Source organism: Salvelinus namaycush, chromosome 29, assembly GCF_016432855.1.
Source record: "Salvelinus namaycush isolate Seneca chromosome 29, SaNama_1.0, whole genome shotgun sequence".
NCBI classification, from domain to species: Eukaryota; Metazoa; Chordata; class Actinopteri; order Salmoniformes; family Salmonidae; genus Salvelinus; species Salvelinus namaycush.
The window spans coordinates 34,070,065-34,141,643 of NC_052335.1; the positions used below are offsets into that span (position 1 = coordinate 34,070,065).

The 71,579-nt window shown below is 45.5% G+C and overlaps 4 protein-coding genes across 5 annotated transcripts in view; 2 read left to right on the forward strand and 2 right to left on the reverse strand.

The window, feature by feature from the left end:
• Nucleotides 1-1,040: 1,040 nt before the first annotated feature.
• On the reverse strand, nt 1,041-16,636 carry LOC120024588 (poly(A) polymerase type 3-like). 2 transcript variants are annotated; one of them, XM_038968876.1, is made up of 20 exons: nt 16,445-16,636; nt 15,069-15,239; nt 12,851-12,917; nt 12,525-12,606; nt 12,081-12,190; nt 11,481-11,534; nt 11,242-11,353; nt 10,800-10,889; nt 9,018-9,156; nt 8,614-8,686; nt 7,565-7,685; nt 7,118-7,202; nt 4,763-4,816; nt 4,453-4,572; nt 4,274-4,383; nt 3,995-4,116; nt 3,528-3,782; nt 2,281-2,487; nt 2,032-2,080; nt 1,041-1,822 (listed from the first exon to the last, which is right to left on the reverse strand). In XM_038968876.1, exons 1-20 carry the CDS (start codon nt 16,450-16,452, stop codon nt 1,797-1,799), a joined length of 2,055 nt encoding a protein of 684 aa, XP_038824804.1. In that variant the 5' UTR covers nt 16,453-16,636; the 3' UTR covers nt 1,041-1,796. The 2 variants fall into 2 exon arrangements, with proteins under 2 accessions (XP_038824804.1, XP_038824803.1); XM_038968875.1 differs by having other exon boundaries at nt 1,042-1,822; nt 2,009-2,080.
• A 21,092-nt stretch (nt 16,637-37,728) lies between these two features.
• Nucleotides 37,729-46,567, reverse strand: ak7a (adenylate kinase 7a). Its single transcript, XM_038968457.1, has 18 exons — nt 46,481-46,567; nt 46,214-46,372; nt 45,715-45,829; nt 42,128-42,222; nt 41,921-42,031; nt 41,741-41,824; nt 41,554-41,642; nt 41,334-41,424; nt 41,117-41,194; nt 40,776-40,925; nt 40,365-40,493; nt 40,010-40,115; nt 39,459-39,587; nt 39,272-39,328; nt 38,987-39,184; nt 38,582-38,802; nt 38,139-38,297; nt 37,729-37,764 (listed from the first exon to the last, which is right to left on the reverse strand). Exons 1-18 carry the CDS (start codon nt 46,565-46,567, stop codon nt 37,729-37,731), a joined length of 2,094 nt encoding a protein of 697 aa, XP_038824385.1.
• Nucleotides 46,568-55,901: 9,334 nt separating this feature from the next.
• On the forward strand, nt 55,902-64,703 carry LOC120024614 (actin, alpha cardiac muscle). The gene is made up of 8 exons (XM_038968911.1): nt 55,902-55,986; nt 59,665-59,818; nt 60,056-60,184; nt 60,555-60,750; nt 61,478-61,639; nt 62,480-62,671; nt 63,516-63,697; nt 64,438-64,703. The coding sequence occupies exons 2-8, from the start codon at nt 59,690-59,692 to the stop codon at nt 64,579-64,581; spliced, it is 1,134 nt and encodes a 377-aa protein (XP_038824839.1). The 5' UTR covers nt 55,902-55,986; nt 59,665-59,689; the 3' UTR covers nt 64,582-64,703.
• A 5,432-nt stretch (nt 64,704-70,135) lies between these two features.
• Nucleotides 70,136-71,579, forward strand: part of LOC120024539 (neuroendocrine protein 7B2-like) — an 11,973-nt gene continuing 10,529 nt past the window's right edge. Inside the window, exons 1-2 of the mRNA XM_038968819.1 lie at nt 70,136-70,207; nt 70,831-71,059. Coding sequence (XP_038824747.1) covers nt 70,136-70,207; nt 70,831-71,059 — 301 coding nt within the window. The remainder of the gene's footprint in view (nt 70,208-70,830; nt 71,060-71,579) is intronic.

Consider the following 71,579-nt stretch of genomic DNA (forward strand, 5'->3'; position numbering starts at 1 on the left):
CTATTCAAATCGCAACCACTTTATGCAACATTCAAATAATCCATCAATGCGAAAGCTCAAGTCTTATATGTGCCACGCAAAAGAAAAAGCATTGTTTTTCATCATTTTAATGTTTTTGGTACATGACACTAACAGTTACTGTACAATGCATGTAAACATAGAATCAGAATGAATAGAATGGTCAGAGGTAGTACGCCCGTTCTATTCATTCTAATTCTATGCATATATAACTAAATGGTCTACTCAGACACCAGACCACTTCTCCACTCAATATACCAGCCATAGCACTCCTCTGATATAATCTGAACCTTCCTGTAGGACTCAACTCTTAACCTGTATCGCTATTGACTATCCTACCCTGTCCAAATATTGTACTATAAATTGTGACTTCCTGTTATTATACTTATAGTAAAAAATAAAAATAAATTGTTTTATTCTACTGAGCCATCTACTTCATGTTCCTATTCTTATCTTTTATTAGTTATTATTGTTGTTGCATTGTCCAGGAGGAACCAGTTAGCATTTTGTCAGACGATGTTTTCCATGTGTATCCTGTACATACGACTAATAAAACAGGAAACTATCCTGAAGAGACTAAGCTATTCTGTTCCCACAGAAGTGGTGAGCTTTTTTTGGTCAAAGTTATTGTGTATGTTCTCAAACCTGAGCTAGTTCCTTTAGCAAGCGTTAGCTGCATGTGTCTGACTGTCCATGTCTTTTAGATGCATTCCAAACATCTCCATACAACCCCAAAGGCCACCTCACATCCCAACAGTTGACTGACCGACAGTGATTAGCTTGGGCCTCCCAAATGGCACCCTATTCCCTTTATAGTGTACTACCTTTGACGCAACCTGTCATCTGTTATACACTACAGTATATCACAACGGTAACAGGAAGACATCTAACACCACTGACCCAATCTTCATTTTCCGTTCTGCTCTTCTTTATTACTCAAAGTACGTTTTGACATCATACCAAGGTGCTTCACACACACACACACACACACACACACACACACACACACACACACACACACACACACACACACACACACACACACACACACACACACACACACACACACACACACACACACACACACACACACACACACACACACACCGTAAACCACTGGGACAAAGAAATCCCAATATCATTAGTCAGAACTTGTTCCGTCATCGTCTGTTCTCTGGACAACACAAAGAGGAGCGAAGAAGAGAGAGAACCAATGAGCATCCACGTACACGCACAGAACACACGTCTGCATGCACAGGAAAGATGACATCTCTATGTCACGTTGTTTATTCCTGGTAACCAGCAGCTCTGGAAGGAGTAGGATGAAGATGCCGACATGGTGATCTAGGGTCCGTTTTGTGTTTTACTAAGACTCAGGGGAAGGTGTGCTGATCCTAGATCTGTGTCTATGGGACAACTTCTACTCTTTAACCAGTAAGGTATAAGTTGGAAGCCACCTAGGAGAATTCAGCAGAAGAGCAACATCGCCCTCTTGTGGAGACAGTTGCAGCTACGTCCTACATGTCAACTGACAATGTCCCTGGTTGAAAAGAGTGACGTCTGTCTAGTCGCCTGTGTTGTCTGTCTGTCTTTATCTGCAGCACTGTGGGCATTCCGCAGAGGACTGAGAATGTCTTAGGACATCCACAGTAGAGTTCAGGGTATGGGGGCCGGGGAGGCGAGTAGATGCGTCTGTCTGTCCTCTCTCCTACCTGCTGAGGCGAAGCTTTATAGAGTTCTTGACCACTGGAATTGGGTTGGCTGGCAGGAGGGGCACATCAGACAGGTCCGCACTGACCATTCGCTGAGGGAAGAGTAAGATCATTAAGTTGTAGTTTGGCTGCAAAACTAACAACAAACAGACCAAAGTGGAAATATAGACCATATAGAAAATGATCTGTACACTTTTCAGACAGGAATTATGAAAGTGAGAGGCAGAGAGAGACAGAAGACAGACAGAGGCAGACAGAAAAATAGAGAGCATTTATACCTTAATATCTGCCTCCATCTTGCCTTCCCCTTCAGAAGCAGGCATCTCCTCAGACATCCTGTCCTCATTGACCTGGGAACAGCAAGACCCACAGAACGGTTTATCACAACTATCTAACCATGTTCACCTGACTCTTCTAAATCTAGCACTAATTAACAATATATCTTTCTTATAATATCATCAAGATGTAGTCAAACATATTCTGAAAAGACTACAACAATGAATATATTTATACATGATGACATGACACTATGGAGAAGCTTGCTACGTACCTGTGTCTCCACAGTGGTGCACTCCTCTCCAGCAGGTGCACCATCCTCTGTTGTCCTAGTCTCTGGTACTGGGGAGGGGTCCTCCTCCTCCAGCATCTCCTGGCGAGAGGTCTGGGGGGCCGCTGGGGGGCCCATGGTGGGCGGAGGAGAGGGGGTCAGGCTTGTGGGGACTGGGTCTCCTGAAGGCTTCTTCTCAATGGCTGAATCCTACAAAGGAAGAGAAGTTTATCAGTCTATTTAGTAGATCAATAAATGGACTCTGTGTTGGAGGGCAACGCGTTACGTATTCCGATGACTTTATATGAGTAACGGAGTTCAGTAACGGTTTACTTTTTAAATTGGGTAACTTTATTAGTTACTTGCGTGGTTACTTCACAATCATATCTCATTTCCTCATTTAGTTCTCATGCGAGCGTAGAAAAACTGTTCGGGGAAACGCCATGACAGCTGCTGTCCAATAGAAATGTGTAGAGGGTGCACCTCTGATCTTTGCCATTGATCGCTTCTCTGATCGCAAAGCCCACAGAGGGCTATCCCGTCTAGTGGGAAGTGTGTCCTCTATACATCTCTATGGGTCCGTGTAGGTGCGGTCTATAACCAGAACTTGAATTAACTTTTTTTTTTGAGGGGGGGGGGTCTGTACATATGTTTGTCTTGCAGTGTACATGGCTAATTCAGCAGCACAGGAAAGCAGTGCCATCGAGGAGGGGGAACTAGTGCTCAAACCGGAGTTAGTATTTTTTTTATTTAACCTTTACTAGGCAAGTCAGTTAAGAACAAATTCTTATTTACAATGACGGCCTACCGGGGAACAGTGGGTTAACTGTCTTGTTCAGGGCAGAATGACATATTTTCACCTTGTCAGCTCAGGGATTTGATCTAGCAACCTTTCGGTTACTGGCCCAACGCTCTAACCACTAGGCTACCTGCCGCATAGTAAGTAGACTATCTTTGGTAGCTCGTCCTTGCTCCTCCCGACAGTCAAACAAACAGATTTCTTTAATGAAAGTAACGCAAGATAATATATAGTGTTACTTTCATTTTTTCTCATTTTTTTATTCCAACACTGCCCACTACTATGCCAGAAATAAGAGACAGCTCTGTAGACAGAAGAGAGGCGTCCCAAAATGACAGTAAACAGTTGGAACAAAACATATAGGGAATATACATTTTACACTATTATCTGTAAACTCCTGGCTACACAATGAAAATTGAATTTCTCTAGTGGGACAATAAAGATTGAATACCTCAGCATCTGATTTGAACCTCTTCCTGTCTTCCTGCGTAGGGGAGCCAGGTCTCTTCACAGCCGGGGCCTCAGGCTGGCTGGCTGCAGCCGCGATGGGACTTGGAGGGGGACCTAGTGGGCCACACTTCACTGGGGTTGACGTGGGCACAGTGGCTGGCACGGCCGTGGGGGACGGCACTGACATACTGTTGTCGCTGTCCAACGATAGGTCCAGACTACTGTCATTCATCTGACGAAGCCCCTCTGTCGAGTGCTGGAGGACAGAACAAAATGACACTGGTTACAACTCAATACCGCAAGCAAGCAAGCAGTCAGCTAAGAGACTGTGTGAAAAGCAGAATATAAAAACACACTATAAAAGGAGTGTTACACCTCTATTGATGCTGCAGATGCACATCCAAACGTTAACAAGGAGCAGAAGAAATAATGAAATGACATGTAGCTACAGGAGGAAGGCTGTCGTACCTTCCTGCGTTTGGGCATGACCAGGTTGGGCAGTAGCTGGTGAAGTTGTCTCCTCTTCACATGCATGGCCTGGATCTTCATGTCCGCCTCAAACATCTTGCTGTTCATCGCCTGCCGGTACACTGCAGGAAGCATTTAGAAAATATTATATTTGTAATATAACATTAGCATGCTAGTTTGTGTCAAATAATAGAACTCGATACAAATGCAGAAAACATGACAAATATCTTTTTATTAAATTCTACATCCTGAGTTGAATTGAGTAAGGTGATTTTATACCTGTGTCAGTAAAGGACTGGATGTCAATGGTCAGGTCAACGTTGAGGTTCTCTGATGCCTCCATCTTCTTAAAGATAACCCCTATCACCCACATGGTGCTGACCTCCTCTCTGGAAAAGACAAGACAGGTGAGAAATAGTCCATTAAGAGCTTACTACAACCTTGCATAATATACTCACTTGTCCCTGCTTTCCTTGGGTCCGGGGAAGGACTGGGGGTTGACATGGGCCAACGTTATGAACTCATTCTTCTCCAGGTTTCCTACTAAGATCCTGATCTTAGACTCAACCAGACCAACCCTGCCAGGACAGAGTAAAACAGCACTTTTCCTAATGTATTCCCTAACAGTAGGCCAATAAAGGCTTTAAAGAGTAACATTGAAATTGATTCAAATGTAATACACCATGTCTCCACCCTCATTCATTCAGTCAGTCATTTAATTTCATCCAAAGGTTTTTCCAGCCCCCCCCTCCCACCGCCAGTACTCACCACTCCAGGTGCTGCTTCTCGGTGGGGGCGCTCGCTAGCAACACAATATAATGCCTTGGAACATAAGAGACAGAACATTACCATTACACCCTAAAGACAGCAGCCAGGCAACGAACCCAGGCTAGGAGAGCCCCAGGCTAGGAGAACCCCAGGCTAGGAGAACCCAGGCACAGAGGCCCAGGCTAGGAGAGCCCCAGGCACAGAGGCCCGTACCAGATCACCCAGTCCTCGCCACCACCCTACAGCAGGTCATAGAAATGTGTTTCTTTATAAAAACACACTTCTGTCAAACTAAAACAGCTAAAAACTACAAATAATTACCAACGTCTGTGTTTAAAAGGCAAGAAACTACATTGTTCTAAACTGAACACAAACATGTCACAGGAACAGCTACAAACGCTCCATAGCAAATCCAACTAGCCAGAGAAAACCAATCGCACTACCAAGATAATTCATTCACCAAAGCCTCTTCACGTCAACTGAGAATGAACCTAATTTATTGTAAAATATATCTTCCACAATATTCAAGTATAGTGAAAGTCACTATTATTACACTAACTGTACAAAAGTATTCACTTACATTTCTTGTCTGCCTACATGTACAATCTCCATACAGTTGTCACAGTAGCACCAAGCATAGTTATTTCCTACTGTATGCTCTGCCTTGCACCTGTTGAAAACCACACTACCTCACTGTTAGTCCAATCACAGGACCTTGTTCTGATCATTTCCCATGAGGTTAGAATATTATAAAATAGGATTACATTGCCAAGCAGATGAATGGAAAGGATAGATATTTCATTTTCAGGCCACGTTGAAAATAAAAGGTCTGAGCCCAGGACAAATGATTGATTTATTCAAACAACGACAGTACAGAGAATCCGGTGCAGTAATCAGCAGGGTGCCAGCCAGACCAGCAGGATGGTCTGATTATGAAATATGTTCATCAAGCCTGATGTGGAAAAAGTCTAACAATCAAAGCATAATAACATATGTCTCCTCTAATGCGCCAGTCCAATCCACAGGCTGGATATATACTGTCTCCTCTAATGCGCCAGTCCAATCCACAGGCTGGATATATACTGTCTCCTCTAACTCTGTAGTCCAATCCACAGGCTGGATTTATTTAAATCATTTTAAATTGTATCCATTTTTTCAGGCTCTCCAGTGCTGTCAAATGACTGTCCAGAATGTGCTGGTGCATTTTGTCCTTTCCTCTGTCAGCAACCCAGAGGGTGAGAAGAGGTGCTTAAGCCAGGGTGTGCTTTAAGGCAATAATACATCAACATGTTCTGATACTTCTCTGTCAAAGAAAGGGTTGCTGGATCAAACTGATTTCCCAAATGACTTGAGGGGATTTGATTTCCAATAGAGCCTCAGGAATAGAAGATTTTGGTAAATGAAAGGGGATTGGAACACAAGTCAATCTAGAACAGGGGACTGGGCAGCAAAAAAAAAATCTGCATTCTCTAAATAGGTCTACATGTTGATTGGAGCTGCAAAAGGAGGAATGTCTCCTCTTCCAAGGACAAGGCCTCTTCAGTAACATAATTGTTGCCACTGTCCAAGGCTAGAATCATGCTCATGCATATTACTGATAAACAAAATTAACTTTTCATCTTTACTTTTTCCCCACTTCAGATTTCAACATTCAAGTACATTTCTCAAGATTGAGCAGAACTGATAAGTGAAAAGGGATGTGGTACCCACATGTATAGAACGAAACAAAGATCCAATTACTTAAATATTGTATTCTTCACATGGCTTCCTGCTAATGTTGTGCTACAATTTACGGATTTGTCACGATCAAAACTTGATAAGAAAATTTTTAAAAACATATCTACAAAATGAAGACTAACAAGAAATACATAGTGCAAATGTTTAACTAAAGCATTTTATTTGGGAAGTAGATGTACAGTATAATAAGAAAACCTTACAGCTTAAGTACCTACCTTTAGTAAGATATTAAAATATACAAACAACAAATATAGAGTTGTGCTTACATTAGAGAAGCAAGGTCTATAGGTAATAGCAGTGATTATACTGGGCTTCAGGCTCTGCATAACATTAACATTGTATTTGTTTTCACGATCATCGTTTGGAGAATCAGAGGGTGCTTAAGGCAGAAGAAAGCATATTTTGAGTCTTGTCTAAGCCTGAAGTGTTTATTTAATAACACAAATAAATCAAACTGAATGAGTGGATTACATATACAGAGAGGAACAAGAGAACGTCACATTTACTGAAAAAGGTGCGAGTGAGGTGGTTGGTGTATTTTGAAAATCAAAATCTTTATTGAAATAGTTGGTTTGTCTCACCATGCGTGTCCCACAGGATAAGCTGCTTAATACATACTTGTATTTCTGAAAGAAGTTTGGTGCTTCAAATAGTTTGGACCACTCTGCTTTACTCTGCAAAATTTCATCTGTGATGGACAGACCTGTAACAGGAAGGAAAATGTGTTTACCAAAACGAGAACCAAAGGAAAAACTACAGCTGAGACAACGTATCTAAAGGCTACAATGAACACAGACGTTAGGAACCGCTTGAGAAAAGTCACCCGACGAGGCTGAATTTACTTCACATAGGCATAAACAATTTACATTTGATGTAACTTCCCTTTTTGACATCAATGGATCATTTATGTGAATGTTGGAGTATGTTTCTTGCTCAAGTCTCTTAAAATTAGGACTCTGGCCTGAAGGGTATTGTATTAAGAGCATCTGGTTTCAGAGAGACTGCACCTAAGAGTGGATGCAAAAGTTTGTGTATAAAGTTAGAATTTCAGACGGCTTTACGCACCCTGTTTGAACTCGTCCACCATGACGGCACGTGTAGAGGCAGAGACGTTGTAGGTGGAGTTCTGCTGGGGGTAGGCTGGTGTGATGATGGGCATCAGGTGATACCGGTCACTGGGGGTCACCTGGAACAGCAGTTAGGACACTCAGAGCCAATCAAAACCCTCCACTACATGCAGAAGGGGTCACATGGTACGATATTTACACACATTCTCAGAGTTCCATCTTGATAATAGTGTTATGAAGCATCTAATGCAGGTGAATCAAATGTGTTTGTATTGGAACAGATGAAAGAAGTGGGACTGACTGATGTTACAGGGAAAAACCCCTGGCCATAGACTTTAAATGGTTAACACCATGGGATATGTCCTGGAGGAACAGGGTTTATTAATCACCTGTTTTTATTGTATTTTCCTTAACTTGGCAGCTCTGCAGGTAAAATGCTTGAGGTAGTTAAGTTCATGACAGTCCTTGACGTATCAGTGTTGCTCAGGACCGGACTAGTATCAACATTACCCCGGGGTCCCAGACTGGCAGGTTCAACATTACCCCGGGGCCCCAGACTGGCAGGTTCAACATTACCCCCGGGGTCCCAGACTGGCAGGTTCAACATTACCCCCGGGGTCCCAGACTGGCAGGTTCAACATTACCCCCGGGGTCCCAGACTGGCAGGTTCAACATTACCCCCGGGGCCCCAGACTGGCAGGTTCAACATTACCCCCGGGGTCCCAGACTGGCAGGTTCAACATTACCCCCGGGGTCCCAGACTGGCAGGTTCAACATTACCCCCGGGGTCCCAGACTGACAGGTTCAACATTACCCCGGGGCCCCAGACTGGCAGGTTCAACATTACCCCGGGGCCCCAGACTGGCAGGTTCAACATTACCCCCGGGGTCCCAGACTGGCAGGTTCAACATTACCCCAGGGTCCCAGACTGACAGGTTCAACATTACCCCGGGGTCCCAGACTGGCAGGTTCAACATTACCCCGGGGCCCCAGACTGGCAGGTTCAACATTACCCCCGGGGTCCCAGACTGGCAGGTTCAACATTACCCTGGGGTCCCAGACTGGCAGGTTCAGGTTGCAGTCCTCTGGCTGCTTCAGGAGAACAGGGTTGGGCCATTCCCTGCATAACACAACTCAAGTTTAGTGTGAACATACAGACCAGGTAATACCAGTAGGTCAGGCAACCCCACTATACAAGTCAGTCACCCGTTTAGACACACACCATCTTGTTTCACTATGTTCCTACGGAAAACAGCAGTAGTAGAGCTGCCACAAGCACCAAGGAGGGAGAAAATGTGAGGACAACGTAGAAAGGGTGTTCTAATGGAAACACGGTTCAGAAACACTTCAGACTAAAGAGAAACAAAGAAATGTCCTTAAAGAAGACAGAACAACTAACGGCCATGAGAAACAGGTCACAGAGTACATCCCAATGGAGAGCGACTGCTTACCATTTGGAGAAGACGAGGAAGAACTTGTGTACAAGGGTGGAGGCCACAGCGTTGGGGTAGAGCTGGCAGGTCCTGGCTACCAGCATGGCCCAGGATACACCACCCAGGAAGCCCAGGATGTTACTGTAGATGTTATGACCTGGCGGAGGACATGTATAGCACTGTAGATGTTATGACCTGGGGGAGGACGTGTCCATCACTGTAGATGTTATGACCTGGGGGAGGACGTGTCCATCACTGTAGATGTTATGACCTGGGGGAGGACGTGTCCATCACTATAGATGTTATGACCTGGGGGAGGACGTGTCCATCACTATAGATGTTATGACCTGGGGGAGGACGTGTCCATCACTGTAGATGTTATGACCTGGGGGAGGACGTGTCCATCACTGTAGATGTTATGACCTGGGGGAGGACGTGTCCATCACTATAGATGTTATGACCTGGGGGAGGACGTGTCCATCACTATAGATGTTATGACCTGGGGGAGGACGTGTCCAGCACTGTAGATGTTATGACCTGGGGGAGGACGTGTCCAGCACTGTAATGTTATGACCTGGGGGAGGACATGTCCAGCACTGTAGATGTTATGACCTGGGGGAGGACGTGTCCATCACTATAGATGTTATGACCTGGGGGAGGACGTGTCCATCACTATAGATGTTATGACCTGGGGGAGGACGTGTCCATCACTGTAGATGTTATGACCTGGGGGAGGACGTGTCCATCACTGTAGATGTTATGACCTGGGGGAGGACGTGTCCAGCACTGTAATGTTATGACCTGGGGGAGGACATGTCCAGCACTGTAGATGTTATGACCTGGGGGAGGACGTGTCCATCACTGTAGATGTTATGACCTGGGGGAGGACGTGTCCATCACTATAGATGTTATGACCTGGGGGAGGACGTGTCCATCACTGTAGATGTTATGACCTGGGGGAGGACGTGTCCAGCACTGTAATGTTATGACCTGGGGGAGGACATGTCCAGCACTGTAGATGGCGTAGATTTAGTTATGTAGTTGTTGCCCTACATGCCAGTCGGCAGGATAGAGGCAAGTGAGTCGTAGATACATTTTCTGGTAAAGTATACCAGTAGATTCACACGTGATGGTAATTGAGCCATTTGGTACAGGTGAGACAAACAGACCTAATAAGGGCATTATGTCAATGACCACAAGGCACCAGTGTTCCTAGTTCCTTTATGGTTCTGCCTTGCCTCCCAATAAACTTGGAAATGCTTATTCCATATAGTTTACATTTATCTAGTTTATAATGCTCACCAAAGGGTTGGGGATGTAACTGAATTGGATTTAGTTATGGACCTGGCCTATCATACAAGCCAGTGAGTGACTCCGCGGCAGTTGTTCCCACAAGACAAAACATGATTGGACAGTTGGTTGCCAGGCAGCGTATGCAAGCCAAACAAATTCACCATGGCCAAGAGGGGCGTGGTCTGTCCTGTGTAAAAATGCCATGACTCAGTTTATTTTAGAGGATAATGCTGTTAACGGAATAGGACCTGAAGGCTGTCAGTTTGGGCCCAGCGTGTTGACATGCCATTAGTTGATTGTTTGTGTGAAGAGGACAAGGTGAGAATGAGATAATCCCACCTGCCTAGTGTTACACAACAAGACGTACAAACTGATATAGTACAGGGACCGACTCAAAACACACAAGTACAGACACACGCTTACAGGAGCTGCCGACAACAGTCGTTTCCACCAAGGCAAATAATTGTACTCCTATGCTTGACACTACACCACACAGATCCAACTCACGTTTAGCCCACAGCTTGATGGTCCTCAGTGTCAGTCTGAAGTTCTCAATGTTGGGCACAAGATGGAGGATTTCATCTGTAACTCTACAACCTGAAATCAAAAAACTTCCAAGTCAATATCACTCACAATAGAGACAGACAGGGGGACAACATAGACAATGCAGATTACTTGATATCTACAACACTCCTCCTGCTCCTTTCAACTAAGTGTAGGTAGGGTCAGAGGTGAGCCAACAACCAATTGTTAGACCTTGTGTTTTTAACATGGATCCGATATCAACATCAGTGAAAAAACCATGCAGCAGATGATTTTATCCAAAGCGACATACATTTTACCATGTGACCCCAGCGATAACCCACAACACCGTTGACGACAGCGGCACCCTTTTACCAACTGAACCACATCAGGACCAGAGCTCAGGAGATATAAAGAGCTGTGTTACCATTAAGACTCCTTATGCAGCGGATGTCAAGGTTCTTCAGCAACCCGTCATCTCGGAGGTCCAGATTCTCTGGGATGGTTTGCAACGCTAACCGGGCAAACAGGATATCAATCTAGAAATACACAAAACTCATTTAAAAAAAAGCTGCAAATCTCAACTCATATTGGATGAACTGAACCAACTTCACATTTAGGCCTATAAATGAAATCATAAACAATAAATACTTTCAAATGTCATACCTCAATGCTGTCGAAAGACAGCTTTATCACGGGGACAAATGCCTCCTCAACAGCCTGGGAAAAAAGAAGAGTTGATGAACAGTTTGCCCCTCGTTGCACACATCTTCCCCTCCTAGTCTACCAACACCAGAATCACAATTACATTGCCTTAATTCCTCACGTCCTCTTCTCGCCTCCTTCTCAAAACCCATTGGATAAGAAGGTCAGAGGGGCGGGGTCTCTTACCTTCTCATCAAATGGTATTTGTCACATGCGCCGAATACAACCGGTGTAGACTATACCGTGAAATGCTTACTTACAAGCCCTTAACCAACAATACAGTTCAAGAAATAGAGTTAAGAAAATATTTACTAAAATAAAAAATAAAGAGTAACAATAAATCAACGAGGCTATATACAGGTGGTACCGGTACCGAGTCAATGTGCAGGGGTACCGGTACCGAGTCAATGTGCGGGGATACCGGTACCGAGTCAATGTGCGGGGATACCGGTACCGAGTCAATGTGCGGGGGTAGAGGTTAGTCGAGGTAAAAATGGGGTTTGAGAAGAGGAAAGAAGACGCAAGGAATGAAGGCAATGTAATTGAGATCCAGATACCCACCCTCAAATCTTTGACCTCCTCCTGCTCCTTCAGCTTGTCCAGGAACGAGGAGAAGAAGTCCGTTCTCTCCACATGCCGAGGAGCCACACACAGGGCATCAATGTCAGCACCTACACAGGGACAGGGACAAGACATAACAATTTATTTAAGTTCATTGTGATAAGGAGTTTTGTGAACATTTTTACCTGATAGCATATTATATAGTGCTTTTCAAAGAGAATCTCAAAGGAACTTTAAAAACCAAACAGGAGAAAATGTTTTGAAACCAAAAACAATTGTTGCTATTGGACAAGTCCTCCTAAGATTAGAGGACAACATTAAAATGGAAAGGCTGACCGTACAATAGTTCAGCCTACGTTCAGTGTGAACTCCTGACCTGTAGGATCCCAAATGTGTTAACCACAACTCAATAACCTGTATCCCTCCTAAAGATGACATAATTACCTTTAGTGTGGACTCCTAACCTGTAGGACCCAAATGTGAAGATCTTCCCTCCAACCGTTTCAATCACTGAGGCAGGCAGATTCTAGGAGGACAAAAAATTAAAAAAAACAGTACATTCAAATCATTATAACCTGTTGCATGGTAGGCAACACTGCCTTGTTGTTGTCATATCATCCATGTCCCAAATGGCACCCTATTCCATTCATAGTTCAAAACCCTGGTCAAAAGTAGTGCACTAAAAAGGGCACATTTGGGACACGGTCATTGATCCCCAGACTCCTGCTGTAGCAGAGAGAAACCGCCAGGAGGAGGAAGTAAAAGCATACCTTTGTCTCACTGACGTCACGGATCCATTCCTTCACCAGGGTGTTCAGTTTTCCCAACACATGTATTCTATGTAAAACAAGGCATGATTTAGAGGAAGTCTTTGATATTTTGACATAAAAAAATAATAATTCATAACTAAACAAGTATGGCACTTTATAACCACAAATACAGTCTACCTAGTACTGACCGAAACACCAACCTAAGAACTTTCTTATTTTACATTTATTTAACTAGGCAAGTCAGTTAAGAACAAATTCTTATTTTCAATGACGGCCTAGGAAAAGTGGGTTAACTGCCTTGTTCAGGGGCAGAACGACCTATTTTTACCTTGTCAGCTCAGGGATTCGATCTTGCAACCTTTCGGTTACTAGTCCAACACTCTAAACCACTAGGCTACCTGCCGCCCCATCAGCCAAGAATAATTGGCTGATGTACTGGTAAGATATTGGATCAAGTTATTATTCTCCTCACCTACCACCACCACCCCCCCCCCTAATAGGCCTCAGTCTACCACCACCACTACTTCTCCTAATAGACGTCATCCTACCACTACTCCTAATAGGCCTTATCCCACCACCACCACAACCCCTAATAGGCTTCATCCTACCACTCCTTCTCCTAATAGGCTTCATCCTACCACTCCTTCTCCTAATAGGCGTCATCCTATCACTACTTCTCCTAATAGGCGTCATCCTACCACTACTTCTCCTAATAGGCCTCAATCCTACCACCACCACAACTCCTAATAGGCCTCATCCTACCACTACTTCTCCTAATAGGCCGCATCCTACCACTACTTCTAATAGGCTGCATCCTACCACCACCACTACTCCTAATAGGCCTCATCCTACCACTACTTACCCTAATAGGCCTCATCCTACCACCACCACTACTAATAGGCCTCATCCTACCACTACTTCTCCTAATAGGCCTCATCCTACCACCACCACGACTCCTAATAGGCTTCATCCTACCACTCCTCCTAATAGGCTTCATCCTACCACTCCTCCTAATAGGCGTCATCCTACCACTCCTTCTAATAGGCCTCATCCTACCACTACTTCTCCTAATAGGCCGCATCCTACCGCTACTTCTCCTAATAGGCCGCATCCTACCACCACCACTACTCCTAATAGGCTTCATCCTACCACTCCTCCTAATAGGCGTAATCCTACCACTCCTTCTCCTAATAGGCCGCATCCTACCACTACTTATCCTAATAGGCCGCATCCTACCACTACTTCTAATAGGCTGCATCCTACCACCACCACTACTTCTAATAGGCCTCATCCTACCACTACTTCTCCTAATAGGCCTCATCCTACCACCACCACGACTCCTAATAGGCGTCATCCTACCACTCCTTCTCCTAATAGGACTCATCCTACCACCACTTCACCTAATAGGCCACATCCTACCACCACCACTACTCCTAATAGGCCTCATCCTACCACTCCTCCTAATAGGCGTCATCCTACCACTACTTCTCCTAATAGGCCGCATCCTACCACTACTTCTCCTAATAGGCCGCATCCTACCACTACTTCTAATAGGCTGCATCCTACCACCACCACTACTCCTAATAGGCTTCATCCTACCACTCCTTCTAATAGGCTTCATCCTACCACTACTTCTCCTAATAGGCCTCATCCTACCACCAATACGACTCCTAATAGGCGTCATCCTACCACCACTACTCCTAATAGGCCGCATCCTACCACCACCACTACTCCTAATAGGCCGCATCCTACCACCACCACTACTCCTAATAGGCTTCATCCTACCACTCCTTCTCCTAATAGGCTTCATCCTACCACTCCTTCTCATAATAGGCGTCATCCTACCACTCCTTCTCCTAATAGGCGTCATCCTACCACTCCTTCTCCTAATAGGCGTCATCCTACCACTCCTTCTCCTAATAGGCGTCATCCTACCACTCCTTCTCCTAATAGGCCGCATCCTACCACCACCACTCCTAATAGGCATCATCCTACCACTACTTCTCCTAATAGGCCTCATCCTACCACCACCACTACTTCTCCTAATAAGCCTCATCCTACCACCACCACTACTTCTCCTAATAGGCCGCATCCTACCACCACCACTCCTTCTCATAATAGGCCTCACCCTACTACAACCACCACTCCTAGTAGGCCTTGACGAAACTTGTGTCCATTCTAACATGACAATTTCGCCTACTAGTGACAACCATCTTACCTGCGCTGTAGTTCCAGCTCCTCTTCAAACACCCCGTATGGTTTCAGGGCCTCAGTCAGCCTGTGTGTGAGGACCAGGTCAGCCTCCTTGGCTTGGGCCAGGCTGATAGGAGAAGTGATCCCATAGTGTTTGGGTGTCTCCCGACCCAACAACACCTGGTTTGTAGACGGACTGAAAACAGGACAGATGTGGTTGTGATCGGAATAAGAAGACTTTATAGCCAAGCAACAAATGTTACTAGGAATTTCTCTTGGTGTTGTGCAAAGAAACACATTTAAAAAAAATTAAGGATTTGAATATCCATAAAAATATACCTGATAACCCGTACAGAAAGTGGTCCATGGTATCAAAAAGCACATAGTGAGCTACAACTGCTGCTCGTACTGTGTGCTTTTTAGCCTATGTCTATGCAGATTTACATAGCTACGTTGCTTGCTGTGGTTTAATTGGATGTGGTAGAAGGTATACGTCTAAAATGTTGGTCTCTGGGTAAAAACATGTACGTGTATTCTCATGCCTCATACGTTATAGTCAAATGTCTTTTGACTGCGTTTGGGTGTAAAGCACCAACAAGGAAATCATCATCAACTTGGTGACCTATCGTACAGTTTCATGTTGACATTGTAATGGCGAAAGAGAATGTTTGGCATGTCTTATTGTGTCCCATTACAATGCACACACAAAAAAGTAGGAACTCAGACTCCCAAAACGTGATTTGTCCTCCGCAATTATGATGGCATCTGCTATAGGTTCGTGTCAGAGACGGCTAAAAAAAGCTATAACTTAAGTAGTCTACCAGAAGAATATGATCATGTTTAGTTTGAGAAAAGGATTATAAAACTAGTAACGTTACATCTTACAGACAACATGCAATATTGCAAAAGTTCCGTCACGTGCACTGATGACTATTTAACTAAGTGAACTACTTCTGCGGATATTAATTTACACTTCAACAACATGGACGCTAGTAAAAACACGTAGTTAGCGGTCAATTGTGATTGGTAACTAGTCAGGTACATGTGATCACAAAATAGCAAATATACTGCTGTTCCAAATTGCGGCGTGCTAGCTAAAAATAACTAACGGTAGCTAGCGTTACTAACTACGAAATGTAGCTAACTAGCTTGATACCGTTTGCAACTTTTCAAGACCTCTTAAAATTTCTAGACTAGAATGTCAGACCGAAGTAACGTTAGCTTAGCCAATACTCAAAAACAATGTGCTCCATCTTGTTTCAATGCCATTTCCCACTACACAACCTGCTAACTCTTCTTTTTTTTTAATAGCAAACATGGACTGGCAACCTCGCATCGGTAGGCCCAATCAATCCCCTTTCCAAACACACTCAGTACATACTGTCCAAGGGAGATACTTACAAGGGCATTGTAACAACCTCCAACAAATCCAATCAGCCCCCCCCAAAATTCCCTTCTCATACTCGTTTTTTATTTTTCATCAACCTTAGCTAGTTAGCCAGCGATGTTATTTCTTTAACCGGCAACCAAGCAGTGGAACTTGCCCCTTTTGTTTCCACTAAACATGGCGTGTGCAGCTGTGCTGTCACTGCAAAAACCGCAACCTTGAGAGGGTGGGTGTGTTGTGTGACCGTCATGACGTAAAGCACAATTTTACTTTATCACATGGGAACTGTAGTCCTTTACTTGACCGCCCCCTTCTTTATTTATTTTAATTACATTTTTTTATATATTCGAATAGGATTGTTTACTTCTACCGCCTGTATTCAATCGAGAGCTATACGATGATACTAGCCTCATGTCATGAATATACATAGCCATCTCCAGACTCTAATATAATATTTTTTTTTCTCTCAAAGTTGCCGGGATGTCACGAGTCCTACTTATATCAGTACACTCGTAACAACTTAAGCATTACACAACGTATATTCGATTAAATAAACGTCACGTAGCAAATAAGCCATTCATGTTTTTGTTGAACAAATTCGACACGCTCTATTTGACCTCCATTCAAAAACTCTTTGCTTGATGGGCAAAACAACGAAAAACCGCCACCTGCTGGAGGGAGACAGATTTTCCGCCGAGTTGGGCCTCTCTCTTCCTCTTCGGCCATAATGGCCAAATATCAATTTTAGCATGAGCACGCTCGAATGGCACAGATATAAAGATGAATCGTCTATCTATCTCTAAATATGATTCCAAGAACACAGGATGAGATGTTACTATCCTTTGTGCAAGCACTTCCAAGAGTTCATGAACAGTGAGCCTGGTGAAATTTGGGGAGCGCATCGTCAGTAGTGTACCTTTGGTTCCTAGGGTGTTTCGGCCTTTCACACTATACACCCTCCCCAAAGGCGGCCAGCGACAGGGTGATCAATCCTACGCTTGCGTCCCATTCCCAATTAGTCATAGGAGTTGCCTTGTTGTTGATAGCCAACATCCCATGGGACTATGCATGGCAGGGGCAACCTCCTCCCTGAGTCAAGCATTGTTGACCGCATACCTCCTGGCCCTCTCACTTCGTGGCCCAGCTGGGGTCTTTCCTCTTCATCCAGAGCCATTGACTGCTGCCTTCTGCCGCCTCTGATACAGCTTTGATTGCCGAACGCTGGCTCTGGCCCTTAATTCCCAGGTCTCTAAGCAGTCTGGTTGTAGATGATGCCACAAAACCTCTGCAGCCCACCTCCACTGGTCGGACTTCTGTGTTCCAGCCATGATGCTACAGTTACACCTCTGCAGAAGGACAAGGGGAATTTCTCGTTTCAACAAAAGTCTGGCCAAATCCCAAATCAACCACTAGACCAGGGTTCTATCTGGTTATATATATATATTTTTTTCATTTATTTATTGTTGGACATAAAAGGAAATCAGCTTTTTAAATTTTGGCCTGCTGGCTGCAGGAATGTCCACCAGAGCTCTTGAAAGAGAATTTAATGTTAATTTTTCTACCATAAACTGCCTCAAACTTAATTTTAGAGAATTTGACAAACGCAGACCACATGTATGGCATTGTGTGAGCGAGAGATTTGCTGATGTTAACGTTGTGAACAGAGTGCCTCATGGTGGCGGAGGGGTTATGGTATGGGCAGGCATAAACTACAGACAACAAACCTGCCAGCCTCGGACTGTTTTTCTCCACTACAACGCCGGATTCCTGCCATAAACCCTGGACCATTACTCCTGATCATCACAGCTAGCTAGCTGCCACCGAGTAACCCAGCCCCGAAGCTAGCCCTGAGCCAGGCGCATCTCCTGGCTAGCAAACAAAATTACCACAACTACAATACCTCTTTCGCCATCTGGCCCGGTCCCTTCGTCGACACGGCGCCCCGCCGTACCACCACGACTGGTCCGCAGACGTAATTACAGCCGCTGTGCCTTCAACCGGCTTTTGCCGGATGTCGGAGCAGACGCTTCTACTTACCCTGGCCTGCTAACTTTAAACGCTGTGTCTCCCGCGTGCTAGCGTAGCAACAACTACCCCGCGGCTTCTCTGTTCCATCTATTGCTGTACACTGGGCCCTATGATCACTTGGCTACATAGCTGATGCCTGCTGGACTGTTAATTTATCACGGTACTCCACTTTGTTTACCTTTGTTTATCTGTCGGCCCTAGCCCCGAACTCAGGCCCTGTGTGTAGTTAACCGACCTTCTCTGCCCATTCATCGCCCTTTTACCTGTTGTTGTTGTCTTATCTGATTAGCTGTTGTTGTCTTACCCGTTGTTGTCTTAGCTAGCTCTCCCAATCAACACCTGTGATTGCTTTATGCCTCGCTTTAGGTCTCTCTCAAATGTCAACATGCCTTGTATACTGTTGTTTATGATAGTTATCATTGTTTTAGTTTACTGCGGAGCCCCTAGTCCCACTGTACATGCCTCAGATACCTCCTTTGTCCCACCTCCCACACATTTGGTGACCTCACCCAGTATAACCAGCGTGTCCAGAGATGCAAAATCTCTTATCATCACTCAGTGCCTGGGCTTACCTCCACTGTACCCGCACCCCACCATACCCCTGTCTGCACATTATGCCCTGAATCTATTCTACCATGCCCAGAAATCTGCTCCTTTTATTCTCTGTCCCCAACGCACTAGACGACCAGTTTTGCTAGCCTTTAGCCGTACCCTCATCCTACTCCTCCTCTGTTCTTCGGGTGATGTGGAGGCTAACCCAGGCCTTGCGTGTCCCCAGGCACTCTCATTTGTTGACTTCTGTCATCGAAAAGCCTTGGTTTCATGCATGTTAACATCAGAAGCCTCCTCCCTAAGTTTGTTTTACTCACTGCTTTAGCACACTCCGCCAACCCTGATGTCCTTGCCGTGTCTGAATCCTGGCTTAGGAAGGCCACCAAAAATTCTGAGATTTCCATCCCCAACTACAACATTTTCCATCAAGGTAGAACTGCCAAAGGGGGAGGAGTTGCAATCTACTGCAGAGGTAGCTTGCAAAGTTCTGTCATACTTTCCAGGTCTATGCTCAAACAGTTCGAGCTTCTAATTTTAAAAATGAATCTCTCCAGAAATAAGTCTCTCACTGTTGCCGCCTGTTATAGACCCCCCTCAGCTCCCAGCTGTGCCCTGGACACCATATGTGAATTGATTGCCCACCATCTATCTTCAGAGTTCGTTCTGTTAGGTGACCTAAACTGGGATATGCTTAACACCCCAGCAGTCCTACAATCTAAGCTTGATGCCCTCAATCTCACACAAATTATCAAGGAAACCACCAGGTACAACCCTAAATCCGTAAACATGGGCACCCTCATAGATATTATCCTGACCAACTTGCCCTCCAAATACACCTCTGCTGTTTTCAATCAGGATCTCAGCGATCACTGCCTCATTGCCTGCATCCGCTATGGGTCCTCGGTCAAACGACCACTGCTCATCACTGTCAAACGCTTCCGAAAACACTTCCGCGAGCAGGCCTTTCTAATCAACCTGGCCTGGGTATCCTGGAAGGATATTGACCTCCTCCCGTCAGTCGAGGATGCCTGGTCGTTCTTTAAAAGTAATTTCCTCACCATCTTAAATAAGCATGCTAAGATTATATATAGCCCTTGGTTCACTCCAGACCTGACTGCCCTTGACCAGCAGAAAAACATCCTGTGGTGGACTGCAATACCATCGAATAGTCCCCGCGACATGCAACTGTTCAGGGAAGTCAGGAACCAATACACACAGTCAGTCAGGAAAGCAAAGGCTAGCTTTTTCAAACAGAAATTAGCATCCTGTAGCTCTAACACCAAAAAGTTTTGGGACACTGTAAAGTCCATGGAGAACAAGAGCACCTCCTCCCAGCTGCCCACTGCACTGAGGCTAGGTAACACGGTCACCACCGATAAATCCATGATAATTGAAAATGTCATTAAGCATTTCTCTACGGCTGGCCATGCTTTCCTCCTGGCTACCCCAACCCCGGCCAACAGCTCCGCACCTCCCGCAGCTACTTGCCCGAGCCTCCCCAGCTTCTCCTTCACCCAAATCCAGATAGCAGATGTTCTGAAAGAGCTGCAAAACCTGGACCCGTACAAATCAGCTGGGCCATATTATGGCAAGAACAGTCCATCATTACTTTAAGACATGAAGGTCAGTCAATACGGAAAATGTCAAGAACTTTGAAAGTTTCTTCAAGTGCATTCACAAAAACCATCAAGTGCTATGATGAAACTGGCTCTCATGAGGACCGCCACAGGAATGGAAGACCCAGAGTTACCTCTACTGCAGAGGACAAGTTCATTAGTTACCAGCCTCAGAAGTTGCAGCCCAAATAAATGCTTCACAGAGTTCAAGTAACAGACACATCTCAACATCAACTGTTCAAAGGAGACTGTGTGAATCAGGCTTTCATGGTCGAATTACTGCAAAGAAACCACTACTAAAGGACACCAATAAGAAGAAGAGACTTGCTTAGGACAAGAAATACGAGCAATGGATATTAGACCGGTGGAAATGTATCCTTTGGTCTGGAGTCCAAATTGGATATTTTTGGTTCCAACTGCTGTGTATTTGTGAGATGCGGTGTGGGTGAACAGATGATCTCAGCATGTGTGATTCCCACCGTAAAGCATGGAGGAGGTATTATGGCGTAGGGGTGCTTTGCTGGTGACAGTCTGTGATTTATTTAGAATTCAAGACACACTTAACCAACATGGCTACCACTTCATTCTGCAGCGATACGCCATCCCACCTGGTTTGGGCTTAGTGGGACTATCATTTGTTTTTCGACAGGACAATGACCCAACACACCTCCAGGCTGTGTAAGGGCTATTTTACCAAGATTGAGAGTGATGGAGTGCTGCATCAGATGACCTGGCCTCCACAGCCCCCCAACCTCAATCAAATTAAGATGGTTTGGAATGAGTTGGACCGCAGAGTGAAGGAAAAGCAGCCAACAATTAGCTACAGTAATACTAAGTGTAATTTGTGTAGTAAGCTGTTAATAGCCTGTTGGGCTTCACCCTAATAAGTTGGTCTATTTTCCCCTCTTAATTTCACCTACTGTACGTACTTGGTGGTGCACATGTAGCCTATAACCTGTTTTAGAGGAACGTAATCATTTAATATTTTAAGAGCTTTCATTGTCTGCTTATATGCCCCCTTTATTTATCCTACGGTTCTGACTTGGTGTACAGGGAGAACACTAAGAATGGCCTGTTCTGAATTCTGCCACTGTACATTTCAAAAGTGTTAAACAATAGTTATGTTGACTACGTCCATCGTCGCTCGCTCATTAATGTCTTAATTGAAATTACGGATAGCCTCTTATCCGCTTGTCGTCCCCTTATGCCATAGTTTCTACATCTCAATTGTCAGTAGAAACCACATTTGTTTAAGCAAGTTAGCCATGTCAGCTATGTTTTTTTAAAAGGCAGTAAATGAGGCTGAATGTGTCACGGTTCATGAATCCACTGCCTCCCTCTCTCCCTCTCTCTTTCTCTTTCTCTTTTTCTCTCTCTCTCTCTCTCTCTCTCTCTCTCCCGTGTTTGTGTGGGCGTGGTTCCCAATCTCGGCCTGATTGTCTGCGCCAGCTGGAATCACTTATCTTCCCTTTATATGTTCGGTAACCAGTGTTTCTTGTTGTCAGATCATTGTTACTTCCCTGAGGTTGTGTCGTGTGTCTGGGCTCTTTCTCTCGACGCCCTTGTGTGGATTATCTTCTGTGCTCCTTCCTACCCATCCGGACACATTCCCCTGGATTTCTCAGCACGCTATCATCGGTATATGCGCCCTAGTCCCTGGGTCGGATTCCGTCTGAGTACAGTCTGTCTGTCCTGTTGCTGTTGTAAACTGTATTCATTAAACCATCGTTGCTTGCATCTTGCATCCGCCTCTGTATTGTCACAGAATGATCTGACCTGACCATGGATGCAGCGAGTTCAACTAGTCTGACCGAATTCATTTCCCGCAGTATCACGAGAATGGATCAACAAGAGGAGAACATCTCCAGCACAGGTCGGGCAGTACAAGCCCTTGCGACGCAGGTATCCCAGCTGACCCAACAATTACAACATCTGAGGGGTCTCGCTGCGCCACCTACACCGGCAGTTCAACCCGCCCCGCCAGAGCCGGATTCCCAGCTAGAGCCACGGCTACCGACACCAGAGGGTTATTCAGGTGATCCTGACTATTGCAGAGCTTTTCTTACGAGATGTTCCATGCATTTCTCGTTGCAGCCACGAACCTTCAACCGTGAACAGTCTAAGGTAGCATTCGTACTCACACTGCTATCAGGCAAAGCGGCTCTTTGGGGAACGGCGGTGTGGGCGAACCAGGACCCATGCTGCACCTCTTTCCAGACACTCTCCGAGGAGATGAGAAGGGTCTTCGATCGGGCCGTGGCGGGTAGGGAGGCGGCCAGACTACTCGCTGACCTTCGCCAAGGAGACCGTTCAGTATCGGAATACTCCATCCAATTCCGCACTCTGGCCGCAGAGTGTCAGTGGAACGAGGAGGCGCAGTGGGACATGTTCCTGCATGGGCTGGAGGACCGGATCCAGAAGGAGATTTATGTTCTGGACCTTCCCAGGAGTTTAAATGGACTAGTGGAACTAGCCTTGAGGGTCGACGCTCGTCTGAGTCGTATTGGCCGCCGAGCATGCCCTAACAGACCGTATAACGACACGGAGGGCTGGCATGCCAGCGGCGGGAACACGGCCAGTTCAGCCTCCGCTCACGAACCCATGCAGCTGGGGAGAGCTCGCCTCTCCCGGGAAGAGAGGGAGAGGCGGAGATCCCAAGGACTCTGTCTCTACTGTGGTAGAGCGGGCCACTTTATCCACTCCTGCCCGGTAAAAGATCAGGCCCGGTAGTAAGTATGAGGCTACTATCGGGTGGTGTCACCACAGAGAAGACCTCATCATCTACTCTCCTCCCGGTAAGACTAAGATGGGCCACCCACACGCACGACACCCAAGCCTTACTGGACTCAGGAGCAGAGGGTAATTTTATGGACTTCAAGCTCGCTCACAAACTCCAGATTCCTATCACCTCACTCACGCACAAGATATCCGTCAACGCTCTCAATGGTCAAGAACTCCCCAACATTTCTCACACCACTGAACCTATCACACTCATCACTTCTGGCAATCACACTGAGACACTATCATTTCTACTCATGGACTCACCCCTTGCACCATTAGTTCTCGGCCACCCTTGGCTCACCCAACACAACCCCAGAGTTGACTGGGGTCATAACTCTATATCCATGTGGAGTAACAAGTGTCTTGAGTCCTGTTTAGTGTCTGCTTGTTCATCTGTGTCTGATTCTGTGTTTCTAGAGGAGGCAGTGGATTTGTCTAACGTGCCCGTTGAATACCTCGACCTGAAGGAGGCGTTCAGCAAGTCCCGTGCTGCCTCTCTTCCTCCGCATCGTCCCTATGACTGTGCAATAGAATTATTGCCAGGTGAGTCTCCGCCTAAAGGCAAGTTATATTCACTCTCTGTTCCTGAGAGGGAGGCTATGGAGAGATACATCTCTGATTCTCTGGCCTCTGGATTCATTCGTCCTTCCTCTTCTCCAGCGGGGGCGGGGTTCTTCTTTGTGGGGAAGAAGGACGGATCTCTGCGTCCTTGCATTGATTACCGTGGGTTGAATAACATCACAGTGAAGAATACCTATCCCTTACCGTTGATGTCCTCAGCCTTTGAAAGGTTACAGGGAGCATCCGTGTTCACTAAGTTGGATTTACGTAATGCATATCATTTGGTTCGCATAAGGAGGGGGGATGAATGGAAGACCGCGTTTAACACCCCCAGAGGGCACTTCGAATATTTGGTCATGCCTTTTGGGCTATCCAACTCCCCAGCGGTTTTCCAGGCACTCGTCAATGACGTGCTGAGAGATATGATTGATCAGTTCATATATGTTTACCTGGATGACATACTGATTTTTTCTTCTTCTCTCCAGGAACACGTTCAGCACGTCAGACGAGTGCTTCAGAGGTTGTTGGAGAATGGACTTTTTGTCAAGGCGGAGAAATGCATTTTTCATGCACAATCCGTTCCATTCCTAGGTTACATCGTCTCGACTGAAGGTATTCACATGGATCCTGACAAGGTTAAGGCTGTGGTGGATTGGCCAAGCCCAGATTCACGTAAGGCCCTACAGAGGTTTCTGGGATTCGCCAATTTCTACCGGCGTTTCGTTCGCAACTTTAGCCAGATAGTCGCTTCTCTTACCGCCTTAACCTCCCCCAGAGTGACGTTCAGGTGGTCCGATACAGCCGAGGCTGCATTCGCCAAACTCAAGAGCCGCTTTGTTTCGGCCCCCATCCTCATAGCTCCCGATCCCTCGCGTCAGTTCGTGGTGGAGGTGGACGCTTCAGAGGTGGGGGTAGGTGCGGTACTTTCCCAACGTTCCTCTTCTGACGACAAGATGCACCCTTGCGCGTTCCTGTCCCATCGGTTATCACCTGCGGAACGCAACTACGACATTGGCAACAGAGAGTTGTTGGCAGTGAAGTTAGCACTGGAGGAGTGGCGCCATTGGTTAGAGGGTTCGGGGGTACCTTTTATAGTTTGGACCGATCACAAAAATTTGGAATATATCAGAACCGCCAAGCGACTCAACTCCAGGCAGGCGCGGTGGGCACTCTTTTTCGGACGTTTTGACTTCTCTCTCTCGTATCGCCCGGGTTCCAAGAATGTCAAACCCGATTCCCTTTCTCGCATTTTTGACCATTCCGAACGCCCATCCACTCCCGAGTGCATCCTACCCGGGACCCTAGTGGTCTCCACACTCACATGGGAGGTTGAATCGAGGGTCAAAACGGCCTTAGAAGGGGTAAAGCCTCCGCCCGGTTGCCCGCCTAATCGGTTGTTTGTGCCGGAGGGGTGTCGGTCCGATGTTATTCGGTGGGGGCATTGCTCCAACGTAGCGTGTCATCCAGGAGTCAGCCGCACTAGCTTTTTGGTTAAGCAACGCTTTTGGTGGCCACTGATGGCTCGTGACATTCACAGTTTTGTCTTGGCTTGCTCGGTTTGTGCCACTGGGAAGACTTCTAATCGACCTCCAGATGGGTTACTCCAACCGCTGTCGGTCCCTTCGAGACCCTGGTCCCACATCGCGCTAGATTTTGTTACCGCCCTCCCGCCCTCCCAGGGCAAGACGGTTGTTTTGACCGTGGTGGACCGGTTCTCGAAGGCGGCTCATTTTATTCCCTTGCCTAAATTACCATCTGCCAGGGAGACAGCGGTAACTGTCGTGGATCACGTCTTTCGCTTACATGGCCTGCCGATGGACGTAGTTTCTGACAGGGGGCCCCAATTTGTGTCCAAGTTTTGGCAAGAGTTTTGTAGGTTACTGGGAGCGAGTGTCAGTCTGTCTTCAGGGTTTCATCCCCAGAGCAACGGTCAAACGGAGAGGGCCAACCAAGATTTGGAGAGAGTGTTGCGATGTTTGGTTTCTAAGAATCCCTCTTCCTGGAGTCAACAACTCTCTATGGTTGAGTACGCTCACAATTCGTTGCCAGTGGCAGCCACGGGTCTCTCTCCGTTTGAGTGTAGTTTAGGTTACCAGCCACCTATCTTTCCCAGTACGGAGTCCGAGGTCACTGTTCCCTCCGCTCACGCTTTCATCCAGAGGTGCCGTCACACATGGAGCAGAGCCCGTGAGACTCTTCTCCGGGTGGGGGCGCGCACCAAGGCTAAGGCCGATCGCCGCCGGTCGAAGCCTCCGGTATACGTCGTTGGCCAAGGAGTGTGGCTTTCTACTAAGAACATTCCACTCCGATCCGTTTCGAACAAGCTTGCCCCCAAATTTATCGGCCCGTTCAAAGTCACCAGGATCATTAGTCCGGTGGCGGTCCGGCTCAAGCTTCCTCCGGCGTATAGGAGAATTCATCCTACCTTTCATGTGTCTAAAATAAAACCTGTGTTTCAGGCACGCATTAACCCGCCGGTCCCGGTTCCCCCGCCGCCACGACTTGTTGATGGGGAACCCACCTTTTCTGTCAATCGTATTTTGGACTCTAGAAGGAGGGGACGCGGAATCCAGTACCTGGTGGACTGGGAGGGTTACGGTCCGGAGGAGAGAAGTTGGGTACCTGCTAGGGACATTCTGGATCACTCCCTTATCGATGATTTCAATCGACAGGTAAATTCGCCTGGGAACGCCAAGAGGCGTTCCTAGGGGGGGGGGTATTGTCACGGTTCATGAATCCACTGCCTCCCTCTCTCCCTCTCTCTTTCTCTTTCTCTTTTTCTCTCTCTCTCTCTCTCTCTCTCTCTCTCCCGTGTTTGTGTGGGCGTGGTTCCCAATCTCGGCCTGATTGTCTGCGCCAGCTGGAATCACTTATCTTCCCTTTATATGTTCGGTAACCAGTGTTTCTTGTTGTCAGATCATTGTTACTTCCCTGAGGTTGTGTCGTGTGTCTGGGCTCTTTCTCTCGACGCCCTTGTGTGGATTATCTTCTGTGCTCCTTCCTACCCATCCGGACACATTCCCCTGGATTTCTCAGCACGCTATCATCGGTATATGCGCCCTAGTCCCTGGGTCGGATTCCGTCTGAGTACAGTCTGTCTGTCCTGTTGCTGTTGTAAACTGTATTCATTAAACCATCGTTGCTTGCATCTTGCATCCGCCTCTGTATTGTCACAGAATGAACTGTTTCGTTGCCAGACAAGGCTCCTCTGATAGCCAGGTGGAGCAGTGGTAAGGTGTTGGGACTGCTGTTGGGACAGCTTTATGTAGGCCCTAACAGTTTGTGGGTGTTACGGCAGCCTTCCCTCTCTTCACTAGAAGAGAGAGTGTAGCAGGGATCGGACCAACACGCAGCGTAGCCAGTGCTCAACATGTTTAATAACACTAATAAACAGTGAACACTTAACAAATAACAAAATAACAAAATGTGGCAAACCGATAACAGTCCTATCTGGTGCAGAACACAAACACAGAGACAGGAAACAACCACCCACAATCCCCAACACAAAACAAGCCACCTATATATGATTCTCAATCAGGGACAACGATTGACAGCTGCCTCTGATTGAGAACCATATTAGGCTGGACACAGAAACAGACGAACTAGACACACAACATAGAATTCCCACCCAGCTCACGTCCTGACCAACACTAAACAAGCAAAACACATAAGAACTCTGGTCAGGACGTTACAGTACCCCCCTCCTGAGGTGCGGACTCCGAACGCACCCCTAAAACTCAAGAGGAGGGTCTGGGTGGGCATCTGTCCGCGGTGGCGGCTCCGGCGCCGGACGAGGACACCACTCCACCACTGTCTTTGTCCCCCTCCTTAGCGTCCTTTGAGTGGCGACCCTCGCCCACGACCTTGGCCTAAGAATCCTCCCCAAGGCCCCCACGTGATTTAGGAGGTAGCTCAGGACAGAGAGGTAGCTCAGGACAGAGAGGTAGCTCAGGACAGAGAGGTAGCTCAGGACAGAGAGGTAGCTCTGGACTAATGGCAGCTCCGGACTGAGTGGCAGCTCATGACTGAGTGGCAGCTCATGACTGAGTGGCAGCTCATGACTGAGTGGCAGCTCATGACTGAGTGGCAGCTCATGACTGTAGGGCAGCTCATGACTGTAAGGCAGCTCATGACTGTAGGGCAGCTCATGACTGTAGGGCAGCTCATGACTGTAGGGCAGCTCATGACTGGCGGGCAGCTCATGACTGGCGGGCAGCTCATGACTGGAGGGCAGCTCATGACTGGAGGACAGCTCTTGACTGGCTGGCGGCTCTGGCAGCTCCTGACTGGCTGGCGGCTCTGGCAGCTCCTGACTGGCTGGCGGCTCTGGCAGCTCCTGATTGGCTGGCGGCTCTGGCAGCTCCTGACTGGCTGGCGGCTCTGGCAGCTCCTGACTGGCTGGCGGCTCTGGCGGCTCCTGACTGGCTGACGGCTCTGGCGGCTCCTGACGGGCTGACGGCTCTGGCGGCTCCTGACTGACGGACGGCTCTAGCGGCTCCTGACTGACGGACGGCTCTAATGGCTCGGGACAGACGGGCGGCTCTGAAGGCTCGTGGCGCTGGGCAGACGGATGGCTCAGATGGCGCTGGGCAGACAGATGGCTCAGATGGCGCTGGGCAGACAGATGGCTCAGATGGCGCTGGGCAGACGGATGGCTCAGATGGCGCTGGGCAGACGGATGGCTCAGACGGCGCTGGGCAGACGGATGGCTCAGACGGCGCTGGGCAGACAGATGGCTCAGACGGCGCTGGGCAGACGGATGGCTCAGACGGCGCTGGGCAGACGGATGGCTCAGATGGTGCTGGGCAGACGGATGGCTCAGATGGTGCTGGGCAAATGGATGGCTCAGATGGTGCTGGGCAGGCAGGCAGCTCAGATGGTGCTGGGCAGACGAGCAGTGCAGGCAGCTCAGACGGCGCTGGGCAGACGAGCAGTGCAGGCGGCTTTGGGCAGGCAGGCAGTACAGACGGTGCTGGGCAGACGGCCGACTCTGACCTGCTGAGGCGCACAGTAGGCCTGGTGCGTGGTGCCGGAACTGGTGGTACCGGACTGGAGACACGCACCTTAAGGCTAGTGCGGGGAGCAGGAACAGGGCACACTGGACTCTCAAAGCGCACTATAGGCCTGGTGCGTGGTACCGGAACTGGTGGTACCGGGCTGAGGGCACGCACCTCAGGGCGAGTGCGGGGAGAAGGAACAGTGCGTACAGGGCTCTGGAGACGCACAGGAGGCTTGATGCGTGGTGCCGGAACTGGAGGTACTGGGCTGGGGCGGGAAGGTGGCGCCGGATATACCGGACCGTGCAGGCGTACTGGCTCCCTTGAGCACCGAGCCTGCCCAACCTTACCTGGTTGAATGCTCCCCGTAGCCCGTCCAGTGCGGGGAGATGGAATAACCCGCACTGGGCTGTGTTGGCGAACCGGGGACACCATGCGTAAGGTTGGTGCCATGTACACCGGCCCGAGGAGACGTACTGGAGGCCAGATATGTAGAGCCGGCTTCATGGCACTTGGCTCAATGCTCAATCTAGCCCGGCCAGTGCGGGGAGGTGGAATAACCCGCACCGGGCTATGCACACGTACAGGAGACACCGTGCGCTCTTCCGCATAACACGGTGTCTGCCCGTACTCCCGCTCTCCACGGTAAGCATGGGAAGTGGGCGCAGGTCTCCTACCTGACTTCGCCACACTATCCTTTAGCCCCCCCCCCCCCCCCCCCCCCAATACATTTTTGGGGTTTATTCACGGGCTTCTTACCGCGTCGTCGTGCTAACCTCATTCGCCGGTATCCCTCTGCACATTGCTCCATCGAATCCCAGGCGGGCTCCGGCACTCTCCCTGGGTCAACCGACCACCTGTCTATTTCCTCCCAAGTGGTGTAACCCAGATCCGGCTCCTGCTGCCGAGCTAGCTCCTCGAAACGCCGCCTCTCTGCTTTTGCTGCCTCCAGCTCTGCTTTGGGGCGGCGATACTCCTCTGGCTCTGCCCAGGGTCCTTTTCCGTCCAGCTCGTCCTCCCATGTCCATTTCTCCTGGTCCCGCTGCTGCTGCTGCTGCCGCTGCTGCCCGTTGCTACGCTGCTTGGTCCGAGTTTGGTGGGTGGTTCTGTTACGGCAGCCTTCCCTCTCTTCACTAGAAGAGAGAGTGTAGCAGGGATCGGACCAACACGCAGCGTAGCCAGTGCTCAACATGTTTAATAACACTAATAAACAGTGAACACTTAACAAATAACAAAATAACAAAATGTGGCAAACCGATAACAGTCCTATCTAGTGCAGAACACAAACACAGAGACAGGAAACAACCACCCACAATCCCCAACACAAAACAAGCCACCTATATATGATTCTCAATCAGGGACAACGATTGACAGCTGCCTCTGATTGAGAACCATATTAGGCTGGACACAGAAACAGACGAACTAGACACACAACATAGAATTCCCACCCAGCTCACGTCCTGACCAACACTAAACAAGCAAAACACATAAGAACTCTGGTCAGGACGTTACAGTGGGCACCGTTTGTCACCGTTATAGTGCAATGAATGTATTGTTCAGTGTTGTGTTATGTAGTGGCTTTGCTGGTATGCATCCATTTTTGTTTTTTTGTTTGCCCCACCAAGATTGAAATGCTAAAATCCCATACAATCCCAGCATACAATGACATTCTAGACGATTCTGTGCTTCCAACTTCACAAAGCAAGGTTCATTCAGAAATGGTTTGTTGAGATCGGCGTGGAAGAACTTGACTGGCCTGCACAGAGCCCTGACCTCAACCCCATCAAACACCTTTGGGATGAATTGGAACATCAGGCCTCATCGCCTAAAATCCGTGTCCGACCTCACTAATGCTCCTGTGGCTGAATGGAAGCAAGTCCCCGCAGGAATGTTCCACCATCTAGTGGAAATCCTTCCCAGAAGAGTGGAGGCTGTTATAGCAGCAAATGGGGGGAATAACTCTATATTAATGCCCATGATTTTGGAATGACATTTTCGAAGAGTAGGTGTCCACATACTTTTGGTCATGTAGTGTATCTGTGACCAACAAATGCATATCTGAATACCCAGTCATGTGAAATCCATAGATTAGGGCCTAATGAATTTATTTGAATTCACTGATTTCCTTAAGAACTGTAACTCAAAAAAATCTTTGAAATTGTTTAATGTTTCATTTATATTTTTGTTCAGTATAGTTGATAGTCCGTGCCCTAGACCCTACGCACTTGTGGATGTGACAGGTGCAATCAATATGGTAATAGTAACTTGCCCTCTGATAGGCTGGGTAGAAGTTTCACCCTATTACATAGACCCGTCAAATCATCTCAGATTTCTACAAGTGAATAGGTGTAGGGTCTACGGGTTGATTTGGGATTGAGCCACCGTCCTCTCTCTCCATTCTGTCTTCTTCATGACCTGGAAACTGGTTGAGGAGTGTGTGTGTACTTTCTAGCGGATCACTTTTGTCAAGATGTTGACCAATGTTGGTCACTGCCTTTCAAAGTGTGTTGCATTATGTGCAGGTGCAAAAGTAAGGTGGCACGGTCGGGAACGGCATCCCAGCGATGTGGTTCGAAGAGAACACTGAAATTTGAGTGGCCAACACTGAGATACGCACGGCCAGAGGTGGACGCATAAATTCTTGCCTAATGAAAATCAGCAAATGTCATTACACTTTTTGGTGTTTTCAAATGTCATTACACTTTTGGGTGTTTTCGAATGTCATTACACTTTTGGGTGTTTTCAAATGTCTTGTGTAACAGATCTCTCTTTCCATTCACCACTGTTAGGAGGCTGTGAGCTCAAGGTTTTGGGACAATTACAGTTTTGTTTTGGCTCTGTACTACTACTCCAGCACTTTGGATCTGAAATCATATAATGACTATGTGATTAAAGTGCAAACTGTCAGATTTAACTTGAGGGTATTTTCATCCATATCAGGTGAACCGTTTAGAAATTTCAGCACTTTTTATACATAGTCCCCCCATTTTAGGGGACCAAAAGTAGTAAAAAGTTAAGTATTTGGTCCCATATTCATTGCACTCAATGACAACATCAAGCTTGTGACTCTACAAATTAGTTGGATGCATTTGCTGTTTGTTTTGGATGTGTTTCAGATTATTTAATGTATTAAATAATGTATTGTGTCATTTCGGAGTCACTTTTATTGTAAATAACAAAATGCTAACCTCCCCTGTTATTGTAATGAAGAAATGTTAGCATGTTTTGGGGGTATGATATTTGTGCATCTGAAACTTTCTCACAATGGTGTAAAGTACTTAAGTAGTACTTTAAAGTATTTTTACTTAAGTCGTTTTTGGGGGTATCTGTCACGTCCTGATCTGTTTCACCTGTCCTTGTGCTTGTCTCCACCCCCCTCCAGGGGTCACCCATCTTCCCCATTATCCCCTGGGTACTAATACCTGTCTTCTCTGTTTGTCTGTTGCCAGTTCGTCTTGTTTGTCAAGCCATCCAGCGTTTTGCCTCCGCTCCTGCTTTTCCCCAGTCTTTCTTTTTCTCGCTCTCCTGGTTTTGACCTTTGCCTGTCCTGACCACTCTGCCTAACGCTGAGCCTTCCTGCCATTCTGTGCCCTTGCCACTACTCTGGATTATCGATCTCTGCCTGCCTTGACCTGTCGTTTGCCTTCCCCTGTTGCTGTAATAAACATTGTTACTTCGACACAGTCTGCATTTGGGTCTTACCTGAAACCTGATAGGCATCTGTAAATTACTTTACTATTTATAATTTTGACAGCTTTTACTTCACTACATTCCTCAAGAAAATAACATACTTTTAGCTCCATACATTTTCCCTGACACCCAAAAGTATTAGTTACATTTTGAATGCTTAGCAGGACAGGAACATGGTCCAATTCACGCACTTATCAAGAGAACATCCCTGGTCGTCCCTACTGCCTCTGATCTGGTGGACTCCCTAAACACACATACTTCGTTTGTAAATTAATGTCTAAGTGTTTGAGTGTGCCCCTGGCTATCAAGTGCTCAGCATATGTGGGAACTCCTTCAAGACTGATGGAAAAGTATTTCAGGTGAAGTTGGTTGGAAGAGTGTGCAAAGATGTCATCAAGAAAAAGGGTGGCTACTTTGATGAATCTCAAATATATTTTGATTTGTTTAACACTTTTTTGGTTACTACATGATTCCATATGTGTTATTTCATAGTTTTGATGTCTTCACTATTATTTTACAATGTAGAAAATAGTAAAAATAAAGAAAAACCTTTGAATGAGTAGGTGTGTCCAAACCTTTGACTGGTACTGTATATAGGAGGTCCCGTACCAGGAAGAGATTAATTCTACTTGGTACAAGTTGAACATTGGTACAATAATTGTCTGACTTACAACTACATGTGGACTGCATGACCTTTACAACAACCATGTGATCAAAGGTCATGAACTTTCAACTGCAGTCGACTGGAAATTTCTGCAATTGCTCCTCACCAACTGCCACTCGAAGTCGGAACCAAAGCATTGTGGGAGACGACCTTCCGTTTTTTTTAAGCAAAAGGCACTACATGCTCATAAATGGTTGACGTCGCCACCTATCATTGGTCATTATCAATGCATGTTTACTGTTTTGGGTCGATGACTATTTAGAGCTTAAATACATCTTCATCCTCACAACCTTTGCCTTCGGAAAGTATTCAGATCCCTTGACTTTTTCCACATTTTGGCCAAAGAGTTCAATCTTGTTTTCATCAGACCAGAGAATCTTCTTTAGGTGCCTTTTGGCAAACTCCAATCGGGCTGTCATGTATCTTTTACTGAGGAGTGGCTTCCGTCTGGCCACTCTACCATAAAGGCCTGATTGGTGGAGTGCTGTAGAGATGGTTGTCCGGAAAGATGAACGGAGAAAAGTACAGAGAGCTCCTTGATGAAAACCTGCTCCAGAGCGCTCAGGACCTCAGACTTGGGCAAAGGTTCACCTTCCAACAGGACAACGACCCTAAGTACACATCCAAGACAACGCAGGAGCGGCTTTGGGACAAGTCTCTGAATGTCATTGAGTGGCCCAGCCAGAGCCCGGACTTGAACCCAATCGAACATCTCTGGAGAGACCTGAAAATAGCTGTGCAGCGACATTCCCCATCCAACCTGAAAGAGCTTGAGAGGATCTGCAGAGAAGAATGGGAGAAACTCCCCAAACACAGGTGTACCAAGTGTGTAGCGTCATACCCAAGAAGACTCAAGACTGAGTAAAGGTCTGAATACTTATGTAAATGTTATAATTCCATTTTTTTTATTTTATAAATTTGCTACAATTTCTAAAAACCAGTTTTTGCTTTGTCATTATGGGGTATTGTGTATAGATTGATGACGGAAAAAAACTATTTAATCAATTTTAGAATAAGGCTGTAACGTAACAAAATGTGGAAAAAGTGGGTCTGAATACTGAATGCACTGTAATTACATAGGCCTACTTGTGATCCATGTGATTTATAACATACATTCATAGACCTACTACAGTGCCTTCAGAAAGTATTCAAACCCCTTGACTTTTTCCACATTTTGTTACGTTACAGCCTGATTTTAAAATGGATTAAATGGATATGTTGTGTCACTGGCCTACACACAACACCCCATAATGTCAAAGTGGAATTATGTTGTTTGCATTGTTTACAAATGAATACAAAATGAAAAGCTGAAATGTATTGGGTCAATAAGTATTCAACCCCTTTCTTAGGGCAAGATTAAATAAGTTCAGGAGTAAAAATGTGCTTAACAAGTCACATAACAGGTTGCATGGATTCTTTGTGCAATACTAGTGTTGAATGAACACCTCATCTCTGTACCCCACACATACAATTATCTGGGAGGTCCCTCAGTTGAACCCAAAAGCAGACATGGAATATCCCTTTGAGCATGGTTAAGTTATTAATTACACTTTGGATGGTGTATCAATACACCCCAGTCACTACAAAAAATACAGGCGTCCTTCCTAACTCAGTTGACGGAGAGGAAGGAAACCGCTCAGGGATTAAATCCAACGGGGACTTTAAAATAGTTACAGAGTTGAATGGCTGTGAGAGGAGAAAACTGAGGTTGGATCCACACCTCTGTAGTTACTCCACAATACTAACCTGAATGACAAAATTCACTCTGTCACGTGATTTTATTTCAAGTAGGATAGCAGCCTACACAAGAAATAACTAATATTGATAACCATCTAGATGTCACCTTGATACATACAGTCTACTACTCAATGGGGAGGACATGAACAGAGAAAGTTTAGCGCTGTTCTGTGTTCACTATTAATTAGGGATAGCCCCCTTTTTTTCAATTTTCGCCTAAAATGACATACCCAAATCTAACTGCCTGTAGCTCAGGCCCTGAAGCAAGGATATGCATATTATTGGTACCATTTGAAAGAAAACACTTTGAGGTTTGTGGAAATGTGAATTGAATGTAGAATATAACACAATAGATCTAGTAGGAGAAAATACGAAGAAAAAAACTAACGTTTTTTTCCCCTCTACCACCATCTTTGAAATGCTACAGAAAGGCCCCACTTCCAGCTATCACTCTGGTTGTAATTCCAACGGTGTCCACAAGATGGCAGCAGTGTATGTGCAAAGTTTCAGATGGATAACTTGAAGTATGAGCAAACTACATGACTTTTAGTGTGAAGTCACCCAGGTGGGTTTTTGGGAAAATCGTGAAGGAGACATTCACATGAAATTTTTCTGCAAGAATATCGTTAAATCTGTATACTTGGACTTATTAGTAGCCATATTATAAGTTAAACATTTGCAAAACACCCAGTTTTCATAACTCTCCATATTCTTATAATTTTTGTCCAAAAGGAAAAGGCTTGCTGTTGCACAAGGTTAGCAGCAACACTTGCAACAGATACGGGGTTTCCCGACACTCCCGTAAAGCCAAGCTCATTGGCTATCTAGCTAGCTTTGTTTTAACCCTGATGCTGTTGCTTATTTGAGAAAGTTACATTCGATCAATTGAAGACAGTCCGCGTCATCGGCGTGCCATGAAGGCGTCGCTCTCTGACCAAATTTGGTGTCCTATAGGATATACTACACCTCTAATGATATAGTGAAGTCTGATTACGTTCTAGGATCTCTGAGAAATAAATACGAATGTGATTTGACTGGTTGAAACAACATTTAGGGTTAGACTTTCACAGATTCCTTTCTTTGCAAATTGAACGAGTGGAAATACAAAATCGATCGTGCATGCTATATGGACCTTTTTAGGATATGAAAAAGGATTTTATCTAACAAAACGACACTTCATGTTCTCTCTGGGACCCTTTGGATGATAAATCAGAGCATGATTTCAGAATGTAAGTACACATTTCACCTTCAGAGGTGAATTTATCAAACCTATCGCGGTGAAAAAAGTGTTTTGTTGTTAGGAGCTCTCCTCAAACAATAACATGGCATTTTTTCGGAGTAATAGCTACTGTAAATTGGACAGTGCAGTTATATTAATTACAATTTAAGCTTTCAGCCGATATAAGACACTTATATGTACCGACATTTGTTGTTTCTCTAAAATCTGCGATCGTGATACACGGCGCTGCATGATTTACAACTGTCCCGTTAACGGGACGCCTATCCCTGCATGTCACCACACACCAATAGGGATTTGTTTTATCTTAATCATATCACAATCAACTTTTACCAGTTGAACGTAGACACACATGTTTTATATATTTTTTTTCATTAATATTTTATACAAATATGCAAATTAGGTCTCATTATATGTGCATATTTGCATATCGCACAAATCTCTTTTTCTGGATGCTGGATGGTTTCACTCCAGCACCGGACATTTCCAGAGCAGATTAAAATACTAATGACATTCATTTTCTTTTCATTTTTCTTTCTTTTCCAAAGAAAATGTTATCTAGAATAAAACATTTACAACATATCAACAATTCCCTCAGAGCAAGTCTGGAGAATATATCTTAGCATAACCACACACAAATTGGTGAATACAGATGCTTCTGATGCTGAGAAAAATGTGGTGGCTGAAATTAGACTACTAAACACCTACTTAGACCCAAATCACCATCTCTTCAAAGTAAGTTACTAAATATAGTCCAGTTTGTAACATTCTCTGTGAAATGGGATTTTAAATGATGGGGAAATCAATGTAGTGCGCTTTGAAATTATTGATATGATTCCATTTTAAAGTGGTTAAAATTAATTCAAATGAAGGTAGTAGAATATGATCAGCTAAAGAAAATATATATTTTCATCAAGTTTTTGAAATGTTTATGTTTTTTTGGTGTGAAAATACTAATATTAATAGACCAAAATACAAAATAAATCTCAAAATTGATAGACGTAAAAATGTCAGCCTGTGATGCCTGGCCTTAAATTTAAGCTTCTTTTTTTTGGTGAGTTTTATTCAGTTGAACTTCTTGTTCAGAAAATCACTAGCTCTGTTTTCACGCTTGTTTTTGAAATTTAGCCGTTGTGTCAATCGGCTGTGGGTTTGTAATTGGATTACAATTCATGCTAGGGTGGATGTAGCATAGGCATTAACACACATTTTAATCAGAATATACATTTAACTTTTTTTAGTTAAAGATCCTTATATTCATAAAACGATCTTTACAATAATTCCTCCAAAAGGAGGACTAGATTTTTTTTGTATTTCTTGTGGGGGAAAATAAACAAGGTAGACTTGATCAACACAGAACACTGTCATGACAAAACATTTATAATACCAGCCGACAAGGTCTCATAGACGTTTGGTATGTGTTAACCACATCACACTAATCTTGTGAATTATTCCGGAGGAGATATTCAGCCTGAAATAGATAAACACAAAAATGTAGTATTTAGAAAAAACAAAAAAAGGACAATTGGGTTGGAAACGTGACATTTCTTTACTGTAGGCCTAGCATACTTCAGTACCTGACAACAATTCACATCCGTTTATGGTTGAAGTGCAACCTATATAATTGAAGAGTAGAAGTAGGCTACTACTCTATTGAATCTATTTGCTTCTATGGAAGACATTTGTTTTGCTTATTTCACCAGCCATCAGTGCTCCGTCTACTGGTCTCTGATGTATGCATGTGTACAGTATATTTTTTCTGTATGTCTCTTGCTGGTGACAAATCTGACTTGTCTTTGTGGGATTAATAACGTTTTTTTTTTTTGAATAAAATAAAAACATTACCAGGAAGTCTACCGGGTCGTCTGGCTGGGCCTTGCAGCACTCCATCATGCCCTCAGTGAGAGAGGGCATTACGTAATTCATCAGGTAGTTCCTCAGGGGGGCGGAGCGAGCCTCCAGCAGCTCATGCTCCTGCCTCTTCACCTCAGTCACGTGACGGTTCTAGAGAAACCCACACACAACGTATGTACAGCTCAGCTAAACAGAAACTAAAACTCTGGGGTTTGCGTTGTTGCTGGTGGGCCCACTCTTGCATGGTATACAAAGAGGGGTTTTAAGAGTTTATAGATCTGAGAGGACTGGATAGGGGTAAGCAATGTGGAGATGAGTCTATAAGGATTCCAAAATGGAATCAAATCTCAATGAGTAATGTGAGAGAGATGTTTCCTGAACTGCCATCCTATTCCCATTCTAGTATACTACTCCTGATGCAGCCCATCTCTTACCCACTCCTCTAGCTGTGTGGCCATCTTGGCAGCGGTCTCAGCCTCCCTCCTCTTCCACTCTGCTGTCTCCAGTACCAGGCGCTGTGCTGTCTCCTCTACGGACTTCCTCTCCATCTCCTCTCTCTCCTCAGGGGTGGGTCCGTAGTTCCTGGGACGCCCCACCAGCCTGGTGATTTTGTCCATCACATCGCCGTATTCAGGATCGATGGCATTGTTCACCTCTGACAGACAGACAGACTATGAAAGACTGACAGACTTCCTCTCAATGCGTTGAGTTCTAATCAAATCACTATTTACTACAATTACTAGTTCTGATAATTACAGTTGAATATTAGGGTTTCAAAATGATCTTATCTATCACATTCTCTTTTTGGTAAATCAACATCTGCAGTCTGTCAGCCTTACCAATGTGCTCTGGGTGAATCTCCAGCTCGTCAAAGTAGTTCAGAACCGTTTCATCTTCCACGTTGGCCTTTCTAAATTTCTTCAGCCGGGTAAGGTACTCGTCTTTAGAGTAGTGCATTTTCTCTGCCACACTCTCAGGTAGGTTCTGCACCCGCTCCTTTAAAAAGTCATCAGATGCCTCCAGGGAGAAAATGAACTCTGCAAAAGAGACAGACAGACGGGGGGGGGGGGGTTAGTAATAGACATGTAATACTGTGCAATTCAGTTATATTAACAATTACTTACCAGGAATGATCTTCTTGTTGTAAGCAGGCATTTTGGACCTGGGATGATCCAGGTCATCTAGACAACATCAGTGGTTAAGAGAACAGGCAGGATGACAAGGTTATCTTTTTCATCACTTATTTGTAAAGTATTTTACGATATCATCAACGCTTTAATTGTAAATAATGTTAATTTGATTTATGTTTACCATAGAAGATCTCCTTGGCCTGATCGTAGGACTTGGGGAAGCCGTCGAGGACGAAGCCATGGTTCCTGCAAGGCGTTGAGTTCAACTTATCACGCATCATACGGTAAACAAGCCCGTTGCTCAGGCGACCTGCAAGAATAATGATGACATTCATGAAACCACTTAACATTGCTTCAGAAACGTTAGAAAACAAACACCTTCATAATATGAAATCAAACAAATTTTAGAGATGAGGGGCGGAGTCTAAATTCAATCTACAAAAGCTTTCAGGAACAACTCATGACTGTGTTGTGGAATATTACCTAAATTAAATCTACAAACATGCTTTCAGGAACAACTCATGACTGTGTTGTGGAATATTACCTAAATTAAATCTACAAACATGCTTTCAGGAATAACTCATGCCTGTGTTGTGGAATATTACGTAAATTAAATCTACAAACATGCTTTCAGGAACAACTCATGACTGTGTTGTGGAATATTACGTAAATTAAATCTACAAACATGCTTTCAGGAACAACTCATGGCCGTGTTGTGCAATATTGATATACCTCCATTTTGCTCCATGCTGTCCTTCAGAGAGTCCAGTTGGTCCTGAGCGTTACTGAGCGCCTCCTCACTCTCTCCCTCCTGCTCAGCCACATTCACAGCCTCCTCCTGACATATAACAAACAACAAAAATGAATACCTGGATTAATATATTGTAAGATGTTGTTTTACAAAATGGTTCACACACCTATTGATACTGTAGAGTGTACATGTATAGTACAGAGAGACACTGTAATATTAGAAAATAACAAGGGGTGCATTTCTTTTGATCGACCACAAGGGGGAGGCATTTCCTATTTTACAAGAGAGAATAAATATGAAGAGTTTTACAAGTGTCATTGCTTCGCTTTTACTGACCAGATGATGCATATTCTCATCAATGATCTCTTTGAGGTTGATGTGGTGCAGTTTGTAATGTTTACACAGTTTCTCTGCCACGGTGCTCTTCCCTACTGCTGGAGGGCCCAGGAGACAGATTCTGATGGGCTGATGGGAAAACCAAAGAGCATGTTAAATATTTTAACAATTTCTGGCTTGAATTTGAGTATATAATATCATATAAAATAATATAATGACACTATCTATAATCTATATATATCTATAAGCCTAAACACGGTGCACGTTCTCTGTATTCCTGTGTAACGAAGCTTTCCTTCCAATAAGAGACAATACACATGTTCACATTCTAAATTGGTGCTGGGAAAATCCATTCAGACCCTAACTAAGAACAGAAGAGGTAAACATACAGTAGTTGGTTTGGTCCCTCACCAGTAGTAGTCTCAACAGTTTGTATTCCTCCACCACCCGGTTGATGTTATCAATGATGCCAGCCTCCGACACCCAGCGAAGGTTGAAGGTTTCCTTCAGAAAGGTTGGCTCTATCCGCAGGTTGACACTCAGGTAATCCACATCAGCGGTCTGGAAAACAAGGTGAAATTGACGCTCCAACATTGACCAGACCCGCTTCTACAGCTGTTCTGCCAATTTCCCCTGGTCAACCAAGACCACACAAACAGATCTGGGACCAGGCTAGTTAAGATATGCTCCAACTGACAACGGGCATTTCTGAATTAACTTTCCTAAACCTGAGACAGGGGATGAAAACAGACCGTCAGAACATTGGTGAGGTAGGCCTCCTCCTTAGGGACTTTCTTGATCTTCCCTGGACCGAGCACAAAGCTTATTATCTAGCAGGGGGAATACAGAAAAAAAAACACCAACCATTGTGTAGATCTACAAATCTATTTAAAAAAGAAAGAAATGCAACAATTTTACCAATAATCTTGAAATGATCAACAAGATGTCTGTCTGGCTTAGCCTATTTACCTTCACAATATCCTCAAAAGTATTATTGGAATCATCCACAGCGAGGAAATAATGTATCTTTGGCTTGTGGTCGATTACATTCTGAATAACCCTTGTAGACAAAAGTAGACAATATCATAGAATTAGTTGGGGTTTTTTCACCCAGACTCTGGCAGATACCCTTAAATAAGCAATAATTGAACATCAAGACAATGGAATGGACACATTGAAAAATACAAACCCTGCAAGGTCGTTGACATGAATGGTAGGGATAACATTTGTGCCAGGCCCAAAAACAGGAACTTGTGCAAACTCCCCCAGCCAAGACGTCTTGAGGAGTCAAGCCAAAGGAAAGAGTGAGACAGAGAACATCCATCGAAGTCTTGATAGAATAATAATAATGTCTCAGTTATATAGTTCAGATGTACCTTGAAGAAGTAGTGCAGGAGATTTTCTCCCATTCCATACTGAACACCTGCTGCCACAACATAACTGGACAGCTTGGACTTTTTCTGTATGGTAAACCAAAGAGTTGTTGTTTTTGCCCTTGTTTTTGTTGTTGTTGACATTGTTGTTGACATTTGCCGAACCCTACCCATTATACTTACAGTTTTGCCCAGTTTGAGCACAGTTTTCTCTGCGTTGGTGTGCTCCTTGAAGTTAGGATGATGTCTTTTCCTCCTGTAGTCGTCCTCTGTCAGAGGAATCTCTGGGTCATTCTAAGGACAGAAAAGATATGAGGAATATTCAGAAAAGTGTATTGACACATAAATTATATAGTAGTTAGGAAACATGAGATTTGAATAGAAACTTACAGGATCGGCTGGCTTGCTCATTGCCCAGGTCATGACTGATGATATCAAAATGAATATCTTCTGAGACGCAAAACTCTCAATATCTGAGTGAAGAGCTGCAGCATAAAAGGAAGAGGAGACAGCTTCTTACCGTAGGCTATAGGACATGCAGTATTTGCAATGTAACTCAAAAGGTCCAGTGAGATAATGTGTCAGTCTGAGAGTAGGGCTGACAGTCTGAGAGTAGGGCTGACAGTCTGAGAGTAGGGCTGACAGTCTGAGAGTAGGGCTGACAGTCTGAGAGTAGGGCTGACAGTCAGAGTAGGGCTGGCAGTCTGAGAGTAGGGCTGACAGTCTGAGAGTAGGGCTGACAGTCTGAGAGTAGGGCTGACAGTCTGAGAGTAGGGCTGACAGTCTGAGAGTAGGGCTGACAGTCTGAGAGTAGGGCTGACAGTCTGAGAGTAGGGCTGTCAGTCTGAGAGTAGGGCTGACAGTCTGAGAGTAGGGCTGACAGTCTGAGAGTAGGGCTGACAGTCTGAGAGCAGGGCTGTCAGTCTGAGAGTAGGGCTGACAGTCAGAGAGTAGGGCTGACAGTCAGAGAGTAGGGCTGACAGTCTGAGAGTAGGGCTGACAGTCTGAGAGTAGGGCTGACAGTCAGAGTAGAGCTGTCAGTCTGAGAGTAGGGCTGGCAGTCTGAGAGTAGGGCTGACAGTCTGAGAGTAGGGATGACAGTCTGAGAGTAGGGCTGACAGTCTGAGAGTAGGGCTGACAGTCTGAGAGTAGGGCTGTCAGTCTGAGAGTAGGGCTGACAGTCTGAGAGTAGGGCTGACAGTCTGAGAGTAGGGCTGACAGTCTGAGAGTAGGGCTGTCAGTCTGAGAGTAGGGCTGACAGTCTGAGAGTAGGGCTGACAGTCTGAGAGTAGGGCTGACAGTCTGAGAGTAGGGCTGACAGTCTGAGAGCAGGGCTGTCAGTCTGAGAGTAGGGCTGACAGTCTGAGAGTAGGGCTGACAGTCTGAGAGTAGGGCTGACAGTCTGAGAGTAGGGCTGACAGTCAGAGTAGGGCTGTCAGTCTGAGAGTAGGGCTGTCAGTCTGAGAGTAGGGCTGACAGTCTGAGAGTAGGGCTGACAGTCTGAGAGTAGGGCTGACAGTCTGAGAGTAGGACTGACAGTCTGAGAGTAGGGCTGACAGTCTGAGAGTAGGGCTGACAGTCTGAGAGTAGGGCTGTCAGTCTGAGAGTAGGGCTGACAGTCTGAGAGTAGGGCTGACAGTCTGAGAGTAGGGCTGTCAGTCTGAGAGTAGGGCTGTCAGTCTGAGAGTAGGGCTGACAGTCTGAGAGTAGGGCTGACAGTCTGAGAGTAGGGCTGACAGTCTGAGAGTAGGGCTGACAGTCTGAGAGCAGGGCTGTCAGTCTGAGAGTAGGGCTGACAGTCTGAGAGTAGGGCTGACAGTCTGAGAGTAGGGCTGACAGTCTGAGAGTAGGGCTGACAGTCAGAGTAGGGCTGTCAGTCTGAGAGTAGGGCTGGCAGTCTGAGAGTAGGGCTGACAGTCTGAAAGTAGGGCTGACAGTCTGAGAGTAGGGCTGACAGTCTGAGAGTAGGACTGACAGTCTGAGAGTAGGGCTGACAGTCTGAGAGTAGGGCTGACAGTCTGAGAGTAGGGCTGTCAGTCTGAGAGTAGGGCTGACAGTCAGAGAGTAGGGCTGACAGTCAGAGTAGGGCTGACAGTCTGAGAGTAAGGCTGACAGTCAGAGAGTATGGCTGTCAGTCTGAGAGTAGGGCTGACAGTCTGAGAGTAAGGCTGACAGTCAGAGAGTAGGGCTGTCAGTCTGAGAGTAGGGCTGTCCGTCTGAGAGTAGGGCTGACAGTCTGAGAGTAGGGCTGTCAGTCTGAGAGTAGGGCTGACAGTCAGAGTAGGTCAGTCAGTCAGAGTAGGGCTGACAGTCAGAGAGTAGGGCAGTCAGTCTGAGAGTAGGGCTGACAGTCTGAGAGTAGGGCTGACAGTCTGAGAGTAGGGCTGACAGTCTGAGAGTAGGGCTGACAGTCTGAGAGTAGGGCTGACAGTCAGAGTAGGGCTGTCAGTCTGAGAGTAGGGCTGTCAGTCTGAGAGTAGGGCTGACAGTCTGAGAGTAGGGCTGACAGTCTGAGAGTAGGGCTGACAGTCTGAGAGTAGGGCTGACAGTCTGAGAGTAGGGCTGTCAGTCTGAGAGTAGGGCTGACAGTCTGAGAGTAGGGCTGACAGTCTGAGAGTAGGGCTGACAGTCTGAGAGTAGGGCTGTCAGTCTGAGAGTAGGGCTGTCAGTCTGAGAGTAGGGCTGACAGTCTGAGAGTAGGGCTGACAGTCTGAGAGTAGGGCTGACAGTCTGAGAGTAGGGCTGACAGTCTGAGAGCAGGGCTGTCAGTCTGAGAGTAGGGCTGACAGTCTGAGAGTAGGGCTGACAGTCTGAGAGTAGGGCTGACAGTCTGAGAGTAGGGCTGACAGTCAGAGTAGGGCTGTCAGTCTGAGAGTAGGGCTGGCAGTCTGAGAGTAGGGCTGACAGTCTGAGAGTAGGGCTGACAGTCTGAGAGTAGGGCTGACAGTCTGAGAGTAGGACTGACAGTCTGAGAGTAGGGCTGACAGTCTGCGAGTAGGGCTGACAGTCTGAGAGTAGGGCTGTCAGTCTGAGAGTAGGGCTGACAGTCAGAGAGTAGGGCTGACAGTCAGAGAGTAGGGCTGACAGTCTGAGAGTAAGGCTGACAGTCAGAGAGTATGGCTGTCAGTCTGAGAGTAGGGCTGACAGTCTGAGAGTAAGGCTGACAGTCAGAGAGTAGGGCTGTCAGTCTGAGAGTAGGGCTGTCCGTCTGAGAGTAGGGCTGACAGTCTGAGAGTAGGGCTGTCAGTCTGAGAGTAGGGCTGACAGTCAGAGTAGGGCAGTCAGTCAGAGTAGGGCTGACAGTCAGAGAGTAGGGCAGTCAGTCTGAGAGTAGGGCTGACAGTCTGAGAGTAGGGCTGACAGTCAGAGAGTAGGGCTGACAGTCTGAGAGTAGGGCTGACAGTCTGAGAGTAGGGCTGACAGTCTGAGAGTCTGAGAGTAGACTGACAGTCTGAGAGTAGGGCTGACAGTCAGAGTAGGGCTGACAGCCTGAGAGTAGGGCTGACAGTCTGAGAGTAGGGCTGACAGTCTGAGAGTAGGGCTGACAAATGTTAAGAAAATAACACATCTAGTTCATCGCAGGAATTGCTGTGATTAATCACAATGGAAAATTCTGAATTTGCTCAAATTGAGATGTAATTTAAGTTTTGTTTTTAAATTTTATACAAAAAGCATTACAAGAATATTGACATCTTGATTTTGTCCAAAGTAATGGTTTGCAAAAATCAAGCAAATTGATAAAGGTCACTTTTAACCTCAATGTCAACTTGTCATGGCATTGTTGTTTTTAGCTGTAAAGATGATGTGTATTTTGAATGCTTTCAGACTGAGGTTAAACACATTTTATTTTATTTTAATGAGCGCACTAAAATGACAAAAAGTTAACTCGAGTAAAACTGATTAACTCTGACAACCCTATCTGAGAGTGAATTTATCATGATGGTTTCATCCAACAGATGGACTGGTCCATAGCCTACCTGAAATTGCCCAAATTGCCTCATCTATCAGCTCTGCTGTTGCATGTTCTGAGATGTTGTAAACCACCACATCACATTCCAATAGGCTTGGCAGTAGCTGATCTCGCTTCTGTGACTGGAATGGACGAGGAAAGACGTCAATGACAGGCCTGGATGAAAAGTGCATGCCATTGCATAGTGCTGAATGATAAAGTGTGTGGTTATATCAATATTGTATATTTAAGAAATAAGGCAAGAGGGGGTGTGGTATATGGCCAATATACCACGGCTAAGGGCTGTTCGCACAACACAATGCGGATACAGCCCTTAGCCGTGGTATATTGGTCATATACCACAAACCACTAAGGTGCATTATTGCTATTGTAAACTGGTTACCAACGTAATACGCGCAGTAAAAATAAATGACTTGTCACCCGTGGTATACCATCGCTGTCAGACAATCAGCATTCGGGGGGGTTGAACCACCCAGTTTAGAGTTGGTTATTTTAGCTATACTCACAGTATAACATTCTAATGCAAAACTGGGTTTTTCCCCCTCGTTGTTTGAGGTAGTTCCAACAATTTGAAAAGTCCCATCTTGAAGTGTTTGCTCATCCTCAACGGGACCATCTTCATCTGCCTCCTCCAAGGAACCGCCAACCATGCAGGTTGACAGAAACTATACACAGTCGCAAAAAAAGTGTAAACAAAAACATCGTCAGCTACATTATGTAATATTTCGCCACATCAAACTCTGATACAAAGACTTATATCGTTGCTACTTTACCTTCGCGATACATTTAGATGAATACGTATCAATATTGTTGACGAAAACTCGTTTAGTTCGGTAACTTCCTTTCTTTTCATTTGCCATGTTTGCCGTTGCTGGGGAAAGAGGGACGCTTTGGGGTTGCTAACGTCACCTCAGCCAATTAAATAAGTGCATTTGCAAAAGTGAGCAATGAGCAAAGACTGAGCACCAAAAGCGTCTTGCTTAGATACCAGTAAATAATAAAAATAGATTAAAAATACATCATTCAATGTTCATTTCATATTATAACAAATGCAATGCATAAATGTAAACTTTTTACACAGGTTATTTTGGTGGAGTTTTGTGCAGAAGATAGCACTTGTTCTCCAGTTGTGGTGTAAAATATTAGCTATTTTTGTCAGTCTAAAACTCTCCTCATGACTTCTACCTAGTAACTCTCTGTTGTGTCCTGTCATGTGAACGATAAATGCCTTCGTCATTTCTCTTCCTCTGTGGGAAGGGTGTTGATTGTTTGGTGATTTAAAGTATGTCTTCCTCCAAAACTCACTGCAACTAGTCTTTTAAACTACTCTGTTACGAATAGTGTTGATATTAACGCAATTCACAATAGGACAGGTGATTGTAGGCTTTTATACAGTGAGCTCCAAAAGTATTGGGAAAGTGACATATTTGTTGTTTTGGCTCTGTGAATACTATGAAGTTATAGTGCAGACTGTCAGCTTCAATTTGAGGGTATTTTCATCATATCGGTGAACCGTTTAGAAATTACAGCACTTTTTGTACATAGTCCCCCCACTTTAGGGGACCAAAAGTATTGGGACAAATTCACTTATAGTGCATTCGGAAAGTATTCAGACCCACTCACTTTTTTTCACATTTTGTTACGTTACAGCCTTATTTTAAAATGGATTAAATGCATTTTTTCCTCATCAATCTATAATGACAAAGTGAAAACTGTTTTTTAGAAATGTTTGCAAATGTATTCAAAATAAAAAAACACTATTCAAACCCTTTGCTATGAGACTAAATTGAGCTCAGGTGCACCCTGTTTCACCAAATAAATGACTGGGAGTTTATTTATACAGAGTGTGGTACTCTCTTTATTTTTAGAGCAAAAACCAAACCATGAGGTCGAAGGAATTGTCCGTAGAGCTCCGAGACAGGATTGTGTTGAGGCACAGATCTGGGGAAGAGTACCAAAACATTTCTGCAGTATTGAAGGTCCTAAAGAACACAGTGGCCTCCATCATTCTTAAATGGAAGTAGTTTTGAACCACCAATTCTCTTCCTGGAGCTGGCCATGTTTATAAACATATTCTATTCTTATTTACAATGGAAATTACTCCAAAATGACACAATACATTATTTACCATTCATTTCTATTGGCACAAAATAATCTGAAACCAAAACAAACAGCAAATGCATCCAACAAATGTGTAGAAAAATGTGTCACTGTCCCAATACTTTGGAGCTCACTGTATGTGCAATGCAACCCATAAACACACACACACACACACACACACACACACACACACACACACACACACACACACACACACACACACACACACACACACACACACACACACACACACACACACACACACACACACACACACACACACACACACACACACCTGTAGCAGCACAGGACAACAACAGGGTTAGTTAGCGTTGACATGGAAACTTCCAAAGCACTTCACATATTTATAGAGCTGACACTATCTGACAAACTGTTGGCACAACTTTATCTGCCTTCAAACGGCTCAACTACCTACTGCAGGTCTCTCTTTCAGCACACTGTAAAACACACAATGGAATGACTGTCAATGACAACACATTGTAAAACACAACCACACAATGGTATGACTGTCAATGACAGCACACTATAAAACATAATTCCAGACATGGCACCTGGCAGTAAGTTGTAACACATATTCATAGAATAGCAAGGTAGAGTGACAGAATTAGGCAGTAGATGCCACTGGCAAACTGTTTAGATATTTCGATTGAGACCTCAGTTCTTATTCAAATAGGCAATAAACTTAAATAACTCAAATAGAATACTATAAGTCAAAGTTATTTTCATCCTTTTCAAATTGCATGATTTCAAGCTCCTATCATTCACCTAGTCATTCTTTACACACTACTCAACAAGTGGTCTAACTGCATCTAAATCCTGTCTTTACTCACTACTCAACAAGTGGTCTAACTGCATCTAAATCCTGTCTTTACACACTACTTAACAAGTGGTCTAACTGCATCTAAATCCTGTCTTTACACACTACTCAACAAGTGGTCTAACTGCATCTAAATCCTGTCTTTACACACTACTCAACAAGTGATATAACTGCATCTAAATCCTGTCTTTACTCACTACTCAACAAGTGGTCTAACTGCATCTAAATCCTGTCTTTACACACTACTTAACAAGTGGTCTAACTGCATCTAAATCCTGTCTTTACACACTACTCAACAAGTGGTCTAACTGCATCTAAATCCTGTCTTTACACACTACTCAACAAGTGATCTAACTGCATCTAAATCCTGTCTTTACTCACTACTCAACAAGTGGTCTAACTGCATCTAAATCCTGTCTTTACACACTACTTAACAAGTGGTCTAACTGCATCTAAATCCTGTCTTTACACACTACTCAACGAGTGGTCTAACTGCATCTAAATCCTGTCTTTGAGAGAGTATAGAGCAGGGGTGTGCAAAGTTTATGGCTCGAGGGCCACATCGGGATTTTGAAATTCAACAGCGGGCCGCATTTTGGGCGGACCAATTGTTTGTTAAAATCAATTTGCAGGGGCCTCTGGAGTGGCGCAGTGGTCTAAGGCACTGCATTGCAGTGAGGCATCACTACAGACCCGGGTTCGATAACATGCTGTGTCACAGCCGGCCGTGACCGGGAGACCAATGAGGCAGTGCACAATTGGCCCAGTGTCGTCCGGTTTAGGGGAGGGTTTGGCCGGCCGGGATTTTTTTGTCCCATCGCGCTCTAGCGACTCCTTGTGGCGGGCCTAGCACCTGCAAGCTGACTGGTATTTCCTCAGACACATTGGTGCGGCTGGCTTCCGAGTTAAGCGAGCAGTGTGTCAAGAAGCAGGGCCCTGTTTTGGAGGACGCATGGCTCCCAACCTTTGCCTCTTGAGTCCGTAGGGAAGTTACAGTCTTGTCCCATCGCTGCAACTACCAATTGGATACCACAAAATTGGGGAGAAAACAGGGGACTCCTGATACTCCAAACTTTTTGAATTTTTAAATGTTTAAAATCCATCAGATATTAACTGAATTATAGCACATAAAACATCTTACTGGTACAGAGTTCAGGGATTTTGGTGGGAATATTGAATGGAGTTCAGGGATTTTGATGGGAATATTGAATGGAGTTCAGGGATTTTGGTGGGAATATTGAACGGAGTTCAGGGATTTTGGTGGGAATATTGAATGGAGTCCAGGGATTTTGGTGGGAATATTGAATGGAGTTCAGGGATTTTGGTGGGAATATTGAATGGAGTTCAGGGATTTTGGTGGGAATATTGAATGGAGTTCAGGGATTTTGGTGGGAATATTGAATGGAGTCCAGGGATTTTGGTGGGAATTCAGGAATTCAATTTCTTGTCAAATTCCACTTTTTTTTTCTTAGAATGCACTCAAATATAAATGTTCTAATGATATCATTTTTTAAATTTATTTTATATTTTGAGTTAAAATAAAGATAATTATATGCACCTCAATTGCATAAATAATTTGCATATATGAATGCAAATTATTTGCTCTGTTTAGTCCTTCCTGCACTTGCCTCTGCTGTCTAGACTGCCTCATTAATTACAGTTATTGTCACATACTGTTGCATCATTCAACAAGTGTGTCAATAGCAGGATAGCCTCTGATTTAAAAATAATAATAATCAACACGCTAGGCTCTAGATTACACCTCTATACTAAGGGCGAAATTGTGGTGTAGATATTGAGAGGGATGAATATATAGACAGGGAGTTCTCCCCCCGTATCACTATAATCTGAGTGTTCATTTTCGGGAAGTTGCTTTCATTTCAGCGCGTCTAATTCGTAAACATTTCAACTGTATTGATTATAACTTTTTAAAATTCCACAGAAAATGAACACCCATTAAAACAAAGTTCTCTCGTCTCTTTCTTGTGATGTAAGTGTCAAGACAATGCATTAAATCCCTGACGAAACTTTAGCATTCTTATTGTAATGACCTGACTAGATCATAAAGGTACAATTGTCCAGACAGAGGATTGAGTTTACGAATTGACGGTTTATTAACCCAACTTTACACAGGCTACTGTTTGGCCGTAGCCCACGCCAAATAGATGAAGGATACCCTATAAAACAACCGTGACCTTCTCTTGTGAAGCCCAGACGTAAGAGAGAGAACAAAGGCTAAACCTGGTCTTATCTTCCAATGCTCCCTGCCCAACCCCCCTCCACGCCACTCCGCCAACCGCCAGGATGCCCGGCATCAGAACATTCCAGGCATTCCCGTGATTGGCAGATAGCAGGTTGATTGGCATGTCGGACCCCGCGAACACTGTGTACTGGTAAGTACAACACAACCAACTAATAGCCTAAAACATAGCACACAGCTGTCTGTGTGGGTCGCTACATTATAGATGCAACGTAAAGACAACGTGTTCCATTGAGCCCATTTCATCCATTACCAGGGTGTGTTTAACAAACATCTCCGTGGTCGTAACGTTAACGGAAAAAACAACAACAACAGGCACAAGCAAGAGTATGAAAGAGTCGCAGGAGTAAAATTAAAGCAATCAATCCAGCAGGATTTAAGTGACAAGTGGAATTTGCACCCCTCAAATACAGGAAATAGATGGTTGGAAAAGACAGATCCTCAGGTGGGCGGGGCATGCGCGTGCTAATGCTAAAAAGCATTTGAGGCCAACAGAACAGCTGCCTATGGTGATGATCCCTGCTGCCATATGCATGTATGCACACACCCCCCCACACACACAATCCTTGTGGGGACCAAACAATCGATTCCCTTTCAAAATCCTATTTTCCCTAACCCTAAACCTAACCCTAACTTTAACCCCAAACCTAAACCTGAACCTAATGCCTAACCCTAACCATAACTCTAAACCTAACGCCTAACCCTAACTCTAAACCTAACCCCAAACCTAAACCTGAACCTAATGCCTAACCCTAACCATAACTCTAAACCTAACCCCAAACCTAACGCCTAATCCTAACCATAATTGTAACCCTAACTCTAAACCCAACCCTAACTCTAAACCTAACCCCTAAGCCTAAAATAGCCTTTTTCCTTGTGGTGAGCGGCGAAATGTCCCAACTTGTCCGAATGTTCCTTGTTTTACTAAGTAAAACCCAAAACACACACACACACACACACACAGGGCAGGCCAGGCAGCTGTCAGAGACAGACACAGGCAGACATATCCTGGGCCTCCTGCGTTACCTTATAAGGAAAGAAGGTCCCGTAAAATGATGACCTGTTTCAGACCTATTCTGATTATCCCGTGTCAACTCTCACTGGGCTTGGTGTCACTTGACCGTGAAACAAGTTAAAAAAAGATTTTACAATGGTGATTCAAAGGGATTTTCTTTTCCTTTTTCACCCCTGCTGGTAACAGAATATGGTATTTGTTTAGCCTCATTATTGGAGTGGTATTCGCTGTGTATCATTCCTTTGTTGTTGATCTGTTATCTGCTAGCTCAGAATGCATTGTTTTATGTATTTATGATAAATGTAAAAAATAAAGTAGTTTGGCTATATATAGTGTCTAATCCATCCGTTGAATGTCTGATATGTCTCCTCTGTGTCTATCATGGAAGGATTCAACATGGATGTCAGGCTGGAACTTTTGACGAACATAAAGGCTGAATGAATCAAGAGACATATTTTCACTATTGCCATCTTTTGGTGAATACCCTTCACATTTCACAGCAAACAAATTTATGGTGTTTCATACCGTTTTTATTCTCAAAAGTAATTTTTTTTTTGTTCTTAGACTTTAAAAACAGAAACCGTTGACGCTAGTTGTTATTCAGCTCATCCCTCCACCCTCCCTACAGACAGTGATCTGTTGTTCAGCTCATCCCTCTACCCTCCCTACAGACAGTGGTCTGTTGTTCAGATCGTCCCTCCACCCTCCCTACAGACAGTGGTCTGTTGTTCAGATCGTCCCTCCACCCTCCCTACAGACAGTGGTCTGTTGTTCAGATCGTCCCTCCACCCTCCCTACAGACAGTGGTCTGTTGTTCAGATCGTCCCTCCACCCTCCCTACAGACAGTGGTCTGTTGTTCAGCTCATCCCTCCACCCTCCCTACAGACAGTGGTCTGTTGTTCAGATCGTCCCTCCACCCTCCCTACAGACAGTGGTCTGTTGTTCAGATCGTCCCTCCACCCTCCCTACAGACAGTGATCTGTTGTTCAGCTCATCCCTCCACCCTCCCTACAGACAGTGGTCTGTTGTTCAGATCGTCCCTCCACCCTCCCTACAGACAGTGGTCTGTTGTTCAGCTCGTCCCTCCACCCTCCCTACAGACAGTGGTCTGTTGTTCAGATCGTCCCTCCACCCTCCCTACAGACAGTGGTCTGTTGTTCAGCTCGTCCCTCCACCCTCCCTACAGACAGTGGTCTGTTGTTCAGATCGTCCCTCCACCCTCCCTACAGACAGTGGTCTGTTGTTCAGCTCGTCCCTCCACCCTCCCTACAGACAGTGATCTGTTGTTCTTCCTCTACATGGTTCCTCATCCCTCATTAAGATCCAGACTACAGTACAACTACAGGGAAACCTGAAAGGTTGTGTTCACAGGCTCTCTATCTACTGCTGTGATAACCCCCAGTAAATATAGCCCCTAGCCTCTCCACAGCACGGTATCTAGTAAATATACCCCCCTAGCCTCTCTTCAGCACGGTATCAGTAAATATAGCCCCCTAGCCTCTCTTCAGCACGGTATCCAGTAAATATAGCCCCTAGCCTCTCCTCAGCACGGTATCTAGTAAATATAGCCCCCTAGCCTCTCTTCAGCACGGTATCCAGTAAATATAGCCCCCTAGCCTCTCCACAGCACGGTAGATTTCTCAATATGTATTTAACCTAGCTATTATTCTCTAACATAGGTACAAGAAGAGTTGTCGGAAGCCTTGGTTTTAAACAGTTATCTTCTGGTGTAAATGCTGAGAATAGACATATTAATGTAGGCTGGCTACAGATACTCCCATTGGGTACAGCAACATCCCAACACACACAGTACAGCAGCTACAAATGGAATACCGCAGTTCAAAATGGTGACGGTGGGGGGTCCTCGCATTCCAATTGGACCTTACCGGCCCAAGATTCTATATTGAACAAACCCTCTCTGTCTCCTGATAAGATACAAAGCCAGAGTGTCTGGGGGGATGGAGGGAGGAGACTCATATGGAGCTAGGGCAGAGTAGGTTACTTCCGGAAGCCACCACAATGTGCAGCCGCCGACACCTGTTACCCAGCATGCCCCTAAAAGGAGAGAGAGGAGCCAATCGGAAAGCGGCTACCACCCGGCTGCTGCCACAGGCTGCCCTCAAGACACGTTGAGCCAAGCGGACGGAGAGAGAGGAGGGTCTGGACTCTGGACACTGATTATTATGCCCCCTCCTCTCTTTTGGATTCCAACCCCCCACTCCTCTCTCTCTCTCTCTATCATTCTCTGTGTGTCTCTCTCCCTCTTTCACGTCCTCCCCCCTCTTAACTTCTAACCCCCCCTTCCTACCCTCCTTTGCCTCCTCCTCCTCTCAGCTGTCTGGCATATTTTTGGGTCCTCACTCTAAAACATTCCACAACGGCTCTTGGCCGGCAAATATACACAGGCACTATCCCACCACAGACACTATCCCACCACAGGCCCTTTCCCACCACAGGACCTACCCCACCACAGACACTATCCCACCACAGGCCCTACCCCACCACAGACACTACCCCACCACAGACACTATCCCACCACAGACACTATCCCACCACAGGCCCTACCCCACCACAGACACTATCCCACCACAGGCCCTACCCCACCACAGACACTATCACACCACAGACACTATCCCACCACAGGCCCTATCCCACCACAGACGCTATCACACCACAGACACTATCCCACCACAGACACTACCCCACCACAGACACTATCACACCACAGACACTATCCCACCACAGGCCCTATCCCACCACAGACGCTATCACACCACAGGCCCTTTCCCACCACAGACACTATCCCACCACAGGCCCTATCCCACCACAGACGCTATCACACCACAGGCCCTATCCCACCACAGACACTATCCCACCACAGACGCTATCACACCACAGGCCCTATCCCACCACAGACGCTATCCCACCACAGGCCCTATCCGCAGACCCCCAAGGAGGTCTAAAGTTACACCCCCACACCATCTACCCTCTCTGACAGACACCCCATATCTGAGCTTAGTCATTATAACGTGACTGTATATCGGTCATGGACAGGAGGACAGTTTCAGTGAATGGAGCTGACATTTCAAGCTTCAAGTTTCAGTTATGGTATGTAAATAAAATACAGTGTCTGTGTTTAGTGTCTGTGTTTAGTTATTTCACTCCGTGTTGGGATGAGATGACAGCCACTAAGGAGTCAGTCATGATTGACGTGAATAAATAATGGTTTGGTTGTCTGTTATGAGCCAAAAGGTGTGGGAAAGGGTAAACAAATCATGCCATTCATCAACATAACAGACCTGACAGATAAACAAGCTTCTGTTACATTCAATGACAACACTTGTAGGCTATTTGAGACATACATTCATATACAAAATAAAAATATCAACACTCTCAATGTATGCTTTAGTCATTTATAATCCTTATCAATATGCAAATGAATATGCAAATTATGTAAAACATGGAGATTAATTGTGTGTCCTCCATTCTTTTCACTTCATTCTCTGTCCTTTATAACACAATAACAAACAGGGTCAAATCTGATACAGCAGTAAATTATTTTAGCTCCACCAATAGGAAGGGCCAGAAATTCCTTGACAGTTTTAATGTATCTGAATACGGTCACGAATGGTCTGAGCTAATCACAGGTCTTCAAAAGTCAGTCTGTTAACACCTACTTCATCATGACACAACTATAATCCACCGTAACACTCTAATGGAAAAAAAATCTAGAAATAATCCCTTTCAGTTCCCTCTGCCAACCAATTCTAATTTTTGTACCAGCCAACCAGTCAGGGGCGGGACTAGAACCCTCCGTCTCCTAGGTAACAACACTCCGTTTTAGATGGCGTCCCGTCACAAAGAAGGCCCTGAGTGACACAGGATAGACTTTCTAGTGAACCGCTATCTAGCAGCTCTTATTTGGGCTTCTGTGAACTCCTGGTGCCGCCCACAGGCTCCAGGCCCCCGGCCACCGGCCCAGAGGATAAAGGGGGAATATTTAAGGGACACCTTTCACCCTAACCCTTTGTCCCAGTGGAAACTCCAGTCTTGGCGTACAACTTGGTGAGTGTCTTCCTTCTGTTATTGTTCCTGTTCCAGTACGGATCGGTAGCACTGTTTCTCTATTGGACTCAGTACTGTATATAACACTGTGTCTCTACTGGACTCAGTGCTGTCTATAACACTGTTTCTCTATTGGACTCAGTACTGTATATAACACTGTGTCTCTACTGGACTCAGTACTGTCTATAACACTGTTTCTCTATTGGACTCAGTACTGTATATAACACTGTGTCTCTACTGGACTCAGTACTGTCTATAACACTGTTTCTCTATTGGACTCAGTACTGTCTATAACATCGTTTCTCTATTGGACTCAGTACTGTATATAACACTGTTTCTCTATTGGACTCAGTACTGTCTATAACACTGTTTCTCTATTGGACTCAGTACTGCCCTGTGCTTGTAGAAGATGTATTTCACTATTAGACTACCACTACTTCAGAGAGACGACAGAGAGAGGGGAGAGGAGGATGGCTAGATGACTTGGTGGTGTTAGGAAGGATTCACACTTTTGTGAGCTACTCTTGGGAAGCATAGTGCTGCTGTGTTGTTGTGGTTTTGGAAAGGGAAGAAGGATGTTGGTTTATCAGCTGGGAGCTGCTGCTGTGGTTGAAAGAGAGAGCACATCACCACATGTAGAGTTAATGCCTACAACGGATGTCTGTCTACTTCTAATTGGCTGTGAGAGAATGATGTTTTGAGGTTATTGAGAGAAGGAATAAAGGGTGGAGAAAGAGAGCTGAAATGAGCTGAATGGGGAGACAGGAAGACAGTACATGTAGTTCAGCAGTCTGCAGCAGCCAGGCTTGTTGTCATTGATTGACAGGCCATGCTGGTGGCAACACGTGTGAACAGTGATCTGTGGCTCTGGTGGATTGACCAGGGGGTCAGACAGACGAACAGATCGCCCGCTGTGGAGCGCCAGGCCTCCCGACTTCTGACCACATCAACTAATGAAGGGAGCTGTCATGCCAGGGCTGGCTGGCAGGTTGGCTGGCTGGCTGGTTGGCTGGCTGGCTGGCAGGGAAGGAGGGATGAAGCGATGGAAAGATACAGCAAGAGGATAATGGATTGAGGAATGGAGGGATAGAGGGAGAGGGGGATGTAATGGAAAGATGGACTGGAGGGACAGAAACACATGCTCTGAAGGGAGCTGTCAGGCCAAGGCTGGCTGAAGAGAGGGATGGAGAGGGACAGTAACTGGAGTATGGAGGGATAGATAGATAGATAGATTAAGAGGAGGTTGGGTGGAGGAATAGAGGGACAGTAACACATGCTCTCCAGCTCCCCTACAAAGCATACAGGAGGTACTATTGTGCCGACAATTACTTGGCCACCACTGTTACTTGTCAACAGACAAGCTACTTCAGCTGTGACATAGCTCTGTTAGAGATAGGGGAGGATGAGGAGAGAGGGGAGGATGAGGAGAGAGGGGAGGAGGTAGTGTTCCGTGTGGCTGCTGTTTGGAATGACAAGGGCCATGGTTAAGAATAGAGACAGTAGTGTGGAGGGGCTCTACTATGCCCCTGTTTGGCTTTACAGGGCCGCTCTGACGAAGAGGGAGAAGATAGGTTATCAGTGGTCAGTAAGAGGACTAGGTTATTTCAATAACACTTTTGAAAAGTTATTTCTAGGAACATTTGAATTTATTTGTGCTTCAAAATACTGAAATTACGACAACATTAAAAAAACAATATCATGGCATTAAGCATTATATTAAACAATAATGATAACATATTAATTCACCAGTCACCTCCTCGGAGGATGTCTTTAACGTAACTGATTCCTAAATGTACTGTACAGTGCCTTCGGAAAGTGTTCAGACCCTTTGTCATTTTCCACATTTTGTTACGTTACAGTCTTATTCTAAAAAGGATTCAATATTTTTTTGTTCTCTTAGCAATCTACACACAATACCCCCTAAATGAAAAAGCGAAAACACATTCTTGCAAATGTATAAAAAATCTAATAACATATAAATACCTTATTTACATAAGTATTCAGACCCTTTGCTATGAGACTCGAATTTGAGCTCAGGTGCATCCTGTTTCCATTGATCATCCTTGAGATGTTTCTACAACTTAATTGGAGTCCACCTGTGGTAAATTCAAATAATTGGACATAATTTGGAAACGCACACACCAGTCTATATAAGGTCCCACAGTTGACAGTGCATGTCGGAGCAAAAACCAAGCCATGAGGTCGAAGGAATTGTCCGTAGAGCTCCGAGAACAGGAGTGTGTGGAGGCACAGATCTGGGGAAGAGTACGAAAACATTTCTGCAGCATTGAAGGTCCCCAACAACACAGTGGCCTCCATCATTCTTAAATGGAAGAAGTTTGGAACCACCAAGACTCTTGCTAGAGTTGGTCGCCCAGCCAAACGGAGAAATCGGGGGAGAAGGTCCTTGGTCAGGGAAGTAACCAAGAACCCAATGGTCACTCTGACAGAGCTCTAGGCTCGTCAACAGTGAAGAGGCGACTCTGGGATGCTGACCTTCTAGCCAGAGTTCCTCTGTCCAATGTCTGTGTTATTTTGCCCATCTTAATATTTGATTTTAATTGGCCAGTCTGAGATATGGCTTTTTTTTTGCAACTTTGCCTAGAAGGCCAGCATCCCGGAGTCGCCTCTTCACTGTTGACGTTGAGACTGGTGTTTTGCGGGTACTATTTAATGAAGCTGCCAGTTGAGGACTTGTGAGGTGTCTGTTTCTCAAACTAGACACTAATGTACTTGTCCTCTTGCTCAGTTGTGCACCGAGGCCTCCCACTCCTCTTTCTATTCTGGTTAGAGCCAGTTTATGCTGTTCTGTGAAGGGAGTAGTACACAGCGTTGTACGAGATCTTCAGTTTCTTGGCAATTTCTCACATGGAATAGCCTTTATTTCTCAGAACAAGAATAGACTGACGAGTTTCAGAAGAAAGTTCTTTGCTTCTGGCCATTTTGAGCCTGTAATTGAACCCACAAATGCTGATGCTCCAGATACTCAACTAGTCTAAAGAAGGACAGTTTTATTTCTACTTCAATCAGAACAACAGTTTCAGCTGTGCTAACATAATTGCAAAAGGGTTTTCTGATGATCAATTAGCCTTTTAAAATGATAAACTTGGATTAGCTAACACAACGTGCCATTGGAACACGAGCTGATAATGGGCCTCTGTAGATTCCATTAAAGAAACTGCCATTTCCAGCTAAAACAGTCATTTACAACATGAACAATGTCTACACTGTATTTCTGATAAATTTGATGTTATTTTAATGGACCAAAAATTTGCTTTTCTTTCAAAAACAAGGACATTTCTAAGTGACCCCAAACTTTTGAACGGTAGTGTATGTAAATGTGATATTTTAGTTTTTAATTTTTATAAATTAGCAAACATTGTCATTATCGGATATTGTGTGTAGATTGATGAGTAAAAAACAATTTAATACATTTTAGAATAAGACTGTAATGTAACAATCTGGGAAACCTATAGTTGTCTGTATACTTCCCGAAGGCACTGTAGCAATAGTGCGTAAATGTAACTGTTAATGCAGTGGTAGCCTCAAGTCCAGTGATGAGCTAATGTACATGGTGTTTTCTATAGATAGATAAACTAGGGTAAATAGTGTATCTATGTACATCAGTGTTAACGTGCTCAGACAGAGCTCTTACCAACGTGTCTCTCCTCCTAACAGAAGGCCACCTGAAACAAGACCAATCATGTGTGACGACGACGAGACTACCGCCCTCGTGTGCGACAACGGCTCTGGCCTAGTCAAGGCTGGGTTCGCCGGTGATGATGCTCCCCGCGCTGTGTTCCCATCAATCGTTGGACGTCCCCGTCACCAGGTAGGCTACTTTTAAGAGAAAAATCGGATAGCCGTTGGCCGTTACTAACTGATTTGTTTGTTTACTTATGTCATGACGTTAAAGATACTAGACTATATACAGATAATGTAGTGTAGTTTACGTTTGTAGCGTTGGTAATGAGACTCACGTCAGCCATGCGTAAAAGTTTGCGTAAAGTTAAATTCATGTGTTGTGCGTATGGCGAACTCTCCTGACCCGTGTTTGATCTCTATACAGGGCGTGATGGTGGGCATGGGACAGAAGGACAGCTATGTGGGAGACGAGGCTCAGAGCAAGAGAGGTATTCTGACTCTGAAGTACCCCATCGAGCACGGCATCATCACCAACTGGGACGACATGGAGAAGGTGGGTCCCAGAGACAAGACGCTACTAGAGATATTAGACACCTGTGAATGATTGGAAGATGATAAAAGCAGAACTTCATATCTTAAGATACACATATACATAGAGATAAGAAGCTAATGACACTTAGGATACTATCCAATATGATGCAAAAAAGCCTTATGAAACTTAAGAATATGACGATATTTCAATACACATACCACCATATTAAAACGTATAAAACACAAAAAAAGGAACATAGGAAATATTTTATGGCTACATTATGCAAAACAACATGACTTCAACGGGACAGCTAAATCTTTCTCTATTTCACAATGTGTTCTGTTCTCCAGAACGTCTCTGACCATCTTACTCCTCCTCCTTCTTCCATCAGATCTGGCACCACACCTTTTACAATGAGCTGCGGGTGGCCCCTGAGGAGCACCCCACCCTGCTCACTGAGGCCCCCCTGAACCCCAAGGCCAACAGGGAGAAGATGACCCAGATCATGTTTGAGACCTTCAACGTCCCCGCCATGTACGTCGCCATCCAGGCTGTGCTGTCCCTGTACGCCTCCGGCCGTACCACCGGTGAGTTTCCACAGGACTTCCGTCTATCACACAGGTGTCAAACTCATTCCACGGAGGGCCGAGTGTCTGCGGGTTTTCGCTCCTCCCTTGTACTTGATTGATGAATTAACATCACTAATTAGTTAGGAACTCCCCACACCTGGTTGTCTAGGGCTTTATTGAAAGGAAAAACCAAAAACCTGCAGACACTCGGCCCTCCGTGGAATGAGTTTGACACCCCTGGTCTATCACATGGCATACCACAATACCATATACACAATAAATAGCATACCACAAAACCATATACACAATAAACAAATAGTATAATGCTACAGACACTATATTTTCTACTCCTGTGACGACATGGTTTGACATTAATAAGTGCTGTTTACATTACTCACATAATATCCTATAGACCAGGCCTGGGCAATTCCAGTCCTCAGGGGCCTGATTGGTGTTACACTTTAACCCCCATCCCTAACAAACACAGCTGATTTAAACTAATTGCATTCTAAACTGAAGATCATGATTAGTTGATTATTGGAGTCAGGTGTGTTAGCTGGGACTGGGGCAAAACTGTGACGCTAATCAGGCCCCCAATAGACTGGAGTTGCCCAGGCCTGATTTAGACACCTTAAGGGTAGTGATCCATTGCAGTCTCACAAGACATCCAACCACAAGCTATATGTGAAAAGCAGCATTTCTGTGTCCACCTCCATCCTTATCTGATAATCCATCCTCTCCTCAGGTATTGTTCTGGACTCTGGTGATGGTGTGACCCACAACGTCCCCATCTATGAGGGTTATGCTCTGCCCCATGCCATCATGCGTCTGGATCTGGCCGGTCGCGACCTCACTGACTACCTGATGAAGATCCTGACAGAGCGTGGCTACTCCTTCGTGACCACCGGTAAGATGGCCACCAAGAACCAAGATTTCTATGGACAGGATCACATTATACAGAGAGACAAGTTGAGATAACATGATCTTGGTAAGATAAAGTATAAGCCTATCTATGATATGTTATTTAGTATACTAGAATTCAACCAACATCAAGATAAGCCTATCTATGATATGTTATTTAGTATAAACTGGGTGGTTCGAGCAGTGAATGCTGATTGGCTGACAGCCATGGTATATCAGACCATATACCACAGGTATGACAAAACATTTATCTTTACTGCTCTAATTACGTTGGTAACCAGTTTATAATAGCAATAAGGCACCTCGGGAGGTTTGTGGTATATGGCCAATATACCACGGCTAAGGGCTGCATCCAGGCACTCCACGTTGCGTCGTGGTTAAGAACAGCCCTTAGCCGTGGTATACAGTGCCTTGCAAATGTATTCATCCCGCTTGCCGTTTTTCCTATTTTGTTGTATTACAACCAGTAATTTAAATAGATTTTTATTTGGTTTTCATGTAATGAACATACGCAAAATAGTCCAAAAGTGAAAAAAATTACTTGTTTAAAAAAATTCTAAAAAATAAAAACGGAAAAGTGGTGCGTGCATATGTATTCACCCCCTTTGCTATGAAGCCCCTAAATAAGATCTGGTGCAATCAATTACCTTCAGAAGTCTATGAGGCTCTATGTAGCGTCTCAGGGTCTATGTAGCGTCTATGAGGCTCTATGTAGCATCTTTGAGGCTCTATGTAGCGTCTTTGAGGCTCTATGTAGGGTCTGAGGCTCTATGTAGCATCTAACGTTGGACTTGATTCACCAACACTCTGAATCTGCCCCCTACAGCCGAGCGTGAGATCGTGCGTGACATCAAGGAGAAGCTGTGCTACGTGGCCCTGGACTTTGAGAATGAGATGGCCACCGCTGCCTCCTCCTCCTCTCTGGAGAAGAGCTATGAGCTGCCTGACGGTCAGGTCATCACCATTGGTAACGAGCGTTTCCGTTGCCCAGAGACTCTCTTCCAGCCTTCCTTCATTGGTGCGTATCTCTCTCGCTCTCTCTCAATTCAATTCAATTTCAATGTAATTTAAGGGGCATGGGCATGGGAAACATATGTTTACATTGCCAAAGCAAGTGAAATAGATAATAAACAAAAGTGAAATAAACAATACAAATTTAATAGTAAACATTACACTAACAAAAGTTCCAAAATAATGAAGACATTTCAAATGTCATATTATGTCTATATACAGTGTTGTAACGATGTACAAATAGTTAAAGTACAAAAGGGAAAATAAATAAGCATAAATATGGGTTGTATTTACAATGGTGTTTGTTCTTCACTGGTTGCCCTTTTCTTGTGGCAACAGTTCACAAATCTTGCTGCTGTGATATCTGTGATAGATATGGGAGTTTATCAAAATTGGATTTGTTTTCAAATGCTTTCTCTCTCTCTCTCTCGCTGTATCTCTGGTTTCTCTACAGTAGACCATGTTCACCTTACCATGTATCTCTTCACACACTTACTTTAAGATTTGACTCCATGTTGCCATACATCACGCGTCAAACTCATTCCACGGAGGGAAGAGTGTCTGTGGGTTTTCAATCCTCCCTTTGTATTTGATTGATGAATTAAGGTCTAATTAGTAAGGAACAGGAAAGACCGAAAACTTGCAGACACTAGGCCCTGCCATACATGTCACAACACTGTCCTTTAGTGTCCAATGGACATTGCCATTCTGTTACTGTTAGATTCCACACACATAGCCATTTAATGTAAACATAATTTATCTATTCCTTACATGTCTAACTCCTGTTGGTCACCTACGTCCTGTCTGTGGAGGTGTCGTTGCTCACCAAGTGTCTCTTCTCACCTGCTCAGGTATGGAGTCCGCTGGTATCCATGAGACCGCCTACAACAGCATCATGAAGTGTGACATTGACATCCGTAAGGACCTGTACGCCAACAACGTCCTGTCCGGCGGTACCACCATGTACCCTGGTATTGCTGACCGTATGCAGAAGGAGATCACCGCTCTGGCCCCCAGCACTATGAAGATCAAGGTGGGGGAACATTTCTATTCAACACAGGAGGAACTAAGTTACAATGTCCACCAGGGTTAGAGTGAATTCCATTTCAATTCTCTCCTATATGCTTTTCACTTAGGAAAATGTGGATTTGATATTGGAATTTGGTGTACTTTCTGAATTGAAATGGAATTGACCCCAACCCTGATGTCCACACTAGTGTTCTACTGAATGAAGCCATGTCTTGGGTGTGTATTCTATGTAGTATGGTAGTATGAACATTGACTATTTCCAACAGTAGTACACTAGTTACTACTGAATGAATTAATAGTTACTACTACTGAATGTACACTAGTGTGGACATCAGGGTTGGGGTCAATTCCATTTCAATTCAGAAAGTACACCAAATTCCAATAGGCTGTAGGTTTACAGGAGTTGCCCCACTATCCTCCATGTTCAGCCAACTATCCTTTACTTTAAATAACAAACCATGTTTGCCTAATACTGTACACACACAACACTGGTTCAAATCAGCAACACTGTCTGTCCACTGTGCTAGAGAGCACATAAGACTTCTGAAGAGTTCTTAACCAACCCTCTTTCCATACACTTCACTACAATAACATGCTAAATTGCATTTTGACTAGAATGGCTAACTCTGTATACCCACAGCTCTGATTTAAATAAGCAACACTTGTGCACTGAGCAGCAAAGAACTTTAGCCTCTGAGTTCTTAACCAACCCTCCACCTCCTCCTCTTCCTCCACCTCCTCTAGATCATCGCTCCCCCCGAGCGTAAGTACTCTGTGTGGATCGGCGGCTCCATCCTGGCCTCTCTCTCCACCTTCCAGCAGATGTGGATCAGTAAGCAGGAGTACGACGAGGCCGGCCCTTCCATCGTCCACAGGAAGTGCTTCTAAACATCCCATCTCCCCACACCTCCTCCATACACATACACCCTCCTTTTGTTGTCTGCCTTTGTACTGTATATACATGTTCTGTTGTAATAAAATAGTTGCTTGTAACAATAAGCATTAAGTTACTTTGTTGTTGGGTGTCTGTTCGGTTTGAGGGAACACATTCAGAATACATAAAATAGTGTTGTTTGATCTTCATTATAATTTGACTATCTGGGCCCTGAGGCTGTTTACACAGGCCGCCCTACTCAGACTCCCCCTCCCCACTCTGACCGACCCCCCCCCCCCCCCCCCCCCATTAGTCTTTTGACCAATCAGATCAGCTCCTTTGCCAATAATTGGGCTGCCTTTGTAAACACAGCCTAAGTAACATGAACTGTTGTAAATAATCAATCAACCACGTGAGGAATCATAAGCATTGCTACCAAAACAAGATGACAGTAACAGTGTGCCCATGGATTTCAACGATTCCAACCCTAAACCCACCATGACCCATTCCTGAAAGTTAGGCCACAACCTTCTGCATCCCAGCACATCCTTGCCCTTCTCATCAACCCTCTGACAAGCAGTACCCTTCATTTAGCCAGTTTACCTCATCTGAAATAATAGTCGGGGGCCGGTTTCCCAAAAAACATCTTAAGGATAAATTCATCGTTGGAACCATAGGATCCATTGGTTCTAAGATTAACTTAGCCTTAAGATGCTTTTGGGAAAACAGGCCCAGGTTGGCTTGTATTTGACGGAACTACTTTTTTTGAATGTGATACTACAACGCCACCCTCAGTCTGACGATTGTATTGCATCTGCCAGAGAGGCGCTTAATTGAATGGCGTGTTTTCAAAGTGCCACAGGTGATTGATGGCAATAATTAACTAGCGACTTTTCAGAATCGGCAGCAATCGTGTTAAAATAGTTTGCCTGGCAGTTATTGGTCAATGACATTTAGGAAGAATGCTTCGTTTCCACCTGCAAAAAGGTGACAGAAATATTAAGATTTCAGATAGAGCCGAACCACTTCACTATGCCTATGTTTTGCAACGTCTTCGTGTGGTTCATGGAATAAAAGCTGGAAAACTGTCGGAAGAAAGCGAGAGGAGTTACTGGTGAAACACGGGTGTTTGGAGTGCCGTGGGAGAGTTGGCCACAGTGCCACAGAGCTGAGTATGGGCTGCTACCCTGGTAAGTACACACAGGTTACAATTTCAGAAACTATTTCAATAGACCTCCAATACCTGATTTAAGTGACAAATGATTCATATCCATTTCAACGTGGATTCTTGTGAACACCAACTGCAACATGCTGGTACTGATGGCCTGTTCAGAAAATTTGTCTCTGTTGTTCGTCTGAGGATCGTAAAGTGGTGTGAGTTTAACCATATGTTCTCTGGTGTAAAATGCATGGGTCATAGTAGCCCAAGATGTGCTCTTACGGAGCCCGTTACTCTTTAAGGTCCAATGACGTCATGTTATTTTCAGAGGTAGACTGGCTCTGACAGCCAAATATTCCATCTAAATGTGACTCGTTTCTCAGTTGCGATACGGTTCTAGAAATAAAGCCCTTAAATATCACATGAAAAAATCACACATGTAAAATACATTTTTTTTATTTATTTTTAAACTGGCTATCACAGTTGCAGCCAAAAGTATTTTTCAGTGACACCACGTTTCTGGCAGCCTTCTTCCATTACACCCAGGTGTGGGGAGCATGCTAGATGGCAAATTAGCACAGGCGGTCTCTGTCTTCCGTAAACGTGCTGTGTAACATGGAGATATGGTCGTGTGGGAACAGTAACCCTAGAAGTTGTGTTTTGAAAATTATTTCACACTTATATGAAAGATGAGGTCCTTTATGATTCCAAAACCGTACTGAAAGCAATGCTTGGTAATGTTCAGACCGAGCGTAAGGGGGCCAAGTCAAATTTCAAATTACATTTTATTCGTCACAACAGTTACACATTTAGCAGATGTTATTGCGGGTAAACTCGCCCATACAGAAGACTCATTCATTCAATGACTCTTGTGTAATGGAACTGAGTCATGGTGGTTGGTCCACAGACTTCAACTCAAGCCTGTTTTGTTGTCTGCTACATCTATTTCACAGGCTAAGCTGGACCACTGGGAAGCCTGCCTATCCACAGCCCTCCCTTGTGATGTGGCCAGCCTACTGAAGCTGTTCTGTCTGGAGCTTCCATAACCTCTTTTCCACCCCCTAGACATCCACTCTGCCCTGTTAAAGGCCCAGCTTCTGCCCACTGTGGAGGAGAGGACCTCGGGCAACCTAGCTGCTGTTCTGCCCACTGGAGGAGAGGACCTCGGGCCACCTAGCTGCTGTTCTGCCCACTGTGGAGGAGAGGACCTCAGGCCACCTAGCTGCTGTTCTGCCCACTGTGGAGGAGAGGACCTCGGGCCACCTAGCTGCTGTTCTGCCCACTGTGGAGGAGAGGACCTCGGCCACCTAGCTGCTGTTCTGCCCACTGTGGAGGAGAGGACCTCGGGCCACCTAGCTGCTGTTCTGCCCACTGTGGAGGAGAGGACCTCGGGCCACCTAGCTGCTGTTCTGCCTACTGTGGAGGAGAGGACCTCGGGCCACCTAGCTGCTGTTCTGCCCACTGTGGAGGAGAGGACCTCGGGCCACCTAGCTGCTGTTCTGCCTACTGTGGAGGAGAGGACCTCGGGCCACCTAGCTGCTGTTCTGCCCACTGTGGAGGAGAGGACCTCGGGCCACCTAGCTGCTGTTCTGCCCACTGTGGAGGAGAGGACCTCGGGCCACCTAGCTGCTGTTCTGCCCACTGTGGAGGAGAGGACCTCGGGCCACCCAGCTGCTGTTCTGCCCACTGTGGAGGAGAGGACCTCGGGCCACCTAGCTGCTGTTCTGCCCACTGTGGAGGAGAGGACCTCGGGCCACCTAGCTGCTGTTCTGCCTACTGTGGAGGAGAGGACCTCGGGCCACCTAGCTGCTGTTCTGCCCACTGTGGAGGAGAGGACCTCGGGCCACCTAGCTGCTGTTCTGCCCACTGTGGAGGAGAGGACCTCGGGCCACCTAGCTGCTGTTCTGCCCACTGTGGAGGAGAGGACCTCGGGCCACCTAGCTGCTGTTCTGCCCACTGTGGAGGAGAGGACCTCGGGCCACCTAGCTGCTGTTCTGCCTACTGTGGAGGAGAGGACCTCGGGCCACCCAGCTGCTGTTCTGCCCACTGTGGAGGAGAGGACCTCGGGCCACCCAGCTGCTGTTCTGCCCACTGTGGAGGAGAGGACCTCGGGCCACCCAGCTGCTGTTCTGCCCACTGTGGAGGAGAGGACCTCGGGCCACCTAGCTGCTGTTCTGCCTACTGTGGAGGAGAGGACCTCGGGCCACCCAGCTGCTGTTCTGCCTACTGTGGAGGAGAGGACCTCGGGCCACCTAGCTGCTGTTCTGCCCACTGTGGAGGAGAGGACCTCGGGCCACCTAGCTGCTGTTCTGCCCACTGTGGAGGAGAGGACCTCGGGCCACCTAGCTGCTGTTCTGCCTACTGTGGAGGAGAGGACCTCGGGCCACCTAGCTGCTATTCTGCCCACTGTGGAGGAGAGGACCTCGGGCCACCTAGCTGCTGTTCTGCCCACTGTGGAGGAGAGGACCTCGGGCCACCTAGCTGCTGTTCTGCCCACTGTGGAGGAGAGGACCTCGGGCCACCTAGCTGCTGTTCTGCCCACTGGAGGAGAGGACCTCGGGCCACCTAGCTGCTGTTCTGCCCACTGTGGAGGAGAGGACCTCGGGCCACCCAGCTGCTGTTCTGCCCACTGTGGAGGAGAGGACCTCGGGCCACCCAGCTGCTGTTCTGCCCACTGTGGAGGAGAGGACCTCGGGCCACCCAGCTGCTGTTCTGCCCACTGTGGAGGAGAGGACCTCGGGCCACCTAGCTGCTGTTCTGCCCACTGTGGAGGAGAGGACCTCGGGCCACCTAGCTGCTGTTCTGCCCACTGTGGAGGAGAGGACCTCGGGCCACCCAGCTGCTGTTCTGCCCACTGTGGAGGAGAGGACCTCGGGCCACCCAGCTGCTGTTCTGCCTACTGTGGAGGAGAGGACCTCGGGCCACCCAGCTGCTGTTCTGCCCACTGTGGAGGAGAGGACCTTGGGCCACCCAGCTGCTGTTCTGCCCACTGTGGAGGAGAGGACCTCGGGCCACCTAGCTGCTGTTCTGCCCACTGTGGAGGAGAGGACCTCGGGCCACCTAGCTGCTGTTCTGCCCACTGTGGAGGAGAGGACCTCGGGCCACCCAGCTGCTGTTCTGCCCACTGTGGAGGAGAGGACCTCGGGCCACCTAGCTGCTGTTCTGCCCACTGTGGAGGAGAGGACCTCGGGCCACCTAGCTGCTGTTCTGCCCACTGTGGAGGAGAGGACCTCGGGCCACCTAGCTGCTGTTCTGCCTACTGCCTGACAAGAACTGTGCCTTTCCTCAGACACTTTTCCCATTTCCTCTCAAAGGTCTCCGGCAGGTAATGTGTTTAGAGCAGCTCCTGTGCCATTAAGGTCCTGACCTCTTCGAAGAAGCTGTAGTATGCTTACATACTGGGAGCTAAGTTACCATTCTATTTTGGAACTCGTGTTCGGTGAAATATATTTGAATGCGTTTCCCAGATTGAGATGGGTATAATTTATCAGATGCGTTGATCCCAAATGTCTTGCTGTACCGTACAGTTCCTGCAGAGATCATGTAATTGTTTCCTCTCTGCCTTTCTTTCCCTTTCTCAGGTGTGTTAAGAACAGATGACTAGTATTAACCTGGCTTTAGTCTATGCCCTGAGCCACAGCCTGCTTCCCCAGGCCAGGCTCTAGTCCCTCATCCCTGTTGGTCAGGTCAGGGCAAAAATTAAATTTTGTATGCTATTCTCTTTCCTACAAAGTGAAGGGAAACAGAGCAAGGTTGGGTCCTGTCCCACTGATGATAGGGGGAACCATGAACTCTTTACAGTTTTGACTCCCTTTCTTTACTTCCCTCAGAATGGATTCGGTGAAACGTTGGGTGTGTTTCGGCCAAAAGGCTGAGTGACGGTGTCCGCCTGTCTTCTGGTCTGGGGAAAGCTGTACCGAACCCCCCCTGGAAGAGCAGGAGACTTACGACTCTAGTCTCATCAAATGGATAGAGTTCTATTCAGCACATGGAAAGGTCCATATGGCAGTTATCATTGTTTTTATGATATTTGCATTGAAGATAAAAATGGAGGCTTATCAATGTCATATTTTATTGTAAAGATGTTCTGTTATATCTTTGGAGCCTTTTTGACTGATTATTTAATTGATTTCCCTTTACATATTACTTTTAGCCCACCTGAACAACATGTCTGTAAAACTAAATGTTTTAATAAATAAGCCTATTTACATTTTTCTTTGGAGTCAAATTTATGAAAATGTATTACTGTTTTAGTCACAGCTTAGGCTATTGCATGTTTGTCTACTAATTTTGTAAATCACACGAAAACGCCACCCTGATGCGCTAAATTATTGACATTGTTTAATGACATTCACGGAGATGCCAGGGATTGTTTTGTTTTTTGGTGCCTGGCAAGAGCCAGTAAGGTAATGATCCGTGGAGCGAAGACTGCATCCTCCGTCAGCATCACAAGCTCTTTCTCACCGCATCCAGGATACACCGTAAGGAAAACGATACATCGTAAAGTCTGATAAATATCGTGTAGGCCTTTTCGATATGTGTAACAGTAGCCTATGAGATTGAAAATATTGCATCTCTTGAATGTCGTTTATTGGTATATCCAGAATATGTATGACTGTCGCGGCCTCTAGTATATTTGCCCGATGGCGCACATTTTTGTTTTCACAGAAAAGAGGCGAAGGCTCGTATGCCTTAATTCCAGATATAGGTTGATATGATTTATATGGCTAATTAGGATTACGCATGCTACATTTTGCAATGTATTGGGCTATATTACATGTGCTTGTTCTAGACATGATTTACAAATAAACACTTAGCGTACCCGCGTAATGTATTTATTAGGTTAGTTCTAGGTTATGCCCATGTCCACATTTAATTTGGACATAAAGCGATTCCTATGGCCGAATGGTGTGATATTATTAGCCTACGTGGGGAAGGAACAACAAGTGGCTACCTGCCTTCTGTTAGTCAACTGTTTATATATGGGTTAATGATGGTTTCTGTCAGGTGGACATCCCTCTGAAATATAATTAGAACGACGTATTTAGTAGAAAATGCAACTGAAAACATGATAAGTAACGTTATATTTTTGTCTCTATTGTAGACCGAGATGGGTTCGACGGTCAGGTTGAGTAGAACCGTGTTGCTGAGCGTTCTGGTGTGCATGGCGGAGCTGGCATCGGCCCGGAGCCCCCGCACGGCAGACCAGGTATCTGAGGCCGACATTCAACGCCTCCTACACGGCGCCATGGAGCAGCTTGGCATCGCTCGGCACAGGGTTGAGTACCCCGCTCACCAGGCCACCAACATCGTGGGTCCCCAGAGTATCCAAGGTGGGGTCCATGGTTTATAATAATAATCTATGAGTTAAAGGAGTTGTCTGTTTTAGACATAGTGCTGTGGTAGTTGGCTTGACACAAAGTATGTTTCAGGCTTGTTGTTAATCTTCAATTTTTTTGTTGTCAATGAAGCAAAAAGTACAGTAACTGGATTGTATCTGACAATTTGGTTGACAACTTGTTTAGTAATCAAACACTATACCTATAAAACAGTATGACGGCGTAAGACCACAAGCCTAGTCTGTATATCTGGGGTGTGTCATGATTTGGCACATGGGTTATGTCTAAGAAATATACTCTCCACTCTATTGCAGGCAATTTTCCATTGTGAAATTAAATTACATCTGTTTTGAAATGTTCCCTACCAGTAATTACACCACAGATCTGTCTTGTGTCCAGTTCATAGCCTTGGATAAATCACTCAGCGACATCCCATATGGTCAAAAGTAGTGCACTTCATAGGGAATAGGGTTATGGGCCCTGGTCAAAAGTAGTGTACTTTATAGGGTTCCAT

What these genes read in the sequence shown, in the direction of transcription:
- ak7a (XM_038968457.1), bottom strand. Translation starts at nt 46,567, where the DNA reads ATGGCAAATGAAAAGAAAGGAAGTTACCGAACTAAACGAGTTTTCGTC. An exon ending in GGCCAAGGAGATCTTCTATG is followed by an intron (nt 39,329 to 39,458) that starts GTAAACATAAAT and finishes GATGTTGTCTAG; the next exon opens with ATGACCTGGATCATCCCAGG. An exon ending in ACGACCCGGTAGACTTCCTG is followed by an intron (nt 37,765 to 38,138) that starts GTAATGTTTTTA and finishes TATCTATTTCAG; the next exon opens with GCTGAATATCTCCTCCGGAA.
- LOC120024588 (XM_038968875.1), bottom strand. An exon ending in AACTTCTTTCAGAAATACAA is followed by an intron (nt 4,817 to 7,117) that starts GTATGTATTAAG and finishes TTATGTTCCAAG; the next exon opens with GCATTATATTGTGTTGCTAG. An exon ending in TCATGCCCAAACGCAGGAAG is followed by an intron (nt 3,783 to 3,994) that starts GTACGACAGCCT and finishes TCTGTCCTCCAG; the next exon opens with CACTCGACAGAGGGGCTTCG.
- LOC120024614 (XM_038968911.1), top strand. Translation starts at nt 59,690, where the DNA reads ATGTGTGACGACGACGAGACTACCGCCCTCGTGTGCGACAACGGCTCT. An exon ending in CGCCTCCGGCCGTACCACCG is followed by an intron (nt 60,751 to 61,477) that starts GTGAGTTTCCAC and finishes TCCTCTCCTCAG; the next exon opens with GTATTGTTCTGGACTCTGGT. An exon ending in CTTCCAGCCTTCCTTCATTG is followed by an intron (nt 62,672 to 63,515) that starts GTGCGTATCTCT and finishes TCACCTGCTCAG; the next exon opens with GTATGGAGTCCGCTGGTATC.